At 41.0% G+C, this 65,739-nt stretch overlaps 5 protein-coding genes across 6 annotated transcripts; 2 read left to right on the top strand and 3 right to left on the bottom strand.

Annotated features, from left to right (window-relative positions):
- Nucleotides 1-2,947: 2,947 nt before the first annotated feature.
- On the bottom strand, nucleotides 2,948-16,255 carry slc16a4 (solute carrier family 16 member 4). Its single transcript, XM_070840278.1, has 8 exons — nucleotides 16,139-16,255; nucleotides 15,763-15,895; nucleotides 15,395-15,538; nucleotides 15,040-15,201; nucleotides 14,252-14,905; nucleotides 9,569-9,780; nucleotides 5,405-5,498; nucleotides 2,948-3,156 (listed from the first exon to the last, which is right to left on the bottom strand). Exons 1-8 carry the CDS (start codon nucleotides 16,253-16,255, stop codon nucleotides 2,948-2,950), a joined length of 1,725 nt encoding a protein of 574 aa, XP_070696379.1.
- Nucleotides 16,256-27,013: 10,758 nt separating this feature from the next.
- Nucleotides 27,014-30,556, bottom strand: lamtor5 (late endosomal/lysosomal adaptor, MAPK and MTOR activator 5). 2 transcript variants are annotated; one of them, XM_070839971.1, is made up of 5 exons: nucleotides 30,425-30,556; nucleotides 30,274-30,335; nucleotides 28,049-28,166; nucleotides 27,321-27,418; nucleotides 27,014-27,283 (listed from the first exon to the last, which is right to left on the bottom strand). In XM_070839971.1, exons 1-4 carry the CDS (start codon nucleotides 30,457-30,459, stop codon nucleotides 27,358-27,360), a joined length of 276 nt encoding a protein of 91 aa, XP_070696072.1. In that variant the 5' UTR covers nucleotides 30,460-30,556; the 3' UTR covers nucleotides 27,014-27,283; nucleotides 27,321-27,357. The 2 variants fall into 2 exon arrangements, with proteins under 2 accessions (XP_070696072.1, XP_070696071.1); XM_070839970.1 differs by having other exon boundaries at nucleotides 27,014-27,418.
- A 2,488-nt stretch (nucleotides 30,557-33,044) lies between these two features.
- On the top strand, nucleotides 33,045-35,264 carry prok1 (prokineticin 1). The gene is made up of 3 exons (XM_070838992.1): nucleotides 33,045-33,216; nucleotides 34,298-34,423; nucleotides 34,828-35,264. Exons 1-3 carry the CDS (start codon nucleotides 33,142-33,144, stop codon nucleotides 34,945-34,947), a joined length of 321 nt encoding a protein of 106 aa, XP_070695093.1. The 5' UTR covers nucleotides 33,045-33,141; the 3' UTR covers nucleotides 34,948-35,264.
- A 2,256-nt stretch (nucleotides 35,265-37,520) lies between these two features.
- LOC139209341 (pepsin A-like) lies at nucleotides 37,521-40,470 on the top strand. Its single transcript, XM_070838990.1, has 9 exons — nucleotides 37,521-37,591; nucleotides 37,832-37,973; nucleotides 38,216-38,333; nucleotides 38,971-39,089; nucleotides 39,192-39,388; nucleotides 39,493-39,609; nucleotides 39,702-39,846; nucleotides 40,066-40,164; nucleotides 40,263-40,470. Exons 1-9 carry the CDS (start codon nucleotides 37,536-37,538, stop codon nucleotides 40,395-40,397), a joined length of 1,128 nt encoding a protein of 375 aa, XP_070695091.1. The 5' UTR covers nucleotides 37,521-37,535; the 3' UTR covers nucleotides 40,398-40,470.
- Nucleotides 40,471-41,436: 966 nt separating this feature from the next.
- Nucleotides 41,437-60,249, bottom strand: LOC139209272 (uncharacterized). The gene is given in 47 exon segments (XM_070838918.1): nucleotides 41,437-41,661; nucleotides 41,789-41,835; nucleotides 41,939-42,051; nucleotides 42,162-42,288; nucleotides 42,525-42,836; nucleotides 42,918-42,968; nucleotides 44,975-45,094; nucleotides 45,500-45,602; nucleotides 45,727-45,786; nucleotides 45,878-45,961; nucleotides 46,071-46,157; nucleotides 46,280-46,377; nucleotides 46,525-46,664; nucleotides 46,770-46,912; nucleotides 47,185-47,382; nucleotides 47,474-47,588; nucleotides 47,696-47,952; nucleotides 48,076-48,164; nucleotides 48,260-48,359; nucleotides 48,485-48,705; nucleotides 48,819-48,979; nucleotides 49,164-49,240; nucleotides 49,680-49,796; nucleotides 49,970-49,988; nucleotides 50,091-50,203; nucleotides 50,299-50,476; nucleotides 50,572-50,830; nucleotides 50,946-51,110; nucleotides 51,247-51,435; nucleotides 51,547-52,683; nucleotides 52,985-53,062; nucleotides 53,180-53,456; nucleotides 53,609-53,802; nucleotides 55,345-55,411; nucleotides 56,552-56,607; nucleotides 56,742-56,845; nucleotides 57,104-57,254; nucleotides 57,350-57,489; nucleotides 57,582-57,792; nucleotides 57,883-58,038; nucleotides 58,143-58,316; nucleotides 58,410-58,583; nucleotides 58,712-58,885; nucleotides 58,995-59,123; nucleotides 59,250-59,398; nucleotides 59,579-59,817; nucleotides 60,028-60,249. Coding segments are annotated over 47 exon segments (7,662 nt in total). The 5' UTR covers nucleotides 60,166-60,249; the 3' UTR covers nucleotides 41,437-41,490.
- Between the last annotated feature and the right edge of the window lie 5,490 nt (nucleotides 60,250-65,739).

Below are 65,739 nucleotides of genomic sequence, written 5' to 3' on the forward strand. Positions count from 1 at the left end.
ACTGTCGTTATTGAAACAATACAAAGAGCCTTGCTCAGTATTGTGAAAGTGAGTTGAGGGGGAATAATTTGGTACTAATTGAGCGAGCATTCTTTGAGTAGCAGCGTTCCTCTGCCACAAGAGGGCGGCATAACAAAACACATGTCCATCACTGGGTTCTGGGCAAGTAAGACTTAAAAATGACTGAATAATGGATGGTCTTAGGAGTTTAAATTATATAAACTGTCCACACTATATTTTTTTTACTAATAATAAGCTTCAAGTTGTAGGTAGGTTACTAATGTGTCTTTGGCTGACATCACAGGAAAGTTAGTAAAGATACAATGCAGTACCTTATAAGGCAAACATGTGAAAAACAAGGAATCCACTGAAAACACAAAAACCTCTTCTACATAAAAAAGATTCAACAACCAACAGACTCCCATGTATAAACATAACAAAATTATAAGTTGCATTGCCATTAATTGGCTGCCTGCAGGCACTGTAAAGGCTGGGCAACAGTTTCTCACCAGTCCGATTGGGGCACCGTGCATTTACATCTTTGTAACGTAATTGATGTTAAATCAGAGATTTACAAACATACAAGGTCGACAAAATGACACTTAATCACACACAGTCGTCCCCGCTATGCAGCTCCATCACCCCTCAGCCCAACTGTGACTAAAATATTTAGGAAACATACTACAATCTCGACTAAACAGGCTTCTTCTTCCAGGAGCTGGTATCTTTATTACAGTTCAAAAGATGTGCAAGTGAGCTGTTGATGAAAGGAAACTCTCTTTTTCTCTGTGTCTCTGCACACTTGCATAGAACAGCTCGCTAATAATGAGCGAGGCATGACTGCTTTGTCATCTGCAAGTGCTGCCGAGTAAAACATAATGTGACCGTTATTTAAAAGTGTGTTTTCATTACTGACCTACAAAAGGAGGAAGGCAGCTTGCTGTAGTACCTAAAAGGTCACAGCTGAGTTTTGAAAATTAGGCTTGCCTGCTTGTACTGAAAACTGCAAGTACAAACAGGTTAAAATACCGTAATAACCAGAAATAGTATGAATTGACATTTGAAGTGTAAGCAATACAAGGAGCTGAGGTGTCGGCCGATGTTTTAGAGCTGAGGGCAGCTGAAATCAGTTGAAGTGTAATGGCTGACGGCATATGACATGCAAGTTTAAAGTTGGTTCCTTGTCGGCTGCTATTTCTTCAGGGAATGTAATTAAACTGACAGCTGAAGTGATGAAAGCAGCTGGACTGTAATTTACAGCATTACAAATGAAAGCTGAAATATCAGTTCAACTGTGAGCAATGACAGAAAGATACAATATTATTTCAAAAAGTAGAGATAGTTGAAGCGCGTAGCCTGTAAAGAACCTGAGTGTCAGCTGGTATGTGAGCAGTGACCGCAGCAGAAATGTCAGTTAAAGTAGTTCAACGGGCCGAACACTAAAACATCAGTTAAAATGTCGAAAGACGTGTTTACTGCTAAATGTAGTTAAACTGTCATTTAAACTTCAAGAAAGTTTTATAGCTGAAATTTCATCTGAAGTGGAAACCCTGAAGACAGCTGAAGCGTGTGTAATGGAAGCAGTTTAAGTATAAGTTTTTATGCGAGCACTGACGCTGAGTTGAAAAGGATGAAAGGGTTACTTGATGTGAAAGAAGTTGAAGAGTCAGTTTACGTGCAAGTGCTTAACACGCCTGAGATTTTACTTCAACATCTCTTAAATGCCTTTGTCAGTGTCACCAGCACAACACACACACACACACACACACACTACGACTTCTGAAAAGCTCTGAAAAAAGTTTAAAGCTTCAACTGTGAATCCAGAAAAAACTGAGAGATGTCAAAAAAGGGAACTAATGTGCTCAAGTGCAAAGGAGAGTATCTAGGTTAAAGTGTAAGTGAGTATGAAGGGTTCAGATTCTCAATATTCGGCCCATTTGAAAAAAAGGAAAATTATCCAAAACTCTGAACAAGAGCACAGACGTCTTGAATGAGCTGTACATTTTGAATGTCTGTGAATGTACGCCTAAGTGCATGACAGACACAAAGGCATCCAGAATATTAATAATAAAGTTATAAATACGAGAATAGGAGTTTGCATCGTGGAAATCAAGCACACGTTTATACCTCAAAATGCTAGCACATGCCATACAACCCACGTCTGCACCTACAATAACCTTGTTTGATAAGAGACGCATTATTTTCTCTGTTAAACTACTGAAGCGCTTCCTGGTTTTTGGCTTGATGGCTTGAGAGCAGATTACTTTGTGTCATAGAAGCGGGCTGTAATTAACTGGAAATGTCATGCAGCATAATCACAACTTGGCCCAAAGTGCAGATCAGTGAGTACAGGTTCACAGATACAGATAAAGGCTTCCAGTGAAGTGAAATATTCCGGCATGGATATGTGCTTCCATTGATATCATTACAGAAAAAATAGCTGAGGGCGGGATTTCGAGCTTAACTGCATAGCTTAGTTTCCAGCAATAATATCTGCAACGAAAACTTACTGCAGGGAGAGTGCAGTTTTGTTGTTGCATTGGAGTAATAATTACTAGAATTAATAAGTTATGGTTGCAAAGCTGTTAATAGTAAAATGTGCTGGATGATGTATGAAGGGTGTTTTCTTCGGTTTGGATGCCTGTACCTCTGATGAGAGCAAGAATAGGGGATATAATATTTTGCAGAACACTAAAATTTTGGCTTTTTAAAAAAAAAAGTTCAACGTAATTATCTATTCAGCAACGTCCAGACTATTGTATGTTCTCGGACATCATGTTACTGTGTTCAGAACCTTCTTCTCCTCGGCCCGTGTTACGTTCCAGCTGAAATTAAGGGTCACTTGGGTCCCGACTTTAAGCTGGAGTCCAAGGTCCAAGGTATGCAGGCCTATGGCAAGTTAAGAGCATGCTGGTTTAAGATCGAAGGCCTTCCCTGGGTTTCATTCCTACACAGCGCCGTTCTGCAGGCGGTCGGGGGTGAAGCAGCCGTTGGTCTTACAGCTGCTTTCCGCTCTCTTGTCCCGGGTCAGTTTCCACCTGGCCTTCCAGCGCTGAGCCAGCGGCTCCATGAACAGGGAGAGGGAGGAGAGCAGATAACAGAGCCCAGCCAGGTAGAAAGAACAGTCATAAGTCTGAGTGTAGTCGTACAGGAACCCTGCAAAACACAAGTTTGTTTATTTAACTGTGAATACACTGAGCGTGTTTCATCTATAGTAACAAAACTTTACATTAACATGTAAAGACAAGCTGAGGATAGGAGTTGAAAGTGTTGCTGTGGGGTTTTCACACAGGATAGAATGTATTACAGTTTTATTTCTCACATTTCTGCTGTATTTTTGTGTATAAACAGTAAAACTATATTTTTTATAAAGCTGAACTGTTATTAATAATAATATTTTGATCACATATCTATGTCTATAGTTGCCTATGTCTTGTACTTTGGGTTCTGAGCTGAGTTTGGGCTGTAAAGGGATACCATGCATGTGGGGTAAGGACAGTTTAAAATATGCTAAACATAGAGAAAAATGAATGCACAGATGTCAACAAAATCAGAATATTACAAGAAGGTTAACAAAGAAAACACCATTTAAGAAAAAACTGGTTGTACGTTCTAATAAGGCACCCTTTATAAAGCAGACAATACTAGATAAACAGATATTAAGCCATTAACATGAACATTTGGGTTGCCAGGTGCAAGGAAAAAATGAACTTTTGTTTTTTTTAATCTCTTTAGTTAATCAGGAGAGCAGCAGATGGTTTGACAAGTGACCTCGTGGAAAAGAGCTGCAGAGCAAAATCCAAAAACAAAATCCATTGATAAAACAAAAGGATATTTCCAGCTGCAACTTGATGGATTATTGAAAAAGTAAATAAATGACTTATCAAGAATTGAATTATATTTAATATTTAACTGCAGACTTGATGGCTTCAGAAAGTGAAAGTGCATCAGTGACCTGGCAACCCAGATGTGCTTGTTAATAGCTTATATAGCTCGATTGATATAGCATTAGTAAATTATTTAACCTTTAATTAACCATTGATAAAGCCAGCAGTTACAAATGTTACCTAATTAGAAGGTGGTATGAAAAATTACACTGGTTTATTTTTGAAGACACCAATTTCATAAAATTAATTCCAGGTCGTATTTATTCCAGGTATTTATTCATGCACGACAATACAAACTACACTGCAGCTGACTCATGACTTCCTGTTCCTGTGTTCGTGTTTGTTTTCCTTACATGGGCCATGCTGACGTTTCACCTCAAACAAATAAAGTGCTGTGAGACAGATAGAGAGTAGGTATGGCCACGTTAGAGTTGCTGCTGAGACAGTTGACAGATAGCTTACACTCCTGAAGAGGTGGATTAACAACATGAATGTTATTATGACCTATGGCCTGAAGACCTTAGTTTGCCTAAAGCCACTTTCTAACTTGAACCACAGGGATGGTAAACAGAGCCACATGCTATTTCTGTACCACCCTAAAGGGGGTAATTAGTCACATTTCAATCCCAAAATCCATAAGCTCCTCTGAGGGGATTGCCTAACACAGTGGGCAGGGATCATGTCAGTAGGTTCAAGGGAACCCCCTGGCTTTAACTGGGGCCAAATGTTACCTATAAGGAAAACTAGGGTTATTTCTTCAGGCCAATACCAACATATAGACAGAAATGCACATTAATATATGCATTTATCATGACGAGACAAGCACCAAGACAAGCAGGTTTTTGATGTCATAGATGACTAATGTGTGTGAATGTTTTTAAACTGACCCAGAAAAGGCGTAATTCTACAGAGGAAATCTGCAACAACTTGATGTAACAAAAACCAAGCCCAGATTTGAAACAGCTCTGTAAGACTAACAAAGGCAATCTGCCATCACTTAAACAAAGTGACTCAAAACCAGCCATGAGCACAACACTGTTATTTTAAGGGTTAGACCTGACTGGCTTGTAGGCAGGATGAAATCTGACCCAGTAACCCCTGTTCACATTTTTGTCAAAGCAAGCCCAAAATGCTCTGAGGACTAACTGTAGGTTGTTTTTCTCCTGTGTGTTTCAGTTTTCACTCTATGGTGACTGCATGCACGCACACACACACACACACACACGCACACACACGCACATGCAGACAGAAACACTGCAAGGAATTCAGGGCCCCATGAAAATATGTGCTACACCCCCCCTAAAAAAAATATATGTTCCACACATACACAGAACACACAGAAACACATGTACAAACTTCACTCTGCCCTCTTTGCAACAAATCACTTTAGTACTGTAGCGGCATGGCTGCAATCCCATGCACATGCAGTTCATATGTAAGTGTTATTGTGTGCATGTGGAAAAGTGGGTTAACACATGTCTGAGTCATGAAGGTTTTCCATGACGTGATCCACTCACCTGCCAAAGGAGGCCCCGTGAGGCAACCGAGGCCGACAAAGAACATGGAGAAGCCCATGGAGTTGTTGAGTTTTTCTGACCCCACGAGATCTACCTGCAGAGCAGAACAACAGAAGCTCTTCAAACACTGGTACTCACAACTGCCACCTTGATTCTTATTTGCGTTTTAAAATTAGGACTGTACAAATCCCATATACTTCACATTCGTATGATATTTTAACATTTCCCGAACCACACAGCAATTTCAAGGTTACAAGGAAGCAGAAGAAAATATGGTGTATAGAAAGGTCAAGATGATGGATTACCAGTCAAAGAAGTTGATTTATGCACTTTAGAAACATGAAACAGAATGAAATGAAGACATCAACAGAGTAGGAAAACAACCATAAAAAACAAAAATGATGGTAAGCTTCGGAAAATAGTGTGAGTGTATACTTGTCTTGTCTAATATTTGTCTGAGACAGGTTAAAAAAAGCCACGGTGTTGAGTTTTCCAGTTCTGGCACCTGCCATAGGTGCAGCTTGTTGGTGAAGAAGTAGCCTACTCAAACCCAATTCCACTAAACTTATTCATTTCTCATTTTAAAAGTGGTGTAACTTTGTTTTTTTTTTTTAATATCAGAATAAGTCGCCACAACAAGTAATCAAACTTCTTCCAACAGTGTAAAATTGGAATAGTGCTGCTCGACTACTGGGGTACCTGTTACAACTCGTGAGGCAACTTGAAGAAAGAAGTGAAGATTTAAGAATTACAAGGAGGAGGAACAACTTGTGAATTTATGCCGTTTCCAAAAATTGGGGAACGTAGTGCAGTGGACATTTTTTTAGGGAACAATTGGATCGTCGGCCCTCCCTCTTCACCTGGAGGGCGCCTACGTCCTTCCAGCAGAGCGACCCCAGAGGGGGCTCATGGTGAGATTTGTCAACTGCAAGCAAAAGCAGACGGTACGAAAAATCCAAAGTACAAGGGGAAAAGGATATTTAAGGATCACAAACTTTTCACCCGCGCTGCAAAAGAAAAGCTGATGGATTCCAAACTATATCCAGCTAAATTGGAGGTCCACCTGAGGGAGGGTATCAATGCAATTCTGCATGGAAAGCAGGAGAGAGCCTTCTGCTACTGGGAATTGAAACATCCATCACTGAAGATAAATGGCTGGAAAAAGAGTTTAATCGAACAGGCTGGCAAATGATCAGTAGGAGTGGTTGGTGCTGAGCGGAGATGATGAATGGCAGTTTTATCCAGTATGTGGAGGTTCTGCATAAAGACAGGATAGCTGCTGATTAAGAGGATTAATGAGTGGGACTCGCATATGACTCCCATAAAAGTGGTGACTCAGTTGGGCCTGCTCAGGGGCCTTTAGTTGCTGCTTGAGAAAAAAAAATTGAGAAACTTGCAGGGAAAGGTTCTTTGTTAAATAGAAGAAATAATTCTAATGCAAAAAAGAAAGAAAGCAGGACTAAAAGGAGAAAATACCTTCCTTTAATGGAAACTGGGTGCATACTTCAAATTAACTAAACTAAACCCGTTAGGATGAAACTGAACATGAATAAAAAGGAGAAGATTGGGTTTTTAACATTTTAAATTACGAGGGTATCAGGTTATAATTTCAATTAATAAAGCCCTCACTTATGAACATATATTAGAAAAAGAGGTATGCTGTGATTAAAGGAAGGATGGAAGGCCCCACATTCACCTTGTTAAATGTTTCTGCAGTAGTGAATGGGACATCAAGACTCATCAAGTACCGTTGAAGCAAATAAGAAAATTGATAGTCAGAACAGTTATGAGGCTAAATATAACTAAACACAAGAAAGATACATAAATTACAATTAAGACTGAAGCTTTAAAACTGAAGCTGTTACAAAGAGAATACAATGACAGTATTTTTCCAAATGGAAAAAAGGAAAGAAAAAAAACACAAGACTCATGAAACTGAACATACATTTGAAAAGATTCAACAGCTTCTGTTGTTATTTCATCAAAATCTGTTTTCTCAACCAACTCCAAATTGCCCGTAGGCGTGATTGTGAGCGTGAATGGTTGTCTGTCTCTATGTGTCTGCGCTGCGATTGGCTGGTGACCAGTCCAGGGTGTCCACGGACAGGCAGTCCATGTCTGTCCAGACTCGTATAATGTATTTAGTGAAGACTTTGAAGGAAGTGCTTCTCATCTGAGTCTAAAAACAGAGGATGTTATTTGGTGTACAGATTGTGAAGCCCCTTGTGGCAACTTATTGATCTGTGGTATAGGGATATATAAATAAAACTGTTCTCCTCAAAGTGAGATATTCCTGCGATATCGCTGTCACAAGACAAATAATCATTGGCTCAATCCTTAATTTACTAAAATAACTTTGAGATGAAATCACAAAGATCATTTCTTATTGATTCATAAACAGCACCTTTTTATAACCTTTTCTAACTGAAAATATATCTCACAGCTTTTCAAACATTACTGATGTAGGAATCCTTTGGCTGCTTTAGAAAACATCAATAAGCTGATTTAGTTGTTGTCTGGTGCTGGACGACGTGTATTTTTAATGTTAGAGGTGGATCAAGAAGAAAACTGGTGTGACTGGTTCTTCCTTTCACATTCAGGAAAAAAACCCAACTGATCACACTTAGGCCCAGAGGCATGACCTGGGCTTTAAGAATGCACCATTGCCAAGTGAAATCACGCCACAGTGGTTCTCCTGTTTTTGTTTTCAGGTGTGATATGACCTGACGATACTGGATACTCGCTGACTTAATACGCTGTTCCACCCATGATGGCAGTTGGGAAACCTCTCCAACGGTCGCCTTCAAGGATACTTTTCCCTTTCGTTGCGTGACACGATGATGTAATGAAGCCACTTTTACATGGTACAAAAGTCCCCATACACAAATACACTAATGATGAGGTCAGCGGGTTACAGTCTGATACTGTAAGGGTCTTTTATGGTAAATGAAGTATGGACTCATGGAGAGATTGAGTGAAAAGTCAAATAATGTTGAACGAGGCTGAATGGTTAATCGAATTCAGACGGACACTGAGATGTCAGTCAGCTATTGTGCAGAATGTGGCTTGCTACCGAAACTACAACACCAGGCAACACTACAAATTCACTGCAGCATTTCAAAAAGCATCACAAGGCGGAGTGTGATGACTGCACGATTAAAAACTCGACTACCAGTGAGTAAAGTAGGCCGACCAAAGTTGCATTTCAGTTCTTTTGTAGAAGATTATACAAGACTACTACTACTACTACCTGTTCAGTAAAGCATTATTGAAAATAACAACCCTAGCTAGATGCCATATTGTGATGCCATATCCGATGCAAAATCAATATGTATGGTGCAAGTAAACCCATGGCATGAGAGAAGTGAATTTGTCGAAACAGATGAACTGTGCCAGATTTGTTCAATATGCCAAATCCATGTAAAGGTTTAATGTGCCTTCTCCTTAGATAATACTTTTTATTTATCAAAATTGTCATTATCAAAGGGTGTTTGAACAAAATACTATGTTAATATAGACTATATAAGATGTATCATAGTTGCTGTTGTTAGTCATTATAATGAAGGTTGAATGTTATCTAGATTATGTTGGTTTGGTGGGCAGGAACGATTAGTTGAATGTGGGATATGGGCATAAAGACAAGGAGCCAGTGGCCCCTTCCCAACTGCCTATCCCCATAATTTCAGTGTCCATGATCTTGTATGATCCCATACCCGAACTCCTTCATTGTGATCTCAACTACACACCTACACACCAAGTTTTGTGACTGCATCACAGTTATGGTGTTATGGCAGGGACAAAAACTATCCACAGACAGACACAAACATCTGGCAAAATACTCAGAAAAAGCCTTAATGGTAATCGGTGGCACAGTAGGTGTGTCTGGACCACATTTTGCATCAACCACACACACACACACACACATGCACGCACGCACACGCACACGACACACACACACACACACACACACACACACACACACACACACACACACACACACACACACACGCGCACACACACACACACACACGCGCGTGCACACACACACACACGCACACACTCACATACACAAGATAAAAACAGTGCCAGCCACGTGCAGTAAAGGCTGGTAAAATGTTTTAGGAGAGTAGAAAAGCATAACCATGTTCAGATGTAGTGTCTTACTAGAACGGGCAGCAGCAGAGCCATGTATCCGCCACAGAAGATGGCAAAGAAGACAGCATAAACCATGAGCAGGATGTAGGAGGTTGCCAGAGGGGAGAGCAGGTTGACCAGGCCACAGAGGATCAGGTAGGCTTTGTGGTAGTGGTATTTATGGAACAGGTTTCTGTCTGTCACCCAGCCCGATGCCAGCTGGGCGATGGTCTCTGTGATACCTGCAACACAGGCCAGTAGGTGAGGCTTATGAATGGGTGGATGAGAAACTGACACAGACTGAAGAATGAGAATGAAGCTAAATTAAAAAAACATGTTTAAACAAAGGAGAAAAAAGTGAGAACTGTAAGCAGCAATAATGACACTGAGTGGATTATCCTTGTTAAATAAAGCAAGGTAGGATGTTCCTAATGTTTTTTACAGGACAGAATAAGAGAGGCAGTCTGGGGAAGGCACATAATAAAATATTCAGGTAGCAACAGGAAGCTGCTCTTTGGTAATGGAGTTTTTGATGGAATCCAAAAGACAACAAGGAGCATCCCTGCTCTCTACACCTTCAGCCTACAATGTCTGCAATAATTAAAAAGCTTCATATTTAGGTTCATAGTTGGCTTCTGTTGGCTTCATAGGGCAGATGTAATCAAGAGAAAAAAACACAACTAAATAGTATCTAGCAATGCAGATAGTTTTAGTTTTATTTGCCCTGGTTTGTCCTTCTCAGACATTTCTGCCTTGAAAAATGTCATTTATTCAACAGCACTGTTGAATTTCATCATATCTACCTGCTGTCAATCTGAAAATACACATTGCTGTTGATTTTGTTAAAATATATTTAATGCTGCAAGCACCACATACAAATTCCATTCACACCGATTGTATTGCCGGTGCAGTAGAATCTCAGATGAATATCTCAGAATTTGGGTGAATAAAACTAAAACTATCTGACTGACAAATAATAACTTTGGTAATCCCCTAGCTTTTACTCTGGCACCATCGTCAAAATTTTTATTGTTTTTAGTTTGTAATCAAATACCTGTAAAACAAATGACATTCCCATCAGCCCTAATTGTACTCTGTGCTAACTGCTAATTAGCAAATGAGTTAAGGCAAAAGTACTCGTCTCTCGATACCCTTGTCATTGTGAGCATGTTAGCATGCAAAGTTTAGCATCTATCTCAAAGCATTGCTGTGCCTTTGTACAGTCTCACAGAACCACTAGTGTGGCTACAGACCCTTAGTCTTGTTGTAATTTGGGTGAACCGGCCCTTTAAATTACACATACACTTTCAACCACCATGTTATCACTCCACTTCATCTCCATTCACCTGTCACGCCACCAGTAACCCTCCAAAACAATTACATGCAGCCAGGTTCCCTGAACTATGACATCCATGTCATAAAACAGTAAATAATTAGTTCTTTGGTGTTTAGATAATCCTGGTGGGATTCAAGTACAAACGCTGATACAGTATGATTCAGTATAGTAGGCCGGCAGTCCTGACTCCATTTTGAAATGATGCTTAAACAGAGTTAACACACTGGGATCTGTTAGTGCACCACATCCTTAAAAATAATGCAGTTATGTCATGCTTAAAATAAACAAAGTATGCATAAATATTTGGGTCTGTGCGGGTGAGGGCGGGGCAAAGAAAGCATGTGAGGAAAGGATGCTGCCCTGCAGCAAAATTTCACAGGTCCACATTATTATAAGAGAAGCCCATTTCTAGTCCCGCTTTTTCCTGTTGTCTAAAAAAAGACTGTTGGCAGGAGCAGTGAGTGGCAACATATCCATCTGTAAATATCTGTATTACACTGGCAAACTACTCATTATGCAGTCCATCCCATCTGATTGATTGTTTGCTCCAGTATGATGACTGGGCAGATATGTGCTGCTCTCTGCTGAGGTCAACTGGAACGCGATAGGTGGTGCGGAAACTGCAGTGGTGTATTGACCGTTGCAGGAATAGCTACAAGCAGGCAGTGCTGAGCCACTGATCAATGAAACAAACTGGTTCTATGCAGATCAGACTCACTCATCCTTTGCTCAGCCTCTGCACCACAACTGCACAGGCTGCAGCCACTGACACTCAGCCTGAACTCAAAACACATGAAAATTCTGCTGAATATGGATGAATTTGCATACAGTATACAGTGTGGTATACAGCAATACCAAGTAAAGTATGCATAATTACCTTTACTGTGAATGAAGGCTACAGTAATCTACATAAACTAACACGTGGATGTAATTGGTGATGATCAGCTAAGTCGTCCTTCAATGCTTGGAATAAAGTTCTAACATTAACATTAACAATGAAACGCTTCATCAGTGAACACCTCTGCTTTCCTTACGTAACAGAATCTAGCGTGTTTCTCTCCTCCGAGGTTAGAAAGATGACATGAGGCAGCTGTGCTGTGTTTATGTGTCCTCCTCTAGCGACCCAAGACAGAGTCCTGGGGCGTCCCCTGCTTGCATACAGACGAATTGTGAGTTTGTTTGTGTGTTTTAGACTCAGCAGGTTCGTCCAGGCCTGCAGCTGTTCCTGTTCAAACTCCGTACAATGCAGTTTAAATTTGGCCTCTCTAAGTAGCACCTTAAGCCAACTGCTTCAGGGACATAATTTGTTCTGTCCGTTTCTCAGGTATAGAGGGTGTATGTGTATACCTCTGGGCATTAACAAAGAGGGGGGAATGCGAGGGATGGAAAGACGCCATTCCCTTTGCTTGAAAGAGGGACATTTTGTCACTAGATTAAAGCAAAAGGTTATAAAAGGCATGTTGGTTTTCCCAGCTTGTCTGAGGTTGCATTTGGCTTGTCTTGCCTCCTCTTTTGTAGGTGTTGCCGCCTCAGTGCTCCACCGCAAAGTATCAGCCACTTTAGAACTGAATTTGAACAAAATTGGGAGCCCCTCTTGATACCACGCCAGCAAATTTACTCAGTTCGCTGTTGCTTAGCGACTCCAGTGTTGGTGGCTGAGGGTTGACGAACAAACTGACCCGGACGATAGTGGCCTCCCACCCTCAGCCGAGTCAATGGGCCTTTATGACGAGTGCTGGGTTGGGGAAAGAGGGACAGCGGGACACTGGGATGGTGGCTTTGTGGTGTGGGTGGCACCCCGTCTCTCTAGCTTGGTCTCTCTTTCTCTCTCATTACAGTGCACATGACCAGAGAATGTGACAGAACAAACGTGTCTGAGTCAAAAGAATCTGTCAGTCTTGCTGCTCGCTGGCACTGATCGCTGGCACGAAGCTCATAAGTAACCCCACAGACCAACAGGGAAAATTCAAACACCTATATCCTTTTTGTTACACCTCCATAGAAGCATTGCAGCGTTTGGTTTAAGGACCTATAAAGCACATTTGTTTATTTTAGCAGATCCTGAGTAATTTTATACTGCAGTGTTATTTGGCTCAGGCCACAGTGTTTCCTTAAGACTGCATTCTTTGATTTTTCCAAATTTTCTCAAGCAGCGGTGGTGTCCAGCTGCTGTTGCAAACCAATGCTGAAAAAGAAAACACTGTATGTTTCCAGGAAATCTACATACTGAATTTTACGACTAACTCTTTTTTTTTTTTTTCGCTTAAAGTGACTCCAAAACCATCCTTTGGCCATTTCCTCAAAAGCCAGAGCACTGGTGCATAATTGAAACAGCCTGATGTAATTTCACATTAAAGAGATGATGTAAAAAGTCAGCACTTACTATCAGCATGTTACTATGGCGACAGCTTCCCCCACACCCTTTACCTTTATTACATCCTTAAGTATCAAACCATGATTCTTATCTAGAAGACACCTTTCTTCAAAGGTAGTACTATCTCTGCCTGCTGAAGACTGATTACCAAGAGATAGATTACAAAACAGAAGCATGTAACTCATAAATGCACAACCCCATCTGGAGCATTTCAATTATTCACAAAGCCTGACCAAGCACTCTTAAAGAATTACACGCACATGTGGTCGGTGGTCAAAATGTTAATGCTGTTTTCTTTTCATATGGAGTGGCTTCATCAATGGCATACTACTGAACCCATCCGCCCTGGCTAGTGGACCAAAGTTCAGCTTTTATGTAAGCACATTCATTACATAAGACTGCAGACTCTGAGCAGCTCACAAATAATTAATGCCTAGAAGTTGACTGGGGACTTTTTTGCATTGCTCCTTAAACCCAGTCTTAAAGAAACCTGGACCTCCCTCCTCTCAGTCACTGTGAAATCCCTGCTGGAAGCCACATTCGGAGACAAACAGCAGTAATCCACTGTTTATTACAGTATATATCAGGAGTCTGTCAGGTTTAGAAAGAACGGCAGGTTTATTATTTGACTTTTTGCATCATCCAAATTGTAGACACGGTCAAATGCATGAATGCCAAGAAATAGTCCTCCCCATAACACCACCTCTCGTTTTTAAACTTCAGTTTTTTACAGATTAAAAAAAAACAAGATCTAACACGTTAACTAGTGACCTTTAGAGGTGCTGGTAGGAGGATTCTGTTACTTCTGTTACTGCCAATCTTTATGCTAAGCTAAGCTAACTGGCTGCTTGCAACAGCTTCATATTTACTGTGCAGATATGAGAGTGGTATCAATCTTCACATCTAACTTTCATTAAAAAAAAAAGCAACTAACATGTCACATTATTCCTGTTAGGTAAACCATAAAAACACAGTAGGGAGTATTGACCAATGTGTGCCTCACCTGCCACAGAGATGATGAAGGAAGCATCCATGGCATCGATGCCCAGGGTTCTGGCACGGGCAGACAGGTGGAAATAAGGGATGAAGTAGGCCAGCTGGCTGAAGACCAAGGACCAAGTGTAGATGCAAAAAAATGGGTCCTTTAACAGGGAGAAATCCAGTACTTTGGCTTTTCTGACCGTCACCTCACTCGGCGTGCTGGCATGTGAGGAAATTCCAACAATGGTGGACCCATTCATGCTGCCATTGAGCTCTGTTGAGCTGTCTGGAGTTGTGGGTTTACAATGAACCAAGTCATGGTGGGGCTCATGGCCATTCACACCATTGAGGACCAGTCTGGTCAGTTCAGGGTTCACTGACTGGTCCTGGAGTCCCTGAGTACATTGGCCCCCCAGGTTCTCAGTGTCCCCGTGAGGGGCAGGAGGAGGGGATGGGAATGAGTCTGATTTGGAGATGCCATTGGATAAATGAGAGGAGCCGTTCAAGCAGCTCTTGGTGTATTCCCTCTCTGAGGAACTCTTGAGGGAAACAGAAGGACTCTTTTCGATGGGAGAAGAGGTAGGGTTTGACACGGGAGGTTTCACATTGATGGGCCGTAGCAGCATCCCAGAGGCCACCAGATTCAGCATGAGACCACCAAGAATCAGCATCGCTCCTGTGGAGGACAAAGGGAGCTCAAAAAACCAAATGTAACCATATATGTGCGGCAGAAAACATATAATACCTCATTGGTCAAAGAAATGCATTAGAGTCTGCCTGCCTGCACATTAACAGATCGATCCTGCCTACCTTGCCAAGCATATTGGTCCAGCAGCAGCTGAGTGAACGGAGCAAGGGCAAAGGTCAAACCCATTCCAGAGCGCCCGATAGCATACGCTGTCGCTAGCCTCTTTCGGAAGTACAGTGCTGTGACCACTGAGAAGGATTGGTACAGTAGTGCAAAACCCATTCCTAAGAGGAGTAAAGCAGGTTATAATTATCCAACACTTTGTTTTTCATGTGGGCAGACAAGAGAAAAAGTTATTCACTATGACTTCACAGTGACCGCAAAAAGACGCCCTGGTTTTGCTTTGTGGTTTTTGCATCAGTTGGGAAACAGTGTGTCTCATTGAGCTATCTTGTCTTACCACATATTTCTACTCACCAACTATCGCTCCCATGCTGATGTAGAGGAACACCACACTGTTGGCGAAAATACTCATGAGGAAGCCTCCACTAACCAGCACTGCTCCTGCGATGGAGGTCACTCTGGCTCCTAACTTGGCACAGGCCACAGAGGCAAGGGGTGCTACAGATGATATATCAGCGACAGCATGAACACAGAGTATGTCAAGATATTTTATTTCCTACTGTATACAGCACAAAACTTTTCTTCTGCGTCAACAGGAAAAGTGCCTTCAAATAGTAAAATCTCTGCTTTCATCTTACAAATTCACTGGGGACATAAAGGACAGAGGACACCATTATACAAGACAAGGGATACAGACAGAGTTAGCCTCTTGCAATACAAACCTCCAGACAGACGCAGACTCGACATGATGGAACCGATCCAGCTGATGCTCTCTGCCGAGCCTCCAAACTCATCCTGGAATGCCACAAAGAAGATCCCAAAGCTCTTCAGTGTTCCCATCACTAGGACATTTACCTGCACAGGCACACACACACAAAAAAACATTTTCAAATATTTTTGCTACTACAATTCTACTGGAAACTTGTTTTAAAAAAAAAAAACAGAAACCACATCATTGCACACAATGTCTCTGTATTTGATCACAGTGGTTGAGAAAACTGCTGGTAGCTGAAGGACCATTGTGCTGCTCTACACTGTTGGGCTACGTATTTGCATGTTTGAGAGACAAGGGATCACTAACAACTGAGGTGGACATACCAGGAAACAATGCAGCACCACCATCCAGCCCCAGCCTCCATCTGGAGGGTCCTCATACTGGATCTCTTTTTCCTTCTCCTTCTTAGTGGTCATGGCATCCTTCCTGAACAGGTTCATGGCTGCCTTGGTTTCACTAGGAGAAAAAAAAAAACATATGAAACTTAAAAATCTCACAGGCTGCCTGATCAGAAGCCTTCACCATATCAGAGGCCATACAAATTCTTCTTTCTGGTAATGACGATATTAACACATTTATGGTTATTGCAGAAATAGCTTTCCTTTTTCACACAGTCACTAATGTGTGTTTAAGTGTTGATACTTTGGATTACACCAAACACCAAACCTAACAGCTTTTCTAAGGAAAAGATATTCAGCACTGTTATCATATATATCATGGCACAGAACAACCCTGTTAAGGTGACTGACAGAAGACAGTAAAGCTATATTAACTTGTCAAGTCACTGAGCTGTGAAACAGCAAAACAGTAACAGTAAAGCTAAACCTGGTTGATATTCCATCTCTTTTGCTGCCATTACAGCAACTGCACTGGACTTAATGTCTCAGCAGTGTTTATATTAAGTGGGTCTATGTCGCAGCATGTACTAATATGCACTCGTGTGTATGTTGAAGCTCTCTGTCAGCATGTAACAGCATGTCCTTGTCATAATGGGCTAAAGTTTGGTTTAATTGATGATGATGTTTTAATTCATTATTTAAATTTGTGAACAACTTCTAAATCAGCACACGGTAAGAAAAACACGTCTGATTTCAATAAATGTAGAAAAGCACCAACAAAGGCAGGGAAGAGGACGGTAAGCTAGCGAACAACGATGAAACATTGCCAGAATGGTTTTAAATTCTTGTAAAGATCAGATATACAAATGCTTTATGAGGAAGGAAACACACAGGAAACATATACCATGCATTCAATTAAAAAAAAAAGTGTTTTAGTCAGAAACAACCATGAAAAAAGAGTGCATGTGGCAGAGGAGGTCAAAAAGGGTGATAATGGATCACTGAGTGCATTGATGTAATTTTAACTAAATGTAATGTTTGGTGTGCTTGTATCCATAAGTGTGTTGATTCCATACGGTATATATGTAACTTATGAAGTTAGGCTGTAAGACTGCAGCTTTGTGAAATGAACCTGGGCTCCTGATGTGAGCTGATTGACGAGTGATCTGTTCATGCCTGTGCTGTGAGCCAACTGAATTCCAGTGAGACTTGGCACCCGTGTGACCGTGAATTACTTTGAGCCCTTCTTGTGACAAGTTTCCAAATGATGCACCTGCTAAGCCTCGTTAAAAAAGAAACATAAAAGACTTTGTGTATTTGTGCAAGAACTTAATGAGTGTCAAACAGGGACAGACAGAACAAAAGTTGTAAAAATTATTTCTGGTAAAACACAACTTCCAGACAAATACTAGTCGATATTACATTAACAAGGTTAAGTTAAGACTGAAATTAACCAAATAATAAGATTTTGAGTAAGAGTCTTATAATCTACATGTATTTATGTATACTGTATTTTTGTTGGACTGTTCTCTCTATTACACGTTCTAGGAGAGGAATCCCTCCTCTGTTGCTCTTCCTGAGGTTTCTTCCAGTTTTTCAAGTTTTTTTTTCTGGATTTTTCCTCTTCTGAATCGAGAGGCTGCAGGCAGATTATATCACTGTACAGATAACAAAGCCCCCTAAGACAAATTGTGGTTTGGGTTACATAAATAAAAATTATCTTTACTTTCACACATTTAAGAGCACTGGAAATATAAGTGGACGATATGTAAACTCAGCTATTTACTGCACATACTTATGTGTGTGTGTCCCGATAATTGCTGCTGATTTAAAGTCGAGCGTCTGCACTGAATCTCAAGGTTACAGAAGAATGTACATTGCAAGTGATTAGTGATGCTCCGTGGCTGATTTCATAGTACACAGGCTAAAGTGCAGAGCTGTGGCTTTGTGAGAGGACATGTCCCTTATGTTCGGCTTTTTGTTCTTTCAGGTCAAACCACAGAAATGTAAAACTCTTGCTCTGATGTTAGGCTACTGTGATGGACTGTGGATGTGCCAGAGAAACCAGAGAGGTGGTTTCAGCAGGCACGCTAATTGATTGCAATTTATATAGGGAGAGAAAAGCTTCATCATTTGGTTGCAAAGTGTTGATTCTATAGATCGTAAATGTCCAAGGTGTGGTTGATGGAGCTAACATCGGCCTTTAAAAGGTATATGTATATACGTATATGTGTTTTCCCCAAGTGTCACGAAGTTTCTAACCAAGCAGATACTCTTGGTTTCATTTAACAGCATTTACAACAAGATTAGAAGAACAACAAAATGGCAGCCTTGGTGTTGGGCTCTATGGTACTTCTTCTGTTTTTGTTTATTTATTGGGTTTTCAGCTCTGATCACACTCACCAGGGGTGAACTTTTGAACATCCGACAATTCACTTGTCAAATCTTTTCACCATCTTTCACAGCATGAGTTTTGAAGAGCTTTTAGTTGGAGGAGCAGCTGCTTTCTCAGGGATTTGCAGGAGACTCCGGCAAGGGAAGCCAACCAGAGCGTTAATAAAATTGTGAGAGCAGGAATTTCAAACCGCTTCTTCTGAACATGGCAAACTCAATGCTTCCCAGATCCACCTGCTTCGCTGAAGCTTGGCTTCGTGAGCACATCTAAACTCCTCAGAGAGAGGAGGTGGAATCTGCTACTACTAGCACAGATGTCGCAGTGTTTAAAAAATCATGTGGCCTTCACTCAGAGAACATTTTCAGCAACTGCAAACCTCAGACCTGTGGTTATGCAGTGTTACAACCCCTGGCTAACCAGGTAACTAACATGGATCATTAACATCCAGACTTCCTCTTCCTTGTTTAAAGAGAGCAAACCTCAGCTCTAAACTACCAAAATACAGACAGCACATTAAGTGTCCAACCAGGGATAAACATACCACGGACCAATGCTGAACAGTGATATAGGACATCTATCGCTCTGTCAAGTGCAACTTTGGGATTTTGATCACTGTCTGCTTCACCTTCTCCTGACTTGCAGGCAGAAACTAAAATCTGCTAAATCTGTGGTCAAGACTGTGAAGAGATGGACCAACAAGGCAAAGCTGGCATTTACAGCCCTGCTTTGACTAAACTGATTGGAGTATTTTTGAGGCTGCCACAGACCTGGACGATTTCACTGACACTGTGACATCTTAGGTCATTTTTTGTGAAGAAACCAACTAAAACCTGCTGAACATAAAACCAACAACAAACCCTGGTTTCCTGCAGAGTTTCACAAGGCCAAGGAGGAACAAAGCAGACATGTTGGACAGATTCCTGTTTCAGACCAGAAACATATGTTGGCAAAAGGAATCAGCAATGACAAGTTGGAAAACAGGTTTCAACTGACAGTGTGGAAGAACCTGCATATCACTAACTACAGGTGACCACAGGTGACATTCACCTGCTCCTACTACATCACACAACCATCTGCAAAGTCCTTTCACACCCATCCCACCCTGGACGTACCCTGCTCTGCACTGTACAACACACAACTGTACAACAACCAGACACTGAACCATCATCAGAACCATCAGAACTGATCCATTGGCCTCATCGACTGTTGGACTCTTTATTAGATTGTTTGTTTGCTTACATTTCTTGTTGTTGTTCTTCCTTCCCATCACTCTGATGAACAATCATGCAATGGCAGAATACATAATACATAAATCAAGGTCTGACATGTCAATGTCATCAAATAATTGAAATGCCAAACAAAATTAAAACTTGGTGAATGCCAAATAAAACTTGCCCTTCTGCCGACACAAGAAGAGCATGAAATTGCCTCAGATGCTAAAAAAAAAAGTGATTCTTGAACAAAGTAGCAGGGGAGGATGTAGTAAAACTGTGGCTATCACTGGTCTTCTGCTGCTTGCATCACCAACTCAGTCTGATTTAGACATGTATAAGAAGGCGAAACCAAATTAGACAGAGAGCACAGAGCGGATTAAAAAGGGAATGAATTGGGCCAGTGTACTGCGAGGCAGTATTTCCCCCCATGTGCTGTTCACAAGTTGTCCTGAGAGAGTGCTTGAGTGCGTGTTTGTGAATGTGCCTGGGGTCTCAGTCTGAGGGTTTCAGCGATGGGGGATTGGAGATCAGCGCTCTGTAGTGTGGTATTAACACCATGTTACGGCACACTTCCACCACAAGACTCTTTCTCCAACTTTTACAATTGACAATATTAGCTTTCACTACTAGGTGACATGGTGAAGAAGGCTCGCTAAAATCTGTCCCTATCTAATTAAAGAGATGTATACTTCTGAAAATAAATCATAAAAGCAATTAGATGCTATCAACAGATCTTTTTACCTCCACTCCTGAAAGCCTGATTTATGAGTCCAAGTTTGTGCATGAAGTCTAGACTGGGCAAACAGAAAACAGAAATCTTTAAAGGGGCCGTGCGGAGTTTTATTGTAAACAAACAAAAGTTTACATTCAGTTTTACTCACCAAAATGAATTGTGTGCATCCTTGAACTCTAACTGTGTTAAGCGCATTTCCTTCCTAATTCAACATTTACAAAGTAGACTTTTTAAATCCAGCATTGTTTAAGTGCATGTTTACTGGCTTACAGTCTTATTCTTTGCTCGTTTGCATTACCAACATGCATATGAGTACTTGTGTGTGTGCTTGAGATCACCAAAAAGGGGACCCACTGCTGTATCACCATAGCACTACTGGAGGTCGAAAACTCCATAGGAAAAACCTTTCACAAAAAATGGCTTGAAGGGAAGCTTAAGAATAATTCAATACGCTAAGTCGCTTTCTGGCGGTAGTTAGATCAGAATACCTCATGCCTGTCCGTTCAATAAGGAGCTGGAGCCAGCAGCTGCATAGTGGTTAGAAACTGAGAGACAGCCTGGCAATGTGCAACAAGATCCAACTACCAGCACCTCTAAAGCTCATTAATCAGCACTTTATATCTTGCCTTTATAATTAATACAAAAACTAAAGTCTAAAAACAACAATCAGTTGGAGCACATACCGCCATCTTTCTCTTGCTGCCCTTGTTTCCTACCTGCCTGTGGACTGTCCTATCCAATAAAAGGGTAAATGACAAAAAAATGATTATGTTTATTTACTGTCCACCATTTTGAATGACTTTGATGATGGTAAATGATGATTATTTGTACAAATGTCCAAAATCTAAATTTACTGCTCGATGTGGAGAAAACTCTGGTCTATTATTTAGGGGGAACTGAATGAATGAAGGAAGGAAGGGAGGAAGGAAGGAGAGATTTGGGACGTAACAGCCACTTCCTTTGACTGAAATGATGTAAGGAATACGAAATGCGACATTTCTGTTTCATGTGATCTTAAGGGATGTATATTCAAAAAAACTACTCAACACCAATATTAAACAACCTTCAACAGCATCAGAAAACACCTTTGGATGTAGATGTTGACTGGCCCTATTAATCAAATTGGGAGTGAGGGCCGTTTCTAATCTTTTTTTTGAATTTCAGTGATGAAGCCATGATGTCAGTCACATTATGACATAAACATATTGTACCTTGATGGTTAATATAAAAAAGCTTTGGCAAACGAAAGAGAGAATCCAATCCTGCACACCTGCTCAGGCAGGATTGTGCAATATCACTTTTAAAGAGGAAGATGTCGTATAAAATTCTGGACAGGACTGTGTGAGAGTTGCATTCAAAACTATGAGGTGGAAAGCAGAGTAAAGGGGACAGCCACAGGAAAGCAAGTATGCCAGAGAGCAGACTGGTTAGCAGCCAAAATTCAATATCAAAAAACCCAAGATGTCAAACAAAAGCTGCACAACAGAAAACCTATGGTCTCTGCTTGGATACTTGAACTAAACAACTTCATTTCACAGTCACAGTCTCACGGCTGCAGATTTTCCTGTCAATCATACCGCCCCCAGGTGCAAACAAACCCACCCTGCAACCGGACTTCTAACAACTCAAAACAAGTCTAAAATGGTATGCAGTCATGTCAGCTTGCTAGAAGGAAAGCATTGGAAGGCTGTCCTCTGGTTGGCATGTTTTCATCAACTTGTTATTACTTCCTGTTGACGTGGAGAATGGATGATATTAAAAAAAACAAGCCTGAGGGAATCGTGTCCTTTTTCAATTGACAAACGCAGAATGTAAATTTCATTCATTTTTTATTCAATGAGCTAAAACAACTTAAATTCAAAAGATAAGTTTGCAATTTCATTTTGATTTTAGGTAAACATGATCCATTTCACAAATTTCATTATAATAATGGCCTGGTTATACAAAGGAGTACACTAAATTATTTGTCTATGAAGTTACATTTTGGCAGAGCATTTTCAACTGTGAAAATTGCTTTTTTTATTTTAGATTTTGCTGGACAGAACGTAAACACAGCATACAGCGCACACAGTTCAGCTGAATTTTACATGAGGCTTTAGTAGCCTGATTTGGAAAAAGTCAAATAGCAAACTTGAAGTCTGAGCCTACCATCCCCTCTGCTACACCCAAGAAGAATACAAGTCCCAAGGAAACACAGACACTCACTCTGAACAGGGATTGTAGATTTGTCCCAAGTTTTTACACTAGAATCAAATCAGTCTTGTGTGTGACAGCCTCCGACTGTCAGTGCTGCTCTTGCTGTTTTGTGTTTTTTCTCTTGGCAGCTCACCTGCAGGTAGAGATGGGTGGAGACAGCTAACCTAACGTCTTGCCCCTGGGCATGCTAGGCATGCTGGGCCATGGTTAGTTAGGGCTGAGTTGTGACAACAGCAACTGTCTCCTCCAGCTTAGTGAGCTAAAGGCCTGATATTCTCCAGAATCCATGTCAGACTATAATGACTACAATCACAGTTCAGTGCATCTCATTTGACCTCTGTGGTTTCCATTTCCTGTTACTTCAACATACACACTCACACACAAGTTATGACAACTAACAGCACTAAGTTTTGGAGATCAGGGTCAGCATGTTATGTTATGTTATGTTTGTTCAGCAGAAATGTATAGATGTTCTTCTGAGTGAGTGAGTTGTTATTATCAAATTTTCCTACTTGAAATTTAAATAATATTTTACAAAAAGCTAGAAAAAAAACTTTGAAAAAATTTGTTGCTCCTGTAGCCAAGAATACAAGGGACTGTTGTTTCGACAGAGCCTCGAAAAAGGCCATTACAAAAAACCTGCTTTTTTATTGAGGACAGTAAAACCATAACCAAACATCAATAGAAACCTCTCCAAACTATTTGTGCAGCATAACTCTGTTTCAAATAGGTGATGTGCTGCATCAGGCTCATTTGCTGGTCACCTCAGTTACACCTCACCATTCAGCTGCTCTGAATGATTACATTGCATAAGTTTATTTTAGGATTACCAAAATGCCACAGAATTAGGTGAGTAAGTCGTACAGTAGGTTTCTCTCCAGTAGAATATTATGTGAAATAATGATGGGAGCATGTTGTTACACCAAAATAAACACACATGAAACACACAGGTAACCTCTGTGTGACAAGAATTCAGGTTAGTCATTTTCCTGGATGGCAACGTTATCAGTAGAAAACAGCATGTTGAGTTACCTCGTCTGTTGTTTTGGTAGTATGGCTGAAGGCTCTGGCGGTGACAAATAAACTCAGGAGTTCTATTCTCTGAGGGTCATTCTCAGGTTGGTCCAAGGACACTTGTAATTATGGCTGCATCAATATTAGCTTTACACCTGCAACAAGAAGTGGACAGTTATAGGAAATGAATAAGAAGAATATAAGAAGAGATAAAAATCAATACAGATGCACGCTCACATCTCTGGACCCTGACAGCAGAGACACGCGTGGCACTCTCTAAACAACAATATGGATCATTCATATCATTGGCAATACTCTAAGTCTAAGTCAAGCATCCAATAATCACTGAGACATTTCATTCCTCAAAGTTCAACCTCGTGGTGAAGCTGGCAGAAAAGTCAGGAGGTCACCAAAGTTATTAAGATTCATCATCTGGGAACCATGAGTGGCTGTACAGTTCTTTGCCAATCCATCTCATAAATGTTGAAGTGTTTTAGGATCAGTAAAAACTCTGACTACACTTTTAGGAAACTTTACTAGAGGGGATCACTTAAGTCGAAGAGCTTCATCCTCTAGGGGCCATAAATGTATGTATAAAACGTAGTGGTAATCAAATTAATAGCAGTGAGATATTTCAGACTGCATTTCAACGTGGTGGATGGACAAAAATATTGTCAATCCAATGCCGCCACCTTGGCTAAAACCTTTTCCAAGTGTGTCACAGGAAATTGCCCTCAGATTCCTAAAAGTGTTCCAGACACCTGAGTTTAGCTTCCTTTAATCTGTAACACGTGTCCGATTGCTTTTAATTATCTTTTTCTTATTATGTGTTATTTGATGGGATATACACAAGTGACTGACTGCAGGAGCTGTCAACATATTTGTTCAACACATGTAGACTTTGAAGAATGCGGCCTGTGAACTGGGATGCAGCAATAGCGTTTCAGTCAGCAGTCTGGCTGAACGTATGTGTGGCACTGCGCCTCCTCCACAAATCAGGTTAGCCAGATGTCCCCCTGAGCTCACACCTGCAGAGAGAAGGAGACCCCCCCCTCCCCATTCCCCAGCTGTGCTTAAAGAAACCTACCACATAAAGCAGCTTCATTCTTTAAATGGGTTGTCCACAAAGGCTTAGAGCTAAGGCAGGAAAATCAGCTTCAAATTGATTCAAATTGTGCATAAAGTGGGTCAAACAAAGATCCCACTTACAAAATAGTTGCACATTTCACTCCAACACTGCAACACTGCTGCTTGTCAAAGTCTGAAAATAGTTTGAGTATACATACAACATCACATCTGCTGACGTCACTGTAATAGTAGATCCATAATACAGTATACACCACGACCGCAGAGCAATACTCGGTAAAATGATACATCTCCTTCTGCAGCATTATTGTCCTCAAACGTGTTTTTTTACACTCTCAGCATGTTTGCAGAGAGCAAATTTTTACTCACACTGTGGGGACTGGAGATAAAAAGTCGTCTTATCAGCAGAGATACAAGTGTATATTTTAGTCCTAACAGGTCTGTTTTGTAAAGTTAAAAGGCTGACTGAAGAGATTCTCATTGATTTTCAAAGTACAAATATAAAGATTTCAGGCATGCTCCATTTCTGCCAATAACCTGCTGTTCTGCAGTTTATGCACTGACAGATGCACTATTTTGCCTCTTGCAAATTACTTCATTAGTTGAACGTCTCTTTTGCAAGAATGTGCATTTCTCCAGGGGTCTACAATAGTGATTAAGTGAAGACAAACAGTGTTAGTTTGGTTAAATTTAATTAAATACATAATTAAATAACAGTTTTTCCAAGTGACTCATCTTCTGTGTTATTTTCTTTGTTATGTTTTGTTATTTTTATTTTGTTTGCCTGACTGTTTCATCCATCAAGGTACCTGGAGCCTCCAAATATGACCACAGCACTGAGTCCCGAGGAATTGTGAGATTATGTAGTAAATGCAGGGTGTTCAGCTGAAAGCTCCTGGCTTAGCCCACAGTTATACACAAGACCGTATTATTGTGAGGACAAAACAGGGAGGTCTTACCGTGTGTGGTTGTGAGCGAGTTATCTTCACTTCACAGGCCTGTTGCATCGTGCCCCTCACACAGTTCAACACTGCAGTGAAGGCAAGAAAAGGGTCGTTCAAGCAGATGCAAGATTTCACGCACACTGACACTTCAGCAGTGAATTTATAAAAGATGTCATCTGGGTGCCATCTGTCAAAAAAGAGGCACAAACCTATACTGACGCAATGTGGGTGAAAAGTTTTCAAACCCCAAAATAACTTTCGAGGGGCACAGAGGAGAAACAGTTGGACAGATGGAGGGTAACTTTGTGCTTGATTTCAAAGCGGGAGAAGTTTGTTGTGACAAAAAAAAAATCATCAATAAAGATAATTATAATTTAACATAAAAAGAATTATTTTGTTCATGCATTTTACATTCAAATTAACGTGTTGCTTTATGTGAATGTGCACAAAAAAAGACACACATACCTGAAATCTCCTTCAGCCCTCGACGCGCTTCTGGCCCCTAAAAATTAGTTGAATTTGACGCGTAATTTGGGGTTTTCTCGCTCCGGGGTTGTGCGTCCCAGAAAGGCGTGCGCGTCACCGGTCAGGGACTTTTTGGCAGAGACAAATTGCTGCGGGACCTTTTTCTCCGATGATGAACGTGCCATAACTTTGCCTCTATGTGCGAGTCCCTCTGAGTTGCATCTCACATTTCAGCCTCAACATCGCTGGCTGTGTTGAGGAGCCGCAGCGAGCAAAGCCTTCAGTGGGGAGAGCCACGTGACCGAGACGTAGCAGTGAACCTCATCTGAGGGCTCAAAGGGAGGAAAAAAAAAAAAAAGGCTCTGCGGTCAAAACATCAGAGCTGCCGCAGACTTTCCTCAGGCTCCTAAAGGCAGTGCGCCACCAAGACGTACTGCACTGTCGAACAACATTGCAGTCAGATAACCATGTGCTGTAGGCGGTGGGACAAACGGGTTTTCTGACCAAACATGCCTTCATCCAGAAGCCTCGAGTGACGTGACTCAAACATTCCTGTTGCATTAAAACCAGCACACACCTGCCACTCCACGATCACCTCCTCCTACATGATCCCACACCTCATACAGGCTGTTCATTAGATCTTACCGCAAGATATGACTTAATTGGCTTCCTAGTTATGATCATTAATTGCAAGCTCTGAAACCTGCCACCATTCCTGGGATGAACCTAGCTGCCAAGGTAAACGTATTGGCTAACTACAAAACACTGAGCAAAGGAGATAATAATGAATACTTAACACAGAAGAGGGCAGCACAAAGTCAAGTTAAAGTTTATTAAGGGTTCTTATTCTGTGCATGACTGACTGGGACTGAAGGATATGCATGTTAATGAAAACACAAGCAAAGCATCAAAATGGCTGGAAATAACACATGAGAAAAGGGCCCAGTTTGTACAAAAGAGCATCATTGACAGATTGTATATTTATATCTGAATATACAGAAAACACAACAGACGTGCAAACTCCAGATTTGTCTTGCAAAACTGAAGATCTTCCTCAAACTTCACCCATGTTGTGTGAGCATACTCGTGAGTGTGTGTGTGTGTGTGTGTGTTTACACACAAACATTTCTTTACAATAAAAGTGAGCCATGTTGTCTTCAAGATGTAATCTTGTGAACTGCCACAGTTATTGTCCCATGAGTCCTCACCAGAACATTTCTGCAACAAAAACCAAACATTTATTCAGATAAACATTCACCTGATAAACAGTAATTCTTGTCGATTTGGTGATTTCTCTGGGTGGCATGTATTGAGTTTTGATTGACAGATCATGTCAACCTGTCTGTCACTGGTCTGTCACATTTTGTTTTGCTATTTGATTCCTGTTCCAGTCATTGATTTACACCCTGCTGACAAATACTGTAATCCAATAATACTCAGAAAGCAGCCTACGGGTCACAACAAAGCAGCAGACTCATGTACAGCATGTACACAATCAACACAAGGTCTAACATCTTAAATGACTTCTTTCTAATAATAAATATTGGCTGCAGTTGAAGCCACTGATAGCATTGTGCCAGAAGATGTTCTGCAGAAGCCCAGAGGGTGGCAGCATAGCCACGCAAATGAATAAAACTCCTTTGCCAAGACTTGCAGCAAAGTGTGAGGTAAAAATATTGGACGCTCAATCTTTGGTTTTGGCTGTCTTTCAAGAGTTTGTCCTAGATTTATTGATTTCATCAAGAATGAATCACTACAAACAGACCTCTTAAATTCACTGAGATGGAGAAAAGGGAGTAGATGAGAGTTGGTCAAGCGAGAAAGACAAAAGGTTGTGTCAGTGCTCACCCGGACTCAGACTCCAGGCACACAGTCGGAACGTCTGTTGGGTCTCTGGTGAGAGCTGAAGCTTGTTTGGCCAAAACTGACACAACACCGCCGTGTTCGTCAGAGAGGGAGCCACGGCCTGGTGATTGTGGCATATAGAGGGGCGTTAGTGCTCAGAAGTGAAGAAGCATCAAAACAAGCACTGATAAAACTTTCTCAGCCGAGGTAACTGAAGAACCTCCACCCATTTATCACATCAGCAACCTCCAGGTGTTTAACATTTGAGATGAATCAGCATGTTTGTTGATCAACATCTTGTCCACATGGAGAAAAGAAAAAAAATCTTTAAAAACTAGAAGAAGCAAAGAGCTGGAAAGAGCAGTTTCCTTTTTGTGCAGTGTAGCACTAATGTCTGGTATTACCTCATGGAAGCTATTTAAAAAGAGAATAACATCATGAATTTTCTATAAAAAAATATTTAAAATCCAATATAAAAAGGAGTGTCTAATGTGACCTGTGTAGTGATCAATAGTACTGATTTGTAGTCACCATGTCACATTATATGGGCACTATTGAAAAAAATGCCCTTTTTTAATTAAAATATTTTAGTAACCAAAAATTACACATTAAGAATCAAAATAGAAATGCTATGTGAAATCATGTCAGTATAATTTTCTAATCATGACTTAAAAAATGAAGTCAGCATGAAGATACTGAAAAAAACCAGCATCAAGCATCAAATAACATAATAACTTCCTGGAAATGTTCAACTTAATCGAAAATGTAATAAAATCCCAATAATAAAGTAAACTGACCAATAATGTAATAAAATGTCCTAACTGATACTGTAATCTATCTATCTATCTGTCTATCTATCTATCTATCTATCATTTCACTTTGTGTGTTATTTTATATTTATTTTATTTTATTATTGTTTCAGTCTGGAACAGGCACTCAAAACATTTCACTGCACATTATACTGTGTATAACTGTGTATGTGACAAATAAAGGTCTTGAGTCTTGAATAACACTTATACAGATGATGTAATACCTGAAAGGTATTACATCATTCCTCAGAATTGTAAAGTGTGCAATTATACACATGTTATAGTACTGTTAGCGTCATGTTCGCCTGCATTTGACCCTGATTTCATGTTTGGATAATTAAACTCTAGGCTTCATGTAGAATTTGAAATTTGACTGTTCCTTATGTTCTTTTGAGTTAATGAGGAACACAGACACGACAATGTCAATCATTATGAAGTACTATGCAGAAAGTGTTATAAATTATCAGTGTGATGTGTGATATGTCCACTGACCACTATGTCACTTGCCTTTTTTTTTTTTTTACAAATTCAGCCTTTATTTAAGCAGGTTTGTCCCGTTGGGATCAAGGATCTCTTTTACGAGGGGCCATAAAGGATGATGTCAGTTTGACATTGAAGGTGACATCATAACCCTGAAAGACCAGGTGCAATGGTGCCATTTAGTGCATATGTAGGTGCTAGGAATGCTTATGTATACCCCTTGTGGAGAAGTGTTACCCAAACTTGTTTAGTTTTCTTGGAGATCTTTGGTACAGAGAGTGAAGAGGAGCAGCTACCTGGGCTGCTGCTCAGAGGCTTATACTATACCTGGAATGGTTTCCCAAGCAGGGAGGAGAACGAGTCTTTAGCCTGATGCTCACTCTTTCATTTTAAATCCAATACATATATTCTTCATTCATAAAGTCTTAAAACACAAAATGTAGAAAATTGGACTGAAAATGACCATAGTGTTACAGTACATTATCCGTCAAAAATATTAAACTAGCAGTTTTTTGGGGGAAAAATTAAGCCAGCTGAAAATGTAACAACCTTCTAGTATAGATGAAGTTATTACATTAATGAGTTCATTACACTTCCGATCAAGATATGTCAAAATTCTATTACATTTTCAGGATGTCTTAACATTGCTGGGTGCTACAGGAGCTAAGTCTGCCTCCGGTGGTGAAGCTCGAGGTTCTGGAGGTGAACTGACCGTCCACCAGCTGCCAACACCGGGGGAAACCGAGTAAGAAGACGCCACTGGATCAGGAGTAAACGCGGATAACTTAAAGGTCTAACTGAGTAACTTTACTGGCCGAGACCTTAACTGACACCTAACTAACCCCACCCTCAGTAAAAGACCAGTTTGGTGTGATTTATTTTGAGGAAACGCTTCACTGAACAACCAGAGACAGAAGTAGTTAGTTAGTGTTTCCTTACAGCCCAGGTTGTGTCCTTGTAGGTCCGTACAGAGCACACCGACAACTGCTGGATTTTTCATGCTGCAACAGATGCACAAAAGAGCGATTAGTCGGCTTTAATGGGCCAACATTTAAAATACGAACTCAAACACAGTCTGATGTGAACTTACGTATCGTCGAGGTGCTGTTCGAGGGTCGACTCCATTATCAACAATCGTAAATGACCGCAAAAATCCAAATATTGGAAGATCTGTTGTTATGGTTGTGTTCTCCCTCAGAGCTTCCGGGTGGAGTCAGCTGACCGTCACCCGCACTAAGGGTCGCCGCGAAGACCAAACTACACAAAGCGCGGTGAAATAATTAGCAGCACAAACCAAAAAACACGACGGCGAAGGGTGCTGTGTACAATAACGTATAATTATTAGTTGTTTACGATGTATACCTCTGTGCATGTAATATATAACTACAAAAGACTATGCCAGCATCTAAAATAGGTAGAAAAACTATTTATAGTTGTGTGTGTGTCATGTTGTGTGTGAGTGTTTTGTCATATTTTAACCATCAGTATATGAAATATAAGGTTAATATACTGTCCTGGATCCTCTGTGTGTCTAGGTCCTCATGCACTAAAATCATTTTCTAAACTGGATTAATTATGTAATGAAACCCTGCCTCTCTATACATATTTCATCAATTCATATGCCACTCTCTTCATCTCAGCCCCAGTGAGAAATGGATTTTGATATTCAGAGTTGCATGAATAAGAAATTAGATTACTTGTGTTATTTTTCTTTCCTCTTGAATATATGATGTTTATTGATAATCCAGTTCCTGCTTTGTTCCCAAGCACTGGCGTTCACAGTCAGAAACAGCTCCAGTGTCACATGTTCCTCGGTCATAAAACAGATATTTGAAGTAACGTGAAGTTGTTTTGTTCAGATTATCACAAAGAATTGAAATTATTTATAGAAACAAAATAATCTCCACAATGGTTATCACCATAATAATCATAACAGAGCGGTGCAAACATAGTGCAGCATGATAAAAACATTTACCAACATAGTGTGAACTTTAACAATGGCTGTTCTTTATTGAGCATAAGATATAGTATTAATATTATGAGCTCGAAGCAGCAGTCTTGTGTCCTGCAGCCTTTTTCTGATGTATTTTGTTAATGTGTTTTCTTCAAAAGTTAGCTAGAGGCCACCGCCTGGGCTCACCTCCCAACATGATTTCTGCTGCTGTTCCCAAGAAGATGGTGAGGCTTCACTGCTCCTGCTGACAGGGCAGAAATGGCTGAATGTAATTATGTGGCCGCTGCATTGGAGGAATCCATCACCTGCGCGGCAGCAGGGTAATGTCCTGCTGACTAACCCATGGGGCACCCTCCCTCTCCCCTCCTCTAATTCTTCTATCTTTTCCTCTGCTCTCTCCACTCATATTTCTCCTCTCGTGTCTTAAATCAGAGCCCAGACACTCCCACTGACAACCCGCTGCCCATCACTGTCAGAGTATGCACGTAGGCAAACACACGTACAAGTGCAAGTTTACGCATGCAGATTAATTTATAAGGTCCTTATATATGAGACATCTTCTTCCCTTTACACACACACACACATGCTTGCATGATTGGGCATCACACACACACATGCAGGGAATCTTTAATCTTGTATGGAGGGATCTGATTATTTGCTACATATGGCCACTTTACAACCACAATGAATCTCCAAATGGGCCGGAACCAAAATAGAGACCTGACTCAGACTCAGTGTGCCATCACACTGCCATAGACTGTATACTGGCCGATATAAATCAGGGATTTCATCATTGTTTATTTAGCTTAGTACAGAATAAGATCACTATTCATATGCTGTTATCCATCAAGTGACACTGCAGCTTAATAAGAGAGGTGTAGTTAGAAATAGTCTCCCTAAAAACGTATAGCACCGTGATTCATTTCAAATGATGTAAATGCAAACAGTGAATTAATGACAGAATGATAGAAGCATCATTGAAGTAGAATTTATTCCACCTTCATCCACCCAAGATGAAGGTGAAGACACCATCTGATGGATTTTGACCACATTCTTACTGTTTACTGATAGTTTTAAATGCACACTAAACAAATACTTAAGATCATATACTTTACACTAATTGCAGAGCAGCTTATGGGACAAAGCAGATGTGTTTTAAAGTAATAGGCCTTTTTCTCTCAGGGTGGATAAACAGGTGATGTTCAGCCAAGGTTGATGGCAGCTGTCATAGTACATGGCATCATGGCACACACAGCCCATAAAGAAGATAAGGAATATCACTTTCAAGCCTGTAACTACTTTACACACAGCCTGGTCAACAAGTCAGCCTGTGGTGATTTCAGTAAAGTTGTTACGTGGCCTTCATGCTGGTTTGTCTTGTCCTGGCTGCCTCAGACCGGCACCTGAACCCCTTTTTTCTCACAAGGAAGAGTCTGATTCATTTGAGTTCACATGAATGTCGTCATTTGTTGAGTAGATTTCCACACTTTTTGCTTTAACTTGAGTCGTGGAAACTGTGGTAAGCAGACGTGCGGTGAAACCCTGAAGCTCTACAAGTAGAGGGGACTGTTATGAGCCTCCATCCGGATGAGCAAGATGACGAAGCTTCTGAGGAGAGAGGCAGAAAGGGCGTGGGGAGATCTCAGACATGGGGAGGGAGGGGGGAGTGCTGAGCGGAGGTCGGAGGTGGATAAAGAGAGGGAGAGAGTGTGGCTCCCCCCCCCTGAGGAGTTCAGGGAACCTTCATGACTGACTAGAGAGCCGGGGTTTCAGTGCAAGGTGCTGGAGAGATCGTTAACGGCTGCAGTCCAGTGTTGAGGGTGTTGAGAGAGTCCAGATCTCCTGTTGCTGTCATGGGCTTCAGGGCGGTGCTGCTGTCCTTCCTCCTGGTGTCTCTGAGCTGGTCCAGAGCAGCCGTCATCACAGGGGTGAGTGAGAGGTTTCTGCCTCTGCCGCAACTCACATTTGTTCTGTTAATTTATTAGATTATTGAATTTATGTTTTATCTAAGAGTATAATCATTCTAATTGTCTTATTACTCTTTTTGCACTTAAATTAAAAAAAATGAAAATAAAACTAATATTTTACACTGTACCCTGAAGGATAAGCGGTATAGACAATAATATATTATATATATTTTATATATAGTATATTGAGACACTATATGATTTCACACCTTCCAATAAAATTACCTCTTACTAGGGCTGCTGTTTTCATCATTGCCTAATCAGTCCTTTCTTTTTCCTTTTTATTTAGTTTGTTGCATTTAAAATAGTGGCAAATGCTCATCATAAGCTTCCTGACTTTGCGATGACATCTTCAAATTGTTCATTTTTGTCTGACCGACAGTCCAAAACCCAAAATCATTGAATTTACAACCACAAAGTACAGACAAAAGCTGCAAATCCACACATTTGGAAAGCAGGGTCATGAAAATTCACTTATTATCAAAATTATTATCTATTTTCTTTGGATTAATTAAATGACTGATTGATTGAATAGTAATTCTGTCTATGCATTAGGATGTGTGTTCTACTTGCACTCAACCCTCTATGTACATTTTGTTTTTAACACCACTTGACTTTTGATTTTCGGTTTGATTTTCTCATATTCAGACTATAAATATGCAAACAGTGCTGTTCACTTTTGTGGATGATTGTCTAAAATTTGATTACACATGACTGACAGGAGACCACATCCTCCTCCACTTCAAGTTCACTGGAAAAAAACGAGAGGAAATTATCTCAGCCCTCTGATTGATATTCATTAGTAAATGGATTAGAGAGATGACGGGCAAAGGATAAAATGGCTCCCACTGTACGAACATGAGAGGACATCTCTATCACAATTAGTAAAAATTAAAATAGATTCACTTATAAAAGGCTATGTCTATTAGCATAAATAACAATAAGATTGATTCACTGGCATCAAAAGACCTGTCTTTGTCTCTCTACCTCTTTTCTTTTCTTCTTTTCTGTGTGTACCTCCCCGTCTTTATCTTTCCTGCAGGCCTGTGAGAGAGACGTGCAGTGTGGTTTTGATCTTTGCTGTGCTGTCAGTCTGTGGCTGAGGGGCCTGAGGATGTGCGTCCCAAGAGGTATAGAAGGGGATGAATGCCACCCGTTTAGTCATAAGGTGGGCAGAAATCTTCCTGCATCACACCCTCTTCTACACACACACACACACACACACACACACACACACACACAGTCATACTCCGTGATTTCTCTCTCGCCCACACTTGTTTTCTGCAATTGCGGAAACTGAGATCATATCAAGTGCCGGCAGGTTGGCTGAAGCTTTAGAAAAGCTGCTGATAACTGCAGAGGCTATTGATCTCCTCCACGGTGAAACAGGCATTCAGTGCCCATACTTCAGTTTGATCGTTTGGAGATGGCAACAATTAGTTCTGCTAACACCACATCCATCTCTGCATTACAGACTTTTAAAGAGCAGCTTTTTAAGTCCTGCAGCGCCACTTGTCAGCTGATGAAGGATTTAAACTGTCAGATTATCCCCACTCCCTTTCCTACTTGCAGGTGCCCTATCCAGGGAAAAGGCAACATCACACCTGCCCGTGTCTCCCCCACTTGGTGTGCACCAGGTACAGTGATAGCAAGTACAGATGTACTGACGACTTCAAAAACATGGACTTTTAAAAGACGCCTGAATGGTCAGATGAAGAAGCGCACAGCAGAAACAGTGTGAAGACTCGAACAGGCTACGGGTCAGAAATACATATTTATCCTTCACATGCTGTATTCTTCATTTCTGTACTCTATGCACTATAATACATAGACTGGATTCTGTTAATCCACCCATCAAGGACAGAAAATATAATGTCAGCAAAGACCACGTGTTACCTGTTAACAAGAGCCACAGTGGACATCAGACACTTTCTACTTAATAACAATTAATTTGTGAACAGTTGAAACATTTGTTGTTTTGTTTTCATGCTCGTTTTATGTTAATTTATCAAGAGAAAAGTATGAATATTATTGTCAATAAAAGTATAATGACAACATTGTTGTTGGATATGTGCTTTGTGGAGTCTTTTTTCCCCTCCGTGTACAGTTTATGCCTGATTAAACATTACGTGTGTCCAGGGATGGAAGAGTCAAGTAGTTTTAATCACAGTCTGATTATGATGAAGGTCATAACCAAAGTCTCCTTTACCTTCATGAGCACACTCAGGACATTGCTATATAACAGGACTGACCTGTGCCAAACACTTGGCTACTGCGGATGTCAATTAAAGGGCAATTCCACCACAACGCCTTCAACAGACTTTTTAAGATTGTCTCTTTGCCAGTATTATTTGTTCATATTGATATTGTCATTATTACAAAATTTTAGTTTTTTTCAAAAACAACAAATCACCAGAGAAATTGTGAGCCGTGACAGAGAGTATAGCTGCTTAGTATAGTTGCTTTGACTGTTGTGAGATGTAACTGAGTACAGCTTTGAGGTACTTGTACTCTACTAGAGTATTTCAATTTAATGCTAATTTATACCTCTAGTCCACTGAATCTACCAGGGGAGTATTTTTCTTTTGACTTTATATTATATAGATTATTACATTAACATCTGTTCTTTGCAGATTGAGTATTATTAACAATGATGGATGATCTTAAAAAGTAATTAATCCACACCACAAAAGACATAAACAAGCTGTAACATAAAAAGTTACGTACACATTAATACACAACTAATAATGATATAGTACACACTGTATATACACTGTTGCCCATAAAGTTGGAATAAAATGTTTTTTCCCTCTTCTCATGAAATGATAGTGACAATGTGATTTATTCTTGATAAATAAAGTGTATATCTTCTCAACTTTATTGATCAAACTCTTCCAAACATATCACAGTGAAACTTAAACCACAAGTAACCTTTGCAAACGGTGTATTCAGGCTTTAACAAAATTGGGGGTATTGAACAATTATTCCAACTTTATGGGCAACAGTGTATATACATATATATATATATATATATATATATGTGTGTGTGTGTGTGTGTGTGTGTATATATCTATATATATATATAGATATATATATAAGGATCCATTTCTGCATAAGCACTTTTACCTTTGATATTTTAAGTATGTTTTATTGCTAAAATGTGTGTACTGCCACTTAAGTCACATTTTGAATCTTGAAATTTTACTTGTAATGAACAATTTTTATGATGTGATATTAGAAATTAAAACTAAACTAATGTATATAAGCAGGATAATTTTTTCAGCTATGTGCTTCGATTTGGGGTAATTTTTAGTTTTTCATGGAATTAATTCACTGCAAAAAAACATTTCCTGAAACCAAATGCAACCCAAGATTATGGAATCAATTGTGGCTTGATAAAAGTTTTCAATTCAAATTTAGAAATTGAATTTAAAATGTAATATTAATTTTGTAAATATGAAATAAGATTAGCATTCATGTCAAAGTCACACTATAGTGTATGGAATGTATGGGTTTTGAGTAAGCTTGAGTAAGCCTCTTGAAATTGAAGTGCTTTATTTTTCTTTGTTTACACTTCAAGCCTGTATCTTTGTTTTGTGTACTTTTGTTATCAGATAACCAAGCCCAAGTAAGCCCAGGTCACGCCCTTGGAAACGTGCGGAAATTTTCCATATCGACGTTAAACAGAAATTCCGGACATTAAATCTCCTAATCTACATGTCAACACATTAAGTGCGCACTGCATATCTATTAAACACTTGCACATGTATATTCAAATGATCAGTTAGATAATAAAAGTCAATGCTCTGATACACTTCCGTTAAATAATTTTTCTTTTGCTCAACTGTTTCCTGAGCCAATCTGAGGGATTTCTCTTTAGTGCAACAGCAGAAACAGTGAAACTTAAAGCAATGAGTCAGTTCAATTAGTGTTGCACAACATCCAGCAGTTTTATTTAATTGTGATTATCTTAACAATATACTGAACGGACAACGACACAGAGAATATCAGGTCCACTTTATAAAGCCTACATTGCTTTACAGTAAATTGTTTCCACAAAACATTTCTATAGTTCCTTTAAAAATCTTCACTGTTCAATTGTTTGATTTAATATTTGCTCCTATTCATCACCATATCGCTTATTTCTTATCTCCAGCTGATTCATGATATCAAGTTCTCCGGAAGGGCATATTGGAGACACAACCTTGATATGTTGTATATAAGGGCTGGACTCTAACTGGAATTTCACTCTCTGGGTGCAACAGCAAAGTAGCAACACGATGAAGTGGCTTGTCGTCCTGTCTGCCCTCGTGGCTTTCTCCGAATGCCTCCACAGGTAAGTCGGACTTGGTTGGTCGAAAAGCAACCTGTTCCTTAATTTCTTTGACATTTTATACGTCAATAGGCTGAATTGTTGAATGATATCTTCATCTAATATTCTTGAGAGAAAAATTTAAGGCCGCCTTTCTTTTTATGTCTCAAACTTGAACTTGAACTTGAACAAAGCTCAAAGTAGAGCTTTCTGTTTTCCTCTGCTATAAAGTGCTGGATTCTTTATTCTCCTTTTTGTATGTAGGGTTCCCCTGATCAAGGGAAAGACTGCCAGGGAAACCCTGCAGGAGAAAGGACTATGGGAGCAGTACAGGAAGCAGTATCCATACAGGCCAACGGCCAAGTTCTACCAGACTGGCACTGAGTCCATGACCAACGACGCTGACGTGAGTTCAGACTAGAGACATGACTTAGTTCATCTTACAGTCTGTCCTGTGCAGCATCTGCTTGAAGGACATATATGTAATTGTGTGTCTCTTGATGGATAAATAGCAGATATTATTATTATGTTAGCTATTCTGTTGCTGCAACACTTAGAAACACAAAGAGATGAACATATTTTATACTGCATGTGGGTCACGTTCATACTAATCTACATCTATTGATTTGAATTCGTGTGTCCCTCTAGTTGTCCTACTATGGTGTGGTCTCCATTGGCACCCCTCCTCAGTCCTTCACCGTCATCTTTGACACTGGCTCCTCCAACCTGTGGGTCCCTTCAGTCTACTGCTCCGGCCAGGCCTGTGGTGAGCATCAGTGAGGCTGCAAACTGGGCTGTTATGCAGTCAGGGATAAAAAGGTTTTCACAGTGGTGGAATATAACCAAGTATATTTACTCGAGCACTGTGTAGAGGTACAATTCTGATATAACATAAATAGTGTTTAGAAACACTAAAGGTTTCCATTAAGAATAGTTAGACTGTCTACTGTTTGCATTTTATGCTACTTAGTTCTCCTTTTCACTCCACCACAGTTATTGTAATTAACTATTGATGCTTGTTTTTTTTCCCAGATTAATAATGTACATACAAAAAAATCTTAGGAACTACAAAACAAAAATTACATACTATACTTACATCGTTTTAACTTAAATGACCATATACTAAAGTAGTAACCAACTTCATACATAGTAATGCATCATTAACAATAACCCTGCACTGTAATAATATTACACAAAGGTACACTTAGTTCTATGCTTGTACTTACTTTTGTTGTTGTAGTAATGTTGCTAGTAGACAATCGAAATACTTGTGTAGCTACTAATATAGTTTATTAAGGCTAAGCAGTGGTACAACTCTCCATGACTGGAGATGGTCCCAGTTTTTTTCCATATTCCTGAAATGATTAAAGTGCACATTTGAAAAATACACCATTTCTCTGCAGAGAACCACAACAGATTCAACCCACAGCAGTCCTCCACCTTCAAATGGGGCAGCCAGGCCCTGTCCATCCAGTATGGCACTGGCAGCATGACCGGATATCTGGCCATTGACACTGTTGAGGTAACCAAAACCCCTGGAACAAAATGCATAGTCTGTTTAGACTTCCAACGGGCATATCTCCGTGGTCTGTGACTGTGACTGACAGCTGTCTTGTGTGTCCAGGTGGGCAGCCTCTCTGTGGCCAACCAGGTGTTTGGACTTAGCAAGACAGAGGCTGCCTTCATGGCTAACATGAAGGCTGATGGCATCCTGGGATTGGCCTTCCAGAGCATTGCCTCTGACAACGTTGTGCCTGTCTTCTACAACATGGTCAGCCAGGGACTGGTGTCCCAGAATTTGTTCTCCGTCTACCTGAGCGGGTACTGAAACAAAATGGAAATCTGTTGGTTGAAAGCGTGACACGTTTCCTGTGACATTAAACTTACATCTGAATTTTTTTCCTTTTTTAAAAAAAACTCTTTAGCAACAGTGAGCAGGGCAGTGAGGTTCTCTTCGGTGGTACTGATGCCAGTCTCTACACTGGAGAAATCACCTGGATCCCTCTGACCTCTGCCAGCTACTATCAGATCAAAATGGACAGGTACGAAGAAAACCCAAATTAACCACAAACATAAGCTGCACAAAGCCTCCTCGCATGACTGTAAACCATCTTTTTTCTGTTCCTCCTTACAGTGTTACCATCAATGGACAGACTGTTGCCTGCGCTGGTGGCTGCCAGGCCATCATTGACACTGGTACCTCCCTGATCGTTGGCCCATCCAATGATATCAACAACATTAATTCCTGGGTTGGAGCCTCAACCGACCAGTATGGAGATGTGAGTCATACAATCACACCATACCATTTGAAGTAAATTTTCCCCATTTTCTGAACCCAGAGTAAACAGACATTTAATGCTCTGACGTCAAAACTCTCAAATGAAAATAATTAAGCAGGACTTGGTTACTTGCTTTAGCTGGAAACCTGTAAAATACCAATAAATACAACTTCTGGTGCTACACTGTGTTCAGCTCTTTGAGTTTTGTTCTTCTCACAGGCTACAGTGAATTGCCAGAACATCCAGAGCATGCCTGATGTCACCTTCACTCTCAACGGAAACGCCTTCACCGTCCCTGCCTCTGCCTACGTCTCTCAGGTCAGTTAGACCCATGCCAGCTGCTGCAACACAAAAGCTTTCAGCACTATAAAGAAGATTTGGGGGAAGTAAATTTGTTTTCTCTTGTCTCTCCACAGGGCGGCTATGGTTGCAACACTGGCTTTGGACAGGGTGGCTCTCAGCTGTGGATCCTGGGTGATGTCTTCATCAGGGAGTACTATGCTGTCTTTGATGTCGGGGCTCAGTACATTGGCCTGGCCAAGTCCGTGTAATCAAACAAGACTCCTGATGGATAATCTATAAGTGTGTATTTTATTTGTAGGAGCTTGTCTGAATTGTAATAAAAGAGAATTATGCAAATGAAAGATTGTTGAAAGTCTACATGTGAATATGTCTTTGCTGCCTTTGCATTAAATAGAATAAAGCAAGCAAAAGCATTCTGTGTATTTTTCACGAATGTGTCACAACAAAGATCGATCATCAGTACAGAAAAGACATCTTTAGAAACACCTTTAGTCGCCTTGGTTTTGTGTTACTGTGTTGCAGTGAAATGTCACAGGAATGACAATCCTGTTCATCCATTCACTCTTTACAGAAACATGACCTTTTATGGATGATACAAAAAGGATTGCCACCAGCTCTTTTTGTGTAAAGGAAGAACACACCAAGAATAGAATATCGAGCGACTCTCAGAAGAGCAGAGGGCCAGGTTTCCTCTGAGACTGTAATCGAGAAGAAACTGATAAGGACAAGCATTGATATAACAAAAGATAACCTGATGACATGATCTGACGACTGTGCTGTTATCTCAGCCAGTGAGTGGGACCTGAGTGTTGAAAAGAACTCAGAGAAAACCACATGGAAGCAAACACAATGTTTTGTCTCCATTTTACCAGGCTTTGTGTCATGTACCATCACGACAGAGTTTATTTTGTTAAATATCTCAATTATCATTTCATTTTCAATTCATTTCAATTTATCGGTTTCACAAACAAGTGATGCTGTATCCACTTAAAGTGGTAGTTCAGAAATTCAATATTCACTTCCATAAAGTTGAGGTTTTGATAATAGACAGTAGAAATTAAAATCAAAGCAGCAGATGCCAAGATGACATGATTTTTAGTCCCTAATATGGGTCAAGGTCTGAAAATGCTCAAAAAATCCTCTATTTCCTGAAATGCAACCAAATGCATTTTTTTTTTTTGTCCTCCCTGCCTGGTAAATGTCTTTCAAACACTACAAATGCTGATTTGTACAAATCATGACTCTTAATTGACACTTATTTGTAAAATCAATTGAGTTCCCTTTTAAAACACGGTAACAAATAAATTCCCATTTGAATGAGAAGTTAACTTTCACATGAATTCACTGGTTGATTGCCAGTGTGGAGTACTCCACCATCCCATCATGCTCTGCTCCCCAGGTGGAGTCAGGGCCTCCTGCTCGTGTTTTCTGCATCCTCAGGTTTGCATACACCTCCGTCGGTTTCTGGTGAGCTCTGAAGTCCACAGTTGTGTAGACTATGCCGCTCATTTCCTGCTGAAGAAAAACTTTGTCAAGAGACAGTGTTGTAGAGGAAGTTTGGAGCATAAACATCCAATCTGCTTTTAAAAACAAGTGACAGTGAGTCACAGAGGGCACATGTTCCCTGTTTAGCACTTACTGGGGCTTCTTGTTTCAGTGACTCACACAGAGTTTCTCCATATTTGTCTGCAAAGAAAAAAAAACATTACTTTGGTTCCAAAATAAAGCACTATATTTTTTTCAGAAACACTGGTGGATCTGTGACCATCAATTTAAGGAAACTGCTTACCTGATTCTTTTGCTTTGACTCTGCAGAAAACCACACCAATAACTGAAGAGATCAAAGCCATCACTGTAACAGACACAATGACAGCTAATGATAGGCCGAAGCTCCAGGAAACTCTGGAAAGGAAGAAAAATACACAGCATTGAGATTAACCATCATTTGTCAGACAGCACTATTTGGCCGGTGAGCAACAGAAAAGTTGCTGAGTAGTCTGCAAAGTGAATACCTGGGACTGTCACTGTGGTCATGTGCCAGCACAGCCCCAGTGGAGTCTGGGAGCGCTGTGGTGGTGTTGGGCGCTTTAATGGTTGTTGTCAGTGATGGCTGAGACTGACTATGGTGACCTGAAACCTCTGCAACATGCAAGAATATTAAATAAGCCTGCAGAGTTTATGGATATAATTAACCACTACAATTGTTCCCCTTGTTTACTTGAGAAAAAATACAATAAAACATTATTTTGTAAGTAAACATTTGTTTTAAGAGGCTGTGATATGGCAGTTTTTGCCCAGACATTACCGTACAGACAAGAGGCTGTTGCATAATACACATTTTTAACATCACATTAATGAACAACATAAAACCTTACCAGACACCTCGACATAGTAATCACGATAGATACGGTTTTGAGTTCCCATTACAATACATCTGTAATAGCCCCCGTCCACAAAGCGCACATTCAATATTTTGAATTCAATCCAGCCATCATCCTCAGCTTTCGTGACTCTTCCTCTAAGTAAATCACAGGTATATCCTGTACTGTCCAGCAGCTTGTAACATCCTCCTGGATACAGTTTACAGCAGGACTTGTTGTAACTATTGTAAAACGAAGGGAAGGCAAGTCTCAGCAAAATGTGTTCAAACTCCTCAATCCTCTGCTGCCCTTTTAGATGAGGGACATCTGGAAAACAAACATTTCTCATCAGTATGTCACTTTAGGCACTGGAGAGCAGAAAATTGCAAAAAAAAATTCCCACCATACCTAATAAAAGGAACAAGACAAATGAAAACTTCATCTTCAATGTAATGCTCGCTGAGGCGCAGCACTTTTTGACAGTTTTCCACTCTTTTTAGAGGATTATAGGCCCCTCCTCGCTGGAGAAAGGAGGAAGTTGTCAGTTCATCGTCTGGAGGGCACAGACAGATGTGTCCCTGAGGAGACTGCCAACTCTTGCTGTATTACACTTTTCATACATTTCAGTTTTAGCTCTTTTTTTACATAATGCAAAACTGAGGGTGGACACAGGAACAGTAACACCTGTACAGCATGATTCAATCTGATACAATAAGCCTGATGAAATAAATGATATGGACACTGCCAGAAGGAAGGTGACTAAACATTTTTGAGGACATTGTTTGTGGTGTGTTTGCATTAGATTGTTACATTGCTCAAGTGTTCATGTCATTGCATCCTGCCCTGTACTGTTGCAAAACGTTGACAAATGCTGGAATTTCCATTAGCACATTATAGTGCAATGTAACACCACAAATTACAGCCTGACACGACTACAGAGCTGCATCAACTAACTCTTTTCTGACAGAGTGGGAAAAGAGTGATTGTTTTGTAATGGCTTTGCTTTTATTGTGTCCACTACAGTGTAACTATATTTTAAAGCAGATATAAATACCTTTAAGAAAAAAATTCATCTGAGTAAAAACTGGACATTTATGGACACATCAAAACAATACGCACAAGTATACACAAAGTGATTTATTTGGTGTCAGCTGTCGGCTTATTAACACTTATTAACACTTCCTTTTCACCAAATCATCACACATCCTCCATCACAGACCAGAAGACAAATGCAAAAAGTATGTACATAGTAATATTCAATAAACACAATTTTGTGCCATTCTAACAATCAATAGATCTTATTACAGATCAGAAATAAACACTCCCTTCAATGCAATCCATTCAAAAACTAAAATGTATGGAGCCCGTAAGGGGACATGGGGGAGAAAAAAAAAAGATAAATACTTTTGTGTTCTCCCGAGAAAACTTTTTCATTTAGTTCAACGTACCTCCAGGCCAGATTGGCCTCAAATATAAATCAGTGCTTGGCAGTAAACACAGTTTTTACATAAGTGAGAGACAACTGAGGAGAATACACTCTCATCACAAGTGTCAAGTGGACTCTGACCTGACAGTCCTTGTTGAGTTCATTAGCAACTACCTGCAGTACTCTGGACAGCTTCACAGCTGCTACTGGATGCAAGCTAAAATGCAGACAACATGTGCGTATTGAGGATGTGTGCGCACGCAGCACGCTTTCACACAAACCCCGAATGAAATGCACGCAAAGAGGGCTGGTAAAGACACAGACAGGGCAGGACAGCCGAAATTTTTTTTATGGAGTTTAGGATATTTTGGATTTTTAAAGTACTGGAATTTTCCATGGTATGCCAGATAGCCAGCAGATCACTGCATGTCATTCAAAATATGTTAAAAGGTAGTGTCCATGTTATAGTAAGGGTGTACACAAAAACAGGCACAATGTTGGATATGGGACAATCCCAAATCAGTTGGATCAAAACGTTTTGCAAGAGAACACAAAAGTTTCTTGGGAGAATGCGAGAGTACTTTTTGTTTTTTTCTCTCCCACATGTCCCCTTAGGGACACCATAAAAATGTTCAATTGGACACTCTGTATATTTTCTAAAACATGATATAGTGCAAGCCATTCGATTTCCTTTGATAACATTGTCTTGCAAAGAGAAGCAGCTGAGGCACGTAAACACGCATTGTTTCTACTAATTACAGAACAGACTAACCTTTCTTAAATTAACTCTTTAAATGCACAGCCCCTATGATTAAGTTAGAAGCAATGGGTGCAATAATTTGAATTTACAAAAGCTGAGTTGATCATATTAAACTGTGCGACCAACCCCAAGCAGGGAGATGTGGAGGAGATAATGTTTTAGTTCACAGCCAGCTGAATGCATAAATAAATTGAGGTCACTGTATTTGTCAGCTCGTATTGGTTTGTGTTGGTCCTGCTTTGCGCAGGTTTGTACCGCAGTAGGTTTAAAAAGCCGTCTATTCGTCTGTGAAGGTAATGACGTCATAGTGGATGCCTTGTTGCTGCAGCTGCTCCAGCTGTTCAGGTGTAGCTTCAGTGTAGACTGTCTGGGTCTGCGCCATGGCTGCATCAGCTACGGCTACAAGAACAAAGATTGTCCACTTAGTTTGATTTGTTGTCTGGGTGCTGAGTTACTATCAGTGTTCATCATGATGGTGATTTAATAGGTGATGTTATTATAAAACTTATAATCATTCATGACAGATGAGATCATGAACTCATTACTCAATGACCACACAGGTGACTTAGTAAGTTTGGCCCATTTGGCATCTACATTCCATTTATTTCATTAAGGTTTGAAAATCAACTTGCAGAGACTTTTGCAAGAGTGCACCAACATCAGCCTCAAAAACCTCAAAACGTGTGATATCGTTGGAAAATCATAGACGTAGAGTTTAATGAATTTGGTGAATATAAACAATCTAATCGTGCAGTGGAGGACTGAACATAAAGTAAATGCAATCTGTTCCCTAAGATGGCCAACCTGTGACAGCAGAGTGGGCAGCAGCCTCCAGGTCTTCAGGACTGATCTGTTGCTCCGAGCTCACGGGTAGGTACTGGATCTGACCGTCATGACTTACAGCAATCTGAACACATAGAGAAGGCGGAGCAATGAGCTTCTGTCAAAATAAAAACCTCTCACTGTAGAGCATTTTGAATTATCTGCCTTATAGTCTCAAAACCAATTGAATCTCTAACTGTGGCACATACCTGTTGCTCCTGCAGAAAGGCCCCGTCATGTTCATACTGGATGATCTGTCCATCTGGCATCTGAGGAGCAAAACGGCATTCAGGACAAGACATTATCACTACAATACACTGTATTTATCCATCAGTTATGCTGAATTTTTATGACACTGACCTGTATGTGGTTACCATCAGCTACTACTACATACTCCTGAGGGATCAAGTGCTGCACTCCGTCCTGTGAGATGATGTACTGAACCTGAAACAGGACATGTGACAAAGGAGTTGAGATGGAAGCTAAAGAACATAATACGGTTTTTCTCTGGTACTCCATTACTGCCATCTACAAGAGAATCTGCGGCTTTTACCTCAGTCACCTGGTTGTCTCCCGTCATCAGATGCTGAACCGTCTGTCCATCTATGGTGGTTATCTGCTGGATGTATGTGCCCTCCTCCTGATTAATGCACACATTAATGAATTTAGTTATAAAATGCAGAGTGACTGTATATAAATATATGTATAACAGAGAATTATGTTAAGTTGTGAGTATGTCCAGCATAGTGTGAACGCTGGTACCTGGTCTGATAGTGCCTGTTCCTGAGCTACAATGATGTGCTCCTGTCCCAGAGCCTGCAACCGCTCGGGAGTGATCACTGTCTGATGTGCCTGCAGGGCTGTTAAACACACACACCAAAACAAACACACACATATACACACAAAGTTAGCTATTTTGCTTTATACTATACTTTACTTTAAACTTGGTGTCTGGTATCATAAATTCCAGCACAAACAAGCTGAGAGTCCTGTGTTGTGTTCCTTACACTGTAGCGTGGCCAGAGCCTCTTCATCACTGTTGACTATGATGGTTTGTTGAGACGCGGCGGTACGGCTCTTGCGAGTAGGATGATCCTGATTGTGGAGACGCTCCATGTGAAACTTCAGATGACCATTGCGATTAAACCTGAGGTATTGGGCAACAAAAGATTCCACATTGAAAGCTGTTCATTACAACTTTGCGTCTAATGCATAGAAATTTTGTGACTAGTCCTTTAGGTTATGCTCCCACCTTTGTCCACAAAGTTTACAGGAAAACGGTTTCTCGTTGGTGTGCGTCATCATGTGTCGGCGCAGGTCTTTCTTGTTCTTGGAGGCAAAGCTACAGTTTGGACACTTGTGAGGACGTAAATAGGAATGCAGCCCCAGGTGAGTCTAAAGAGAACAGGACATCAGTCACATTCAGGAGGAGTCAAAGTGAGGGGTTCAGGACAGAAATGCTTGAAATTAAATTAAGGTGGGAATGCCTTTATATTGTCTTTCACCCTGTTAATACTTTGTTTAATGAGCAATTATATGACAGGTTGGGTCAATTTCTGGCAGTTCATGACTGACGTGATTCTTTTTGGTGCCTTTTCAAGGAATTCAACATGTTTGTGATCAATTTTTTTTAAAAAAGCGTTGAGTTCAGAAGTTAAGATATTCACCTTGACCTCGGGCCAGGAGGTGGAGGTGAAGTCACAATCAGGACACTTAAAGGTGTTGGGATCCAGGTGCGCCCTCTTGTGGTTCTCCATGTCAGAGCGTCCATGGAAAGACTCCATGCATATTCGACAGGAAAACCTCTTGGTGCTCAGGCTGGGAGAGCCCACAGCAGACGGAGAGGCAGGAGCTTCGCTGCTCAGCTGAGAGAAAACACACAGCACAGTCAAAGAGGAGGGACAGTCGGCATACATAGATCTTTACATGTCAAAACAAAAGATCTCTCGCATTTACCTCCACCTGTTGCAAAACACCATCAGGCAGTGCTGAAGTAAGGTAGTACTTGTCACTTTTCAGGCTCTCTGACCCAGACACTTCTACAGCCTGAGAAGGACTGCTCTCACCATTACTGCAAAGACAGCAGTTTTATGACATTATATATTGCTGAGACATCATTAAGGTCATCAAGGTGTCACACGTTCCTCCTAATAAGAGAAAATAAGACCGTTACGTTACCTGTATTCAGGGCTTTGATTCTCCTCAGCGGCCTGTTCCACCACACTGAAGTCCCCTCCTCCCTCGTAGGCTTCGATGGCGATCTGGGTAAGCTCTCCTGATTCAGAGGTGGCTGCCTCATAGGCCTCTTGTAGCACCGTCTCACCGTTCTCAGACACATGGAAGGTCACGACCTTTTGGGCCTGGCCCGGTGCTGCGGTCACCGTACTCCATGTGCCATTTTCCAAAGGTTTGCCTTCTGACTTCAGTACTGCCACCTGGAGAGCAAAATCAGTCAATTTCTACACTATTTTGATTATTTTTGAAATGCAAGCATGATTTCCACATAAAGGATGCCTGCTTAAGTGAAATGATGCTTTTTGATGAGCCATAGCACCAACCTGTAAAGCATTTCCAACCAATTCCCTGGCATTGCTCATATTCAGCAGCAGGTCAAGGGCATTTTGGGCAGATAGATCACTGGATTCAGCTGAGGAGCACATGGAGAAAAAGTCCGTATTTGTCTTCAAGGTGACATACATAACCGAAAATACTGAATGTCTCTTGAATGACAAGATGACCGACCTTGTTCGTAGATGATGGTGGTGTTTCCCAACGCGTCCTGGGACACTGAAGCATTTTCCATACCTTGCATGGCTTGTAGTGTCGCAGAATCCACAGCAACCTAATGAAGGAGGGTGAAAAACAGCCCCAGTCTATCATCCCCCATTGTCACAAAATATAATACATGCTAAAATCTAATCCAAATTGGCACTAAGATAAATAACGGAACGTCTCTAGCAGACTCACAATAGTGTTCTGCAAGCCCTGTGTGTCATCATGTTGTTGTTTGAGCTCCTCTATCTGCTGCAGGGTGAAGAAAGGTCTGCGTCGCCTCCTGACAGGCTCCTCAGGGTGAGCCACTGACCACTCGTCAAACGCCTCAGGGTGGCGACACTGCACATGTAGACGCAAGTTCTTCCTGTGCTTGGTCATGAAGTGACACATATCACAGGAAAAAGGCTTCTCTCCTGTAGACGACAGATTTAAAGCACTGTGTTAACAGCTATTGTACAGTAATACATTCATGAGGTGAATGTGTTCAGTTTAAATAAGCTTTATAACAAGTTTCTGCCACACCGACCTGTGTGTTTGATGGCCAGATGGGAGACCAGGAACTCCTCTTTAGAAGTGGAGTATTTACAGTAGTCACACTTGAAGGGACGGTCATTGGTGTGGGACAGCTGATGATTGAGAAGCAGCTTCTTGTTGTCACAAGTGTAATCGCAAAATTCACACTTGAACCTGGCACACACACATCCAAGAGTTATTCACAGAGATGACATCATTATCACTAACATCAAACTAAACGACCACTGTTGCTTCATTAAGGCGTATTCTTGCCCAAAATGTCAGACAATTCTGTTACATCCATATTTTCGAAATGCAGACTGATAAAAGAGGTGGAATAAAGGTTTTTAATACTGACTTGCTGTCTCCAAGACTCTGGATGTGGGTCAATAGGTGCATTTTGAATGTGTACCGTTTTTTGAAGGATTTGCCACACTGCAAAGACAGAAAAGCATTTTCAACAATAGGTCTGGAGTAGATAATCCTTAAAATTATGCATGCACTCACTTTCCTGTAAGGATCGTCGTGGTTATGCACAACATTGTTATGCAACACCATTGTTCTACTGAGAAGGTAAATTATGCATTCAGAGAGGGAAGGGCAAGGAAACCAGTAACTTAGAGGAGTAACAACCTTGCACCACAATTCTTAAAGCTTAGAAGATCTTTGCAGAAAATTATCAACTGCTTACTGTTATCCAACCATTGTATACACTGGAATCAAGTGCTAAAATGAACAACATACTGTAAGCTTGACAGAGAGTGTAAAGATAACATCTCTCCTGTGGTTGTCACCTTATTATCATTAATATTTTTTCTCAAATATTTGTGTTCTATAAATGTTTTTGGATTGATTTGAATATTTGTTATCTGACCTTATCACACATGTGTGGTTTCTCTGAGCTGTGCGTCTTCATGTGCTGGGTCAGTCTCTTCTGCATGGGGTAAATCCTGTGACACACGGGGCAGAGGAACTCCGACACCTTTGGTATCTGCAAGAATGAGCCATAAAGTTAAGTGGCCTAAAAGACAGCAACAACCTTCTAAAACACAAATGAACTGCAGTAATTCTGTTATAGCATTAACAATACAGAATATTATTATCATATCATGAACAATTAGCATTTAACCATCAGCTAAGTATAGGAGACATGAAATGTCTTACCAACTCTGTCTTTCTTTTCCTGTAGGATGGGGAATAAAAACAGCAAAAATATTTTTTTTAAAACTGCAACTGTGTTCTGTATTAGGAATCATGTGTACTGTGTGTTGTCTGAGTTACTTACTTCTCTTTGTTATGGACTGCTGCATGGCGAATGACATCTTTCCTGTAGACACTTGTGTAATCACACTCCTCACACTTGAACGGCTTGGTGCCCTCATGATTGAACATGTGTTCCTGCAAAATAGCCCACAAGACCTTTAGTGCACTGTCCAAACATGCATGTAAACTGAGGTTAATCTGAATACTGAGCCCGTTTTATTAAAAATGACCTTAAGTGAGGACCAGCGCTTGCAGCGATAGTTGCATTGGAGGCACTTGAAGAGCTCTGGGTCACTGCCTTCATGAGAGTCCACGTGGAAGCGCAAATCGTCTTGAGTGAGGAAGCGTGAGCCACAGATCCAGCAGTTGTGAGGTCTCAGGAGTGGTTTGAGAGATTTATAATACCGACTGAAAGATAACGAAGAGAAAGAAGCAATTAGCCTGCTGCAAAAGCTGTGTAATCCTTTTTGTAAGACAACTTTATTTTATAATTTGATACTTACTTTCGATTTATATACTTCTTGTACTTCTTACGAAGAAAACGCTTAGAGGGTCGGCCACGTTTCCTCTGGAAGAACTCCTCCTCTGGCCGTGTGTTGGATGAAGGGTCTTTGTTCTCAGAGTCTGATTGGCTTATTGCTGCCTCAGCTGTGTCTCCATCGGTCACCACAGTGGGACCATTGTTTAACCCTGAAGAGCTTGCCTCTTCAGGTGCACTAGCATCCGCACTAACTCTGGGCTTCTTAGCGACACCCTCTGCCTCTGTAACAAACATATGAAAAGGAAGAATAAAAACAACCTGAAGTGTAAGCTGTTAATAAACATAATGATAGCCTTTTATTGCTCTGCTCTGTTAAAACAAAAACAAAAAACTGACCTTTGCCAGTGTAACCTTCTTCCAGAAGGCTGTACTTCCTTGGACGGCCAACCTTACGTCTAGGACGCCCCTGAGAGGAGGAAGAGATAGGAGGGGCAGGCTTCTTCAGAGGAACAGGTGGTCTTCCATTGGAATCCTCATCTGCTGGGTTGTAGTCACTATCCTCTGAGGGTAAATACAGGAGAAGGCAGAGGGATATGTGAATGCAATTCTTATCCCTTGATGGTTTTACTAAATCAGAAAGGTATGAATGTTTACGATCTGTCTGTAAGGGGGCTTGATGAAAATCTTCCTCACTGACCTTCAGGATCATCAATAGCACCAGCATCCACAATATCATCTTCCTCCTCTTCTGCTGCTGCTCGTTGGGCCTCAGCAGCCTTCACCTTTGCTGCCTTTCTCTCTTCAGCTTGCTCCTTCTCTGCTTGGCGACGGGCCAATGTCTCACTTTTAGGAGGCCGACCACGTTTACGTTTCTTTGGTGTGTCTCCTGAAAACACCACAGCATTATGCCACAAAAGAAATTTGATAAGAAAATAAAAATAATAATGGCCCTGGTGATTTGTCTTTGTACAAAAGAAAACATAATATGGTACCTTACCTGCGGGTTTGAAGTGTTTGTCTCTCATGTGGTTAATGAGTGTGTCTTTGGAGGCACTCTTGTATGGACACATCTTACACTTGAATTGCTGTACAATCACGACTTCCATCATCTCCTCTAACTCAGCCAGGTTTGGTGGTCTGTCCCTGGAGCCTTCTGCCCCTGTTGATGTCTCCATATTCCTGACTAGCCTAGCTTCATCCTGAGGCCCCTGGGAGCCTTGGGGCTCCTCTATGCTGGGTGAGCACTGGTGGTTAAGGTCAGGCTCTGGATTAGAGGTGTATGTCCCACTGCTGCTAATGTATGGCCCAGGCTGGCTCTCGCTACACTCCAGCGCCTCTGGGAGCCCGTCTGAACCTGCCGTGTCTGCCAGAGGGTGGTCTGATGAGGAGCTGTCATCAGCATAGAGAGAGGCCTCTGGACCATTGCTGCTTTCCATGTAACAGGAGTGCTGGGGTTGCTGTTGTGAGTGCTGAGGCTGATCCGGATCCTGGTTCTGCTCATCATCCTCATCATCGTCATCGTCCCTCGCTTGATACAGAGAACAACCTGGTTGCTCAGAATCTGCAGCTGCAACACACTCCCCTCCATACTCAGCCCCATATTGCCGACTTGTCTGGGTCCGATGGTCTGCACTACTGTCAATGTAACTACGTGAATGGTGTGGTTGCTCTCCATCGTCAACTGCACACTCCAGATACCCAGCACTGCACTCCACCACATAGTGACCTTGGCTGGTGGGGTTTGAGTCAGCCCCACTGCATTCCACATATCCAGGCAGGTCCTGATCACTATTATCCCCACTGTAGTCAGGGAAACCTGACTGGGAGCGTGTCTGGTCAGGTTCCTCGCCTGAACACTCCACATACGAAGATGAAGACTCTCCCGTCTGGTCTGGACCATCTGCACTGCAGTCCATATACTGGGAGGGGTGGGAGTGTTGTGGCTGGTCGGGCTGACTGCTGCTGTCCTCTGGGTAACCTGAGTGGCCAGGCTGATCGTCGGGCTGGTCGGGTTCAAGATTGCCCTGCAGGTCTCCCTGGTCCAGGCAGGTGGACGTGGGGCCTTCTGCAAGAGCTTCTATGGCTATACGATCAGAGAGGGCAGAGGATGACATCTGGGCTACCATAGGAGCGCCTAGAGCGGACAAATACGTACAGATGGATTGTACACAATTTATTAAAATGGATTCCAATACTGTGTGTCATCAACCTCACACATAACTTGTAAGAGGAATAAAATGAAGCATGCTCATAATGGAAAAGTTTAATCATTTATCCACTTTATCAATGCATGCTGTCTGAGTAACATCCCACCACAGTATTCAGTATATTTTTTCACTGTATATAAACATGGTTATAGTTTTCTCATTAACTTTAACAATGTTTTGAAATGGGTTGAAGAATGAATGGGTTAGCAGTAACAATCGCAGACTTACCATCATCTGGTCCTTGTAATATGAGATACTGGGTTGTTTCTGCACCTCCATCTTCTGCACTGGTCACAGCTATACAACCTAATAAAAGAGCAGTGGAGAGGATCATATATCTGCTACTTTATGGTAAACTAATCAAACGGGCACAACCTTAAAGCTGCTACAGCATTATGGAAAGTGGAGTGTCAGTGGAAATACCATTCATGATGTCAGGCCCGATGGTGGACTCTATGATTTTGTCAATGGCAGAGCCCAGATCTGACGAGGTAGAGGCAGTTGAGTCAGAAACCATCATGGCTCCTTCAGACACAGCACTGGAGTGGACCAGCACTTGGGCTGACTCAGACACCAGCACTGACTGAGTCACTGTGGAGACGCTGGACACGCTGGTGGACTGGGCCACTGAGGAGGAGTCTGGGAGGTGGACTGATGAAACTCTGACGTCGGTACTGGAGCTGGTTTCTGGGATAAACACCTTAATGGGGAGGGGCAAGAACATTACAGCGATAAAGAAACTTTTATGGCAAACAGCTACATCTGTTTTTTGGCCTTTAGTTTATGGCCGTTTTGCGCACATACTTTATGCACATACAATAATCTTTTTTTTTTATTGAAAAAAAAACTTACCACAAGTCCCTCCGAGCTTTGTCCCACATGGCAGTCAGACTCTGGGGCCTGTGCATGGGAGGCAGCAGCATCACTGCTGTCTGCAGACATGGCCTCTGATGACTCCATACCCATGCCACTTTCAGACGGCTCCTCCATCCCTGAGGGGCCTGCATCACTGCTGCTCTCCACCTCATTCTCCTCCGAATCCATAACTATCCACAAAAATGAAACATGAACTCAATATCAACCATTAAGTCATCTATAAAACATATTACCTGCAAGTCAAAGTGCAAAGATGAACACAACTTAGTTGCAACTTGTGTAGTTGCTTGGCTATTTGCCACAGGACAGCTCCGTTCATCATTAGTGTTAAGAGTGTTTGCACAACTTGGAATATTTAATAGTTTTAGCTTATTTGTCACTAAACAGCAAAGCATGGAAGACTTTTTTAAAACAAATAAGGACAGTTTGTCAGACTTTCTGAAGTATGAGAAAGTAAGGATATAACTAATGTTGGAAGAAGTAACTTAAGTAAGATGAAGATTTTCTATCAAGCACGATGTTCTCTTTCTTAAAGCTATTGTATGTTGCTGGTGTGTTATTAACAGATGTGCACCAACTGGAAATTAAGTTTTTGTAGACTAGTTTTCAAGGTCACTTTGAAATGTATACATATAGTGCTTCTCTGTGAGGTATTTTATATGACTGCATGGTACCAATGATCTAGTGATGCACCACATGGAAATAAAGGTTGAAATTGTTAACTGAGAAATATTACTATCCAGATGTGGAAAGTGACAAAGTGCATTTACTCAGGGAGAGTTTTTTTTTATGTAGTGACACGTCATTTTGTGAAAATTACTGTAACTCCGCTACATCTAATGGCTGCAAGTTCATTTGTAATATGTGCAATTTACAAGATAAACTTTAATTAGTAATCCGTCTGGCTGTTAACACGTGAATTAAGTATTTCTAAATGGTCGTTTTATTGTATTCTGTTCAGTAAAGGGATTTGTGTTCCTTGTCCACCACAGTGATTAGTAAATGAACACAACAATGTATATTTCGGAAAACTTGTGCTCAAAGAGTTTCTCTGCACGAGTCACGTTAGCATTTCCAAAGCTAACACCTTTCATGTCTACATTCACTGTGTCAAGTGTTTCCGCTGAGGGATGTCAACGTTGGTGTGAATCACAGGTCTCTATTCTGGTGGGAAATCATTTCAGGTCAAGTTTGGCTTTACTTGTAAAATGAGACCTGCCCTTGTCAGCAGTACAGTTATTTAGAAACTTGATGCCAACGAGAAGCTCACGATGAAGCAGGGCAGCTAACGTTAGCTTGCTAACTAGCATCGCTTGATAGAAGTTGTTGTTATAATAATCTCCCACTTTTAAAATTAGACTTTGGCTGGTTCAAAGAGGCCAGGCTTGAATTATCAACATGCTGCCGGTCTAACCACGTCCTCACACCGGCTATAGCAGCGTCTGACACGACGTGTGTTTGCCGTTTTGAAACCGGGCCTAGCTGTCCTTCATCCTGCCTGTCGCCATTTTACACCAGGCAGCCCCGTTTTTACACTCAGGCATTCTGAAAGCTCTACTGGGGACCTCGAGGGCCTCAGCTGCGGCAGACCGCCCAAATGCTCTCCCTGAAGAAAATTAAAACATTTTCCGTCTCCGGCACTTGATTGTCAACGCTTTTTTCTTACCGTATATTTTCGAGTCGAAAGGTATCCCTTAGTGTAGATGCGCTACGGGGAACAGAAATTAGTAACCGATAATTGTTGCTTCATTCTAGTCGGGCGCCATGAGACTCTCCTCGCTTCCTGTCCGAGCAACCGGATCTTATTTATTATTTTTGTTGAAAACCAGCTCCATGTTCAGCCAAACATTCATACATTTAGCATTCTTAGTCATTTGTGTTTACCGATAGATTAGCTGTCATGTGTTGGTCAGATTTTCGCTTAAATTAGATGTTTATCATCACTAAGTGGACTATTGTTTTTAGAGGAAGGCGTATTACGCAACTGGATGCGGAGTAATACGCATCAACTAACAGCCGTTGTTTTGGGAGACTGTAGACAATCAATACAGCAGAGGTTAATATATTGGCGATTTATCGATGTTCTGTCTGTAGCCCAGGCTGTGGCTTATACATGTATGTTTGCTCTGTTGCTGTCAAGTGTCGGATAACAGGAGAGGGCATGGCAGTGTCAGTTAATATTGGTGAAAGACGGAGACAGAGGGCAGTGGTAGGTAGTACTCACATAATGTTTATTGCATTGAAAGTTAACACTTTAATACAAAACATATAAGTCTTATAAATAATTTAAGTGAAGGAGACATGCATTGTCTTCCAGTGCAAGTAAACGGCTTTGAAGCCTTTTTTTTTTTTTTTTTTTAGAAATACACATAGAATTATACAAAACAAACAAGCTTTAGAACACAAAAATAATACTAGATATTGCTATAAATACCAAAATAATCCAATACTGTTAAGAGTCTGAACCTGTCAGACGTGAAGTAATTATTCAGCCAATCTGGAGTGTGATCCAGATCATTTTTGAGAATATTTTAGTTGTGGTGGTGGGTCTCAAATTTTAGACATCCACAGTTCACAGGTTACCAGACTGAAGGCAGGAAAGTGCCAAAGATTGCAAGTTCCTTCGCTTTCTTTTAGGCTTTTGAATTATTATCAGGCCAATGTTGTGTGATTTACAATTAGCCAACATCAACAATGGCCAGTTATTCACATCCCAGAAAGCACACACATGTACAACAGGTGCTAAACATAAACACCACACCACATTGTCCTCGACACCTGCACAGAAGACAGAAGTAGGTGCCACCACATTACAGACGATTTCCAGCTCATCCCAGTGTGTCCATCTCCTTAGTAGTAAGTGCTTGAAGAATCGGAGCATTTTAGGAGGTCATATTTCACATAGCCGACACGATCCACCTGCCTGCGGGAGTTCATACGCCAGTAGAAGCGGTCCCGGCAGAAGTAGATGTGACCTTAAGTGGGAATATTTAAAGTAGATCACTAAAATGCAAAATGAGGATTCTTACATGCAACAATCAACTGCTGTTCTGTTATTTTGTTTATTTAGCTCGGTTCATAAGTGTTTGAAATTAACAGGTTTATTTACCTTTGTACTGGAATACATCATGAGCATCGTTGGGAACGCCACCAAAGACGACATCTGTGTATCTGGGGTACCCTTTGTCGATTTTCTGGGCCTTCACATCAAGCCTGTGTTGATCATAGCAGAGAATGTTATTAAAAATGGCAAAAACAATCATTCCTTGTCTTAAATCTCCTCATTTTAAATAACTTTTTTTTTTCTTTTTGTGAAAGCTATTGGTAATGCTTGATGTATCTTTATTTTTTTTACCATTTTTCTTTATCTTATCTTTATTCTTTTAATTGATTTTATGTGCGTTTATCCTTTTATCCTCACTCAAGTCTGATTTCCAGATAAAAGTATACCGAAGGCATATTTTAACTCACCTCCAGTAATTCTCCCCACTGAAGAGCAGCACTTTGCCCTTCCCTCTCTGCAGTGCTCCTTCCACCTTCTGAATGGTGTTGGGGAGGCCAAGCTTCTCTATGCTGCGGGGACCCAGAACACTCTTCCCTGTGTACACCCAGAATCGGGTCCCTAAAAGAGAGAAAATTATCATTATGAAAATTGTCTGCTCAAGTGTTTGGCTTAAGTGTTAGTGGTCAGCTGTGCAGTGTCTGGGGCTTTATTACCTGAGAAGAAGTACAATTTCTTAGTCAGAATGTCCTCAAAGGCAGAGTCAATGGCTGCGGGCAGAGCTGACCACCTCTCGGTGACAGAAAACGGCCCTTTGAGCCCTCCCTCCCTCCTGCTGGACATCCTCCAGTAATGTCTATTGATCAAAACATAAAATGAATCCATCAGTTTTTGTGTATGTTAATGTATTTACTTCTTTCACAAGTAAGAATAAATTGATTTTCTCACCCATCCTTGAAGAAATGTAGTTCTCCCTCAATTTCGGTGATGGTGTCAAATTGGGTCAACTTGCAGGCATCTATGCTGGGATCCACAGGTCGAGTGGTGGTGGGCGGTTCAGTGGGTTCATCTGTGGCGTCAGTCTCATCAGGGTCTGGGTAGGGGGCAGTGGTGGGGATGTCTGGCTGAGGTGGGGAGGGATCAGGGCCTGTTTTACGTCCTGGAAAAAAAAAAAAAAAGGAAATTGTGGAGAAGTTGGGAAACATTTTGGTGTGGTTTTGCATGATAAAGCAGTTTGTCATGAGCGTACCATAGAGATACTGGATGCCTTCAATGTCGTCGTCATGCAGGGAGAAGTCTTCCACATAGCTGTACATGGGGTACATGAGAGCCTCTCTTATGTTGGAGTGATCCAGGCCAAGGGCATGTCCAAACTCATGGGCTGCCACCAGGAACAGACTGTAACCTGGGACACATATATTAAGGAATATTAATGAATGACAAGGGTAAATACATGTCCTGAGCATTTTACCTCCTCTACTTTCTTTGTCTTATGTCAATGTTACTCACCCTGGTCAGGACAGAAGCCCCATTTCTTATCATCATCATAGTTGTCAGTGGTACTGCACCACAATTTGCCATCTCCCCGTCCTTCACTAGTGCAGGAGTCATACTCTTTACCCAGGAACACGAAGGGGAAGTGGCAGGACTCTCCCTCAGAGTTTCCACCAATTGTAGCAGTGTCTGGTTAAACAAAGTTACAACAACTACAGTAAGAAAACAAGCCACTGTGGCAGCCCTCCACAGCATTTGTACAGTATGCTTCCTGTCACTCACCACGAGTGGGGCAGAATCCATATGTCTTGTCCTTGTCAAAGTTGTCTGTGGTGGCACACCAGCGGTAGCCATCACCGCGGCCCTCAGTGGTACAGCTGTCATATTCCTCCCCCAGAAAGACGAAGGGGAAGACACACTCGGCTCCGTTGGCATTTCCTCCAAATGTGTACAGGACTGTGAGGATGAGAATTAGGGGCAAGGATGAGCGAGCGAGGCAAGTCAGCATGCCAATAGAGAAAAAGTCCTCGTCTGACTGACCTCTGAGCTATTATTTCCCTTATAGAATAAACTGTCAAGCTTACGTTCACTTGGGCAGAAGCCGTATTTCTTGTCCCTGGCATAGTCAGCTGTGGTGGCACACCATGGCAGGTTGTCTGAACGGCCATCAGTGGTACAGGTGGTGTAGGATTTGCCCTCAAAAGTAAAGGGGAAGTGGCACATGGCACCATCTGCATTCCCATAGCGAGTCTTCACAGCTAAAAGGGGACAGAACAATTCAAACATTTAATGCAGTGAACACTAGGGGGAGGCAACCTCACATAAATTGTTGGCAGTGAAGTAATATCTTTTGATCTGTCTGATTACCTGGTCCCTTTCCCAAAGTCCAGTACTCATCATCGTCAAAGTGGGCGTCTCCCTGCATTCCCTCACCAGGGGGATAAGCATGGGCCAGAAGGCCGTCCTTACCATCAAATGGGTACGGGTCTCCGTGATCTGAATTGTAAAGTAAATCACGCACAAGTTTGATTTTAAACCTGTGTTCAGTACAAAATCACAATTTGACTATGTGACACAATTTATGAACAACACAGATGAAGTGACCACTGTACAAACACATACCGGCTTTTCCAAATGATATCATGATGTCAGCCGTCCCATCAAAGAGGCGAGTAAAAGTCAGAGGGGTCACATCACTCCACACCTTGAAGGCCCTGGCGAAGGCGTCATCGATCAGAGAGCTCTCCATGTCAGGAGAATAGTTAATGATCCTGTTGGGAAGAGCAGAATGACACCGTGCTTTCAGACTTATTAATTAAAATGCAAGTGGTGAATGTGGTGGTGTATTTTAATCAGAGAGACGTAGATACTCTTCTTATTTGAAGCTTTGCATTACAAACAACAAGCATTATAATTTCTTCATGTCAAGTAGCTTTGTTCTGTCTGCTTACCTATAAGTGACCTTGTCATGGTCCCACTTGAGGTCTCCGTCAAATGTTTTGTAGTTGGCCACATCGGGAACCCCACAGCGAGGCTGTCTCATGGCCTCCAGGGTGGACTTATCCAACTCTCCAGTCTCCTCCAGCCCCATCTGCCTCTGCATCCTCTTCAAAGCCTTGGAGGTGGACACCATAGACTGGAAGCCGCTGCGGTGCAGCGTGTCTATGTAGCCAAACTTCTTCAGATAACCCTGGCAGGACATCACACAAAATCACATTAAAAATCCAAAACCATCCCCATTTTTTGTGTCTCATCTAGTTTGAATATAGAAGAAAATATGTTTTTTTTCCATTAACATTATTAAAAGGATCTGGATTCAGATTCTTCCCTGCACAGCGTGATTTCACTATGTTGTGAAAATTTCACTCTATTAAGACAAAATGAACCATCTGCTACTCACTTCTGCCAGCTCTGTATCAGTCATGTTTTTGACGATGTCTCCTGGGAAGGTGACAAAGACGGACTTGAGAGGTAGGCTCCATCCATTCTGCACGCTTATCCCCAAAACTAAACACACAGCAAAAGCACAGCATCTCATGATGAGATCTTCTGTAGATTGCTGCAAAGTAGAACAAAAATATATATGTACTAAAAGTCTTGCAGTGAACAAGTAAAAAATCAAAAAGCGTCTCTGCTGAGGATCAACAATATTTCTCCCTCAGTGTTGGCTTATCTTTGTTTTGACTGGGGGCTCTTGTTGTTGTCTCTGCTGTGTGCCCTTGGTTGGGGTTGTGTTTTTATGCAACATAATGTCTTAGTCACCTTACCTTGCCCCCGCCTACTACTAACCTCAACCCTCCCACTTACATCTTGACAGACTGTGTTGGTTCACTGGACGAGGGGAATTTCCAAAATGTCCACATTTAGCTTTACCTAACAGCTAATGAGCGGTTAACAGATTTTTTGGGCAATATTTCATGCTGGAAGGGTGTGGCACTTAATGAACAATGGCAGTGGTGGATGAGACAAATTATGGCAAATTACTATGGTTTCATTCATATTATGCCAATTAAGGAATGCATGCTGCCTGAAAATCCACACAAATTATTGACCAAATGACAAAATACTTTTCCAAGCTCTTAAAGTTGCTATTTACGTCATAAAAAACTGGTATATAACTTTCACGAAATATTTTAAAGAAATAATAAAGACTGCGTTTACACGCTCATTGTGCACTGACCATGAGATCCTTTTAATTCATGTTAAAACAGCCTCTTGACATGTTAATGTATTTTTACCTGAATACAACACGCTCATCATGGGACCCAGCCAGACACTTCTGTTATTTCTTAAAGTAATGATTTAAAAAAGTTTGGTTCCACTTTTTACATAAATAGAAATTTGTTTCCTCTTAATCTTTACCTATAGTTGGATACTGAATAACATGTCAAAGTAGGTTAAGCCTACATAGAATAAATGCTGTCTGTTGTTTGATGATGAACCTTTGATTGTTTCTATTTTTCAAAATTAAATGTTAAATTGTTTTTATGACAAATGAATGAGGTGTTTAACAAATCCCCACCCCCCTATTCAAAATTGATTCATTGCAGTGTTACAGTTTTGTTTGTGGCCACATTTTCAGGAACTACCTGCTTCATCATCATTATACACTACTGATGCAACATCACAGCCGGCTTCATCTCCGAAATGACCCAATTTATTACGAGTGGTTATTTCACCATAGTCATTGGTTTTGTACTGTAAGAGGATCTTATTTCTCCATCTCTGTTACATAACATTTCGAGCCATGTGAAAAAAGAAAAAAACAAACAAAGCACAGACACGTTTTCAGTTTTTATTCTAAAAACTTCTAATCTGTGTGTCTAATATGTAATCTTGAGAGTACTATCTATGTGCACTGGCTTGTGTGTGTGTGCCTGGTATAAGTTGATATTTTTGTGGTATGTGAGTATCAAGCTTTTGTGGGTGAGGATGTGTCTCAGCCAGCATGTCATGACTCATTGAGCTCCCACATGAATGACCAAAGCTGCGGATGAGGGGCTTTTTTTCACTGAGCACACTGCTGACATCTTCTCTTCCCGTGCAAACATGTTTACTTGGAGTACTATGCTGTATTTTTCTGATGCAGGAAAATAAACAACTCTCTTTAACTTTTGTCCCAAATCAAAATACTGTGCCTGTTCGAGCACCAGTACAATAATAGTTTTCCAAACAACTGGCTACAAAGACATTGAGTGTATTTAAGATTATATTCATTTAAGGAAGTTCACATCTGTCTCAGAGATTCTTGTGATTTGCCTTTTATGGTAAAGGATATGTTATACCTATTAATGTCCTAATGGAGAGGTGGAAGGTTTTTGGCCTGTGGTTTGATGATGAAGGTATCGTTCCTCGTATTTAAATCTATGGTTTCCTTTTGTGGTTGATGCGTCACCCATTTTGAAACATGTGTCAGTCATCCCATATTGTCTAATATTGTCTAATTGTTGACGTGTCAAGAAATGGTGTCATCTTCTTCTCACCGAGCACTTCTTTGGACATGGACAGTGGCAGCCACGATTATGCATATCTTTTGCATGTTTAAATCTCTGTCCATAACTGCATGTCTACACAGGTGCTATCAAGTTTAACACTAGAACTGCCATGAGGTCATTTTGACCTCTCTCGCCTATTAAAATGCACCTAACTCTGTTTGAATAAAAACCCTATGTCTCCCAGTCGATGACGTTTCCTAAAAGTGTGTTACACATCATCTTATGCGTTTTGGGGATTCTGGAATAAAAGAGAGAGAAAAAAGGAGTGGTTTTACCTAGAACCGCCATGAGGTCATTTTGACCTCCATTACTCCTAATGTAAAAATGGTAAATAGACTGCATTTATATAGCCATATACATTATATAGACACAGCTCAAAACACTTTTGGGACAGACTGGTACAAAATAGCATTGCCTGCTACAAGCCAGGGGCAGCCATAAGAGCAGCTGTTCCCCACGGAAGCACGTTGTCGGTTCATCCAGTACATGCCAGGTAAACCAGACAAATTCGGCCTTAAGTTCTGGCTTCCCACAGATGTGGAGGCCAAATATATGGTCAATGGCTATCCATATCTGGGGAAGGATGAACATCATGCCTGGCCACCAACTCCGAGCTTAGGAGAGAGTGTAGTGATGAACCTGATGCAGCCTTACCAAGGCAAGGGGAGAAACATCACAACAGACAACTTTTTTACATCGCTCCCCCTAGCTCACAAACTCCTAGTAAGGAACACCAGGTAGGCACTGTGAACAAAAACAGCCGTTCACTCCCACCTTCTGTGCATCAGAGAGCACCACTGTATGATATCAAAGTGATGAAGAGTGACATGGCAACGCTCACAATATACCAGGGCAAGATGAACAAAAATGTGTGCATCCTCAGCATAATGCACCAGACGGTGAACGTGAAAAGTGACAGCCAGAGGAAAAAGCCAGACACAAGTGCACTATTATAACAAGAGGAAGGTGGGAGTGGATGTCCTGGACCAAATGACCAGACAATACTCCACAAGAGCCACCACCTGCAGATGGCCAGTCGCCGTCTTCTACAACATGCTGAAATTCATAAAATTCTGATGTTATGTTATTTCATCCATTTTTACGTGCTATTCTGAAAAAGGATGACCAAATATTCCAATAACAGACTTCTAATTTGCAATTATAAAGCCTGCAGTTGTGCGAGGTCAAAATGACCTACTGTATTGTTGGCAGTTCTAGTGTTAAAACTTTCCAAAATGATACTGACAAGGCGAAACACATTTGTTTGTAGGAGGGTTCTCAATTTCCTTAATGTTTTATGTGTGTTGCCCTCCACTGGCTCTCATTTCATGCGTATATTATTCACAAGGTACTTCGTATAACAAACCCAATACTCTGTTCCACGAAAATAGTAAATGTCATTCTGCATGAATTGAAAAATACCCTTTGTTTTAATGGATATTAACAGATAACCAGGTAGTTACATTACACACATTCATATTGTAGGCTATACCTGTATTTTTGTCACATTTCATTCAGACTACAGCAGCTTCATCCAGCTTCAAATGCACAAGCCCTCTTTCATTTGATGCAGTTTTTATGCTCATTCAGACACAATCATAAGGTTATTTCTGTTTATATGTGGCTCCTCAGAGGATCTCCAGGCCTCCTTTGAAAACATCTGCCACTGATTTTACATGGCGTCAAAGGCTTAATGAATAGGGCTCCATGCATTTTAACAAATGCCACATTTCATTTGGTTTCACCACTTTGCTTCCAAAAAGACATCTGGCACTGCACCTCAAAAAATACACATTTTGCGTGGCATTCTACCAAAATTGCCCTCAGTCACAGCACAGCCTTGGCACACACCATAAGACCATATGAGGGGGCCAACTGCGTCATCAGAGAGCTGGATAATATCATAATAGAGCAGCAAGACTATCCCAGCTAAGGTGGGCGGGACCTTTATGAGTAGGATAACTACGCAACAAAAGCTGCTATGTAATTTCAAAAAGTCGTCACGTGTGACCGCTCTCTATTTTCTCTGGGGTTGCTACAGCACAGCGAGGCAGAGTACAACAAAATCCTAATGTCATCAGTGCATGTCCCAGAAATGATCTAAATCTTGGCATTTTAAGATCAGTCACAGCTCAGGGACAAAACCTATGATACAATGTGTGTCCACTAAAACTCAGCATCTTTTATGCCCTGATTTCATTCAGTTGGCCCGGACTCTTCAGCTCAGCACTGTGCAGGAAGCTTTGCAACTTTGTCCTTAATTGTGACATGCACTGTTCAGTTTCAAACTGTCTTGTTAAAGCAAACTGTTTATGTCTTATGGTATGTTTCTAGCTGGCAGCTATAAATGTAAAAATCATTTCCTGTCTGCCACAGTTGATGTGGTTCCTTGGCCAACTTCCTTGTTCAGCTGTGTTGTATTTTATTACTGGTTTGACTGGTTTGTTGACTTTGCGGTGGGACACAGAGACTGCGCAACGCACAGGACCGTCACAGTGTTTGATGTGGAGGGAATGTTACCCCATCACCACGTCCAGGTACTTTACCCAGCCCTGCTGAGTCTGCTGTGCCTTGCAGTTATTCTGGGAATAACTTTGTTTTTATACCCCACTGAACTCTCACAACAGTTTATTTTGGCTTTCAAAAAACTTTGCCTCTGTGTTTCCTTTGTTTTATTTATGACCATTCTATGCTGTTCACTTTGCTATTACAATAGCAATGAAACAGTGAAATGGTAATGGACAGCATGTTTAATGTATTGTCTCTACATATTTGGAACCAATTTTAATTTGTCAAGAAAATATGCATGCTTGTGGGTGAAACTGGCACAAAAAGGTCCTTGGAGCGCAATGAACAAAGCAAAAGCAAATGACACAAACAAATACTCACCAAAAATAGCAATCACCAGGGCAGAACCCATGTAGTGCCCTCCAAGGCTGCCAGTGCCACTCATAATACAGCGTGTCTCTAATGAGTCAGCATGATGAATTTGACAGAAATAATTCCATGAACCAACTTTAAACAGTTGCAATAAAGCTGTGTACAGTCATATGAATGGGACTGTAGGAGCACAAAATGCCACAGCTTTGACTCATGTCTCCCAGGAGCAGCAGTCAGGGGTGTTACTTCTGCTTCGCCAGACTCTTGATCAAAACCTAGATAATTAGTCACCTTTAGGAATATTACTAGCTTACTTTACCAACACCTGTGTTGGGTTTGTTATATGTGTAACAATTTAATTATCTGATATAAAGATTATGATCACAGTGAGACAAAATGATAGAAATGAGTCATACCAATAACAAACAAATATAAATATATGCATCATTTTCAAGTGTATTAGGCACTAAAAGGCCAAAAACAGTGATAATGACGATGCTCATAGTGATGAATCATCGAGCGCAGAGTGAACAATATAAAATACTAGGTTAGGGTAAAGTAGGTCATTCCAAAATGACTTGCTGATACTGTGGCCAAATAAAACAAACCTAATGTCTGAAACTCTTGAGTCAAGAGATCTCAAGACTTCATCTGGCACATTAGAAGACACCAACTTTTATCCATCTGATACGGGGAAATGAAGTTCCACCACACTGCCAGAGATCAAAGCATACTGC

The sequence above is a fragment of the Pempheris klunzingeri genome, chromosome 11 (assembly GCF_042242105.1).
Source record: "Pempheris klunzingeri isolate RE-2024b chromosome 11, fPemKlu1.hap1, whole genome shotgun sequence".
NCBI classification, from domain to species: domain Eukaryota; kingdom Metazoa; phylum Chordata; class Actinopteri; order Acropomatiformes; family Pempheridae; genus Pempheris; species Pempheris klunzingeri.

Coding starts and splice junctions, on each gene's coding strand:
- LOC139209341 (XM_070838990.1), top strand. CDS start 37,536: ATGAAGTGGCTTGTCGTCCTGTCTGCCCTCGTGGCTTTCTCCGAATGC. Junction 39,389..39,492: donor TTCTCCGTCTACCTGAGCGG/GTACTGAAACAA, acceptor AAAACTCTTTAG/CAACAGTGAGCAGGGCAGTG. Junction 39,847..40,065: donor CAACCGACCAGTATGGAGAT/GTGAGTCATACA, acceptor TTCTTCTCACAG/GCTACAGTGAATTGCCAGAA.
- prok1 (XM_070838992.1), top strand. CDS start 33,142: ATGGGCTTCAGGGCGGTGCTGCTGTCCTTCCTCCTGGTGTCTCTGAGC. Junction 33,217..34,297: donor GAGCAGCCGTCATCACAGGG/GTGAGTGAGAGG, acceptor TCTTTCCTGCAG/GCCTGTGAGAGAGACGTGCA. Junction 34,424..34,827: donor GCCACCCGTTTAGTCATAAG/GTGGGCAGAAAT, acceptor TCCTACTTGCAG/GTGCCCTATCCAGGGAAAAG.
- lamtor5 (XM_070839971.1), bottom strand. CDS start 30,459: ATGGAGTCGACCCTCGAACAGCACCTCGACGATAC. Junction 30,336..30,424: donor GAACAGCACCTCGACGATAC/GTAAGTTCACAT, acceptor CATCTGTTGCAG/CATGAAAAATCCAGCAGTTG. Junction 28,167..30,273: donor ACAAGGACACAACCTGGGCT/GTAAGGAAACAC, acceptor CACAATCACCAG/GCCGTGGCTCCCTCTCTGAC.
- slc16a4 (XM_070840278.1), bottom strand. CDS start 16,255: ATGAACCTGTTCAGGAAGGATGCCATGACCACTAAGAAGGAGAAGGAA. Junction 15,202..15,394: donor CAGCATGGGAGCGATAGTTG/GTGAGTAGAAAT, acceptor TACTCCTCTTAG/GAATGGGTTTTGCACTACTG. Junction 9,781..14,251: donor CTTCATCATCTCTGTGGCAG/GTGAGGCACACA, acceptor CCTGTGTTGCAG/GTATCACAGAGACCATCGCC.